At 43.3% G+C, this 69000-nt stretch overlaps 10 protein-coding genes and 1 long non-coding RNA gene across 14 annotated transcripts; 4 read left to right on the top strand and 7 right to left on the bottom strand.

Moving 5' to 3' along the window:
• Positions 1–8145: 8145 nt before the first annotated feature.
• On the bottom strand, positions 8146–10853 carry LOC134196338 (uncharacterized). Of its 3 annotated transcripts, XM_062665440.1 has the most exons (3): positions 10782–10822; positions 10299–10334; positions 8146–9889 (listed from the first exon to the last, which is right to left on the bottom strand). In XM_062665440.1, the coding sequence occupies exons 1-3, from the start codon at positions 10793–10795 to the stop codon at positions 8413–8415; spliced, it is 1527 nt and encodes a 508-aa protein (XP_062521424.1). In that variant the 5' UTR covers positions 10796–10822; the 3' UTR covers positions 8146–8412. The 3 variants fall into 3 exon arrangements, with proteins under 3 accessions (XP_062521424.1, XP_062521425.1, XP_062521423.1); XM_062665441.1 differs by lacking the exon at positions 10299–10334 and having other exon boundaries at positions 10782–10853; XM_062665439.1 differs by lacking the exon at positions 10782–10822 and having other exon boundaries at positions 10299–10418.
• Positions 10854–13453: 2600 nt separating this feature from the next.
• LOC134196759 (uncharacterized) lies at positions 13454–14213 on the bottom strand. The gene has a single exon (XM_062665979.1). It carries the CDS (start codon positions 14185–14187, stop codon positions 13552–13554), a length of 636 nt encoding a protein of 211 aa, XP_062521963.1. The 5' UTR covers positions 14188–14213; the 3' UTR covers positions 13454–13551.
• An 8003-nt stretch (positions 14214–22216) lies between these two features.
• Positions 22217–24797, bottom strand: LOC134196564 (uncharacterized). 2 transcript variants are annotated; one of them, XM_062665730.1, is made up of 2 exons: positions 24762–24797; positions 22217–23873 (listed from the first exon to the last, which is right to left on the bottom strand). In XM_062665730.1, exons 1-2 carry the CDS (start codon positions 24773–24775, stop codon positions 22421–22423), a joined length of 1467 nt encoding a protein of 488 aa, XP_062521714.1. In that variant the 5' UTR covers positions 24776–24797; the 3' UTR covers positions 22217–22420. The 2 variants fall into 2 exon arrangements, with proteins under 2 accessions (XP_062521714.1, XP_062521713.1); XM_062665729.1 differs by lacking the exon at positions 24762–24797 and adding an exon at positions 24282–24409.
• Positions 24798–25453: 656 nt separating this feature from the next.
• Positions 25454–26318, top strand: LOC134196809 (uncharacterized). Its single transcript, XM_062666029.1, has one exon. It carries the CDS (start codon positions 25454–25456, stop codon positions 26225–26227), a length of 774 nt encoding a protein of 257 aa, XP_062522013.1. The 3' UTR covers positions 26228–26318.
• Positions 26319–34091: 7773 nt separating this feature from the next.
• On the bottom strand, positions 34092–36266 carry LOC134196469 (uncharacterized). Its single transcript, XM_062665605.1, has 2 exons — positions 36196–36266; positions 34092–35791 (listed from the first exon to the last, which is right to left on the bottom strand). Exons 1-2 carry the CDS (start codon positions 36207–36209, stop codon positions 34345–34347), a joined length of 1461 nt encoding a protein of 486 aa, XP_062521589.1. The 5' UTR covers positions 36210–36266; the 3' UTR covers positions 34092–34344.
• Positions 36267–38449: 2183 nt separating this feature from the next.
• LOC134196937 (uncharacterized) lies at positions 38450–39060 on the bottom strand. The gene is made up of 2 exons (XM_062666161.1): positions 38800–39060; positions 38450–38632 (listed from the first exon to the last, which is right to left on the bottom strand). Exons 1-2 carry the CDS (start codon positions 39010–39012, stop codon positions 38516–38518), a joined length of 330 nt encoding a protein of 109 aa, XP_062522145.1. The 5' UTR covers positions 39013–39060; the 3' UTR covers positions 38450–38515.
• Positions 39061–41517: 2457 nt separating this feature from the next.
• On the top strand, positions 41518–41955 carry LOC134196810 (uncharacterized). Its single transcript, XM_062666030.1, has one exon. The coding sequence runs from the start codon at positions 41518–41520 to the stop codon at positions 41953–41955; it is 438 nt and encodes a 145-aa protein (XP_062522014.1).
• Positions 41956–46305: 4350 nt separating this feature from the next.
• Positions 46306–46642, top strand: LOC134196287 (uncharacterized). The gene is made up of 3 exons (XR_009972506.1): positions 46306–46332; positions 46421–46507; positions 46606–46642. It is a non-coding gene; the product is annotated as an uncharacterized LOC134196287 (long non-coding RNA).
• Positions 46643–48548: 1906 nt separating this feature from the next.
• LOC134196672 (uncharacterized) lies at positions 48549–51104 on the bottom strand. The gene is made up of 2 exons (XM_062665883.1): positions 50947–51104; positions 48549–50357 (listed from the first exon to the last, which is right to left on the bottom strand). The coding sequence occupies exons 1-2, from the start codon at positions 50958–50960 to the stop codon at positions 48842–48844; spliced, it is 1530 nt and encodes a 509-aa protein (XP_062521867.1). The 5' UTR covers positions 50961–51104; the 3' UTR covers positions 48549–48841.
• A 1205-nt stretch (positions 51105–52309) lies between these two features.
• On the bottom strand, positions 52310–55153 carry LOC134196465 (uncharacterized). The gene is made up of 2 exons (XM_062665599.1): positions 55075–55153; positions 52310–53768 (listed from the first exon to the last, which is right to left on the bottom strand). Exons 1-2 carry the CDS (start codon positions 55086–55088, stop codon positions 52469–52471), a joined length of 1314 nt encoding a protein of 437 aa, XP_062521583.1. The 5' UTR covers positions 55089–55153; the 3' UTR covers positions 52310–52468.
• Positions 55154–57687: 2534 nt separating this feature from the next.
• On the top strand, positions 57688–68906 carry LOC134196532 (tyrosine-protein kinase HTK16-like). Its single transcript, XM_062665680.1, has 13 exons — positions 57688–58258; positions 59961–60207; positions 60275–60342; positions 60406–60543; positions 60597–60722; positions 65119–65251; positions 65323–65519; positions 65812–65865; positions 66119–66211; positions 66268–66453; positions 67134–67225; positions 67300–67426; positions 68541–68906. The coding sequence occupies exons 1-13, from the start codon at positions 57704–57706 to the stop codon at positions 68733–68735; spliced, it is 2211 nt and encodes a 736-aa protein (XP_062521664.1). The 5' UTR covers positions 57688–57703; the 3' UTR covers positions 68736–68906.
• The last annotated feature ends 94 nt before the right edge of the window (positions 68907–69000 follow it).

Consider the following 69000-nt stretch of genomic DNA (forward strand, 5'->3'; position numbering starts at 1 on the left):
ATCTATAGCTCCGACTTGTTCTGCTACTGCAGTACGTGGATCGCCGACTGCAATTGATATCCGGAATCGTTCAATAGCCAACCAATGGATGCTCGGCTTCAGCAATCATATGAAATATAAACATTGACTTGAACTGAAGCTGCAGAAGTGTGCTATTGTAGCGCCCACCCAAAGTCCGCGGCCGGAAATGACATGCATGCCTCTAGTGTTGCCTTAGCTTGTACGTGTTGTATTCAGAACTTGTATTGTACTTTTGAAAACCTACCATTTCTCAACTGATCTGAAAGATCATTTTATCACCTGCGTTTAATTAATTCATTAAAGGCTCGAAACCATGAGGCGAGAATTGACAATCCGGGGAATGACAATCCGGGGAATGACAATCCGGGGAATTACAATCCGGGGAATTACAATCCGGGGAATGACGAGGGCAGAGAGGTAAATTGTGGGTTGAGTCTATCAAAACGGTTGAGAAGTAGACTCGATCGTGGTCAGTCTTGCCGCGCTTTCGTCGAGATTGTTCACGAGTCTACGCGCCGAATTCCTGAGTCCCTGTTGGTGGAACGGACTTTTCTGGACAATCCGGGGAATGACGAGGGCGGAGACTGTCGAGCAGCCTCACTGAAAGCTAGATGATCGATTTCTCTAGAACCTTTCGATATTGCTCATAGGCTTGTTTTGTTGTCTCTACAGTTCGACGATCACGTGTCTCTATATAGATAGGCTACCAACACAGAATGCTCGATCCTGATGCTGATCTCGAGCATTCTGATAGCCAACACAACACACGCTACATTCTACTCCGCTCTATAGCATTGTAAGGTGTGTGTTACTATAGACATGTGACAGTATAACCACGCGTCTACACTAACATCTATAGTTTACTAGACTAGACTAAAATTTTTAGTCATGCAAATAGCTACTCTTGCAACATTGAGCAATGCAATCATGTAAACCAGTCAGTATATATATATATATATATATATATATATATATATATATATATATATAGTTGCAACCATGCCCTTGGTTGCGGACCGTTGAGAATTAAACGTCATGATGCTGTATGTGATGTTATCTACCACTGTCTCTTGAAAAAAAATGCTGGTACACGTCGTGAACAAGGATGCTCGACTCTGTCCTTTGATAGACCGGGTGATGTTTATTACCCTGATTTTTCTCAGGGCAAACCTGCCTATTTTGATGTGTTGGTCAGGAATTCATTCGGCTCTTCTCACATTATCAACGCTGCAAGTGAAGCAGGTGTGCTGCTGAAGCTGGGGAATGTGAGAAAGATCTTTGACATGATGAGAACGTTGCAGCTGCTGGGGGGATTTTCTATCCTCTAATAGTTGAAACTTATGGAGTGTGGTCAATGCACAGCCTGGAGGTTTTGAAATCCATTGCGAAGAAAACATCTCTGTTCAACGGATTGATTTTTAGTAAAACTTTATGTAATTTACACGAACAGTTGTCATGTAAGCTTTGGCAGTACAATGCTAAATTGATAGTAGATAAGTTAGCTTTGTTTAGCTATGACATGGATTCTTTTAATATAGTTTAATATATATATATATATATATATATATATATATATATATATATATACGTGTATATACATGTATTTATATATATATATATATATATATATATATATATGCATGTATATATGCATATATATATATATATATATATATATATATATATATATATATATATATATATATATATATATGTGTGTGTGCATTTGTTCGCTAGTATGCAGCATCCCGTTTAGGTACAACATTGAGAAGATGCATGCAAACTGAACCTTAAAATTGACCAAGTTAAAGTTTTACAGCTGTAAATTTATGTAGGCGTACGTCAACAAGGCTGCAGTTATTGTTCCCATCCTGCATGCATGTGACCGCTGGGAAATCAGTTCAACTGAAATATCAACTTCGTAGAAAAACAAAGTGTCTCTTGCGAGACCACCACAGCGACCAGAAACACTGCTTGTGAATACAATTATTACAATGAGATCCAACTCAACAAAACAATCTAACTAGAGATAGCTTTGCTAGCTACCATGGTTGTCAAACACGCATGCAGCCACATAAACTAGTGATAATGAACCAAATTAACAAACTGATCGCAGACCGAGCAAGTCTAAGCCAGCATACTAAATTGACATCAACAAGCAAGTTGTTCACACTGAAACGTCACGTCAAATCAGTGTGTGGAATTACTGTATGTATCTCCATCCTACAAGGTCACACTGGAACATCTCTGCTATGGCAGATTGTAGCCTCGCAAGCCAGGCTCTTTCGCGCAGTCGCTGAGCTAAACGCACGTGAATCACGCGAGGAGGAGGAACTTTTGCCGGAATAGGCGATATTCGGGGGGGGCCGAGCTTCTAGAGCATGCGCAATCTCGAGGGTAACACGCACCTTTCGCCGATCTTGCTGTACACAAAGTCCACGTTTCCATGTCTGCTTCTGAACCGTAGATCATCTTGCCGTTGACTAGGCTTTGTAAGTAAGTTCACTACTTACCATTTCGTGCATCTTGTGAGAGACTTTGCCTGCGTAGAGACGTGTAGGAAGCCATTTCTTGAGTACGGTTTCTCAAGGGTAAGAGACTGCTGTTCAAGCTGAAGTCGCCTGATTCACATTCTGAACAGATACACGTGGAGTGGAAGCACAGACTACTTATTGCCTAGAGATGGATTAGTTTTGGCGAGTGAAATCATGCCACCTGGGAACCGATTTCAGGTAACCAGACATGTAGGCGTTCCGCGTTGTTTCTGGGCAGTCTAGCTTGCTCCTGTATATATGTGATTGGCCAAGTCCAAGTTCTTACTGTGATAACTTGCACTCGATAAGTACACTCACGCGGATCAGAGTACAGTACACGTACTCTGTAGTCTGTTTACAATTAGCACTGCCAGTCTACAAGTCCCAGCAACAGTTATGTGTCTAAAGTAACACAACACATACGCACTATTCCATAGCTGTAATGTCTAAATCAGAAAGCAGAGGCTGTTCTAGGTCAGTGGGTCTTTCGGCCATTTCAAATTTCAAATTTTCAAATTTTTAAATTTTAAATTTTCAAATTTTAATTTTAATTTTTTAATTTCTAATTTCTAATTTTTTACATAACGTTTTTATTTTTTTAAAATTTGCATTACATTTTCAAATTTTAATTTTTAAAAAATCAAAATTTCAAATTTTATTATTTCAAATTTGTAAATTTTTAGGTTCAGTATATTAGAAATTGCTTTGCCTAGGAGAAAGCGGACGTAGTTGTCTAGATGAACTGATGGCCGGATTTGAACTAACAGAAATTGAACGCTCATCCGTTCTTTCAAATAATTTGAGTACATCAGAAAAAGAAAATTGAAAGAGCGAGTAGCAGTGTACGCGGTAGGGAGTCCATTGGACGGCGTAGGGGTGCATTCCAACGCGTGCTGATACATTGATGCAATTAAACTAGGCGCGGTTTCTGCTAATCACATCAGCACGTTTCCTGTACCGTGTTTCTGCACCTGTACGTACGGCGCTTCAGACAGTTACTAATTTTTAGTAACTCGAAGTGCATGGTCGCGTCATTACTGTAGATGTAGGAGTACGATTGGCCCAACTGCAAGTTGCACTTCATGTCTAGATTTTGTACATCACATAGAACACTACCCGACAGCGCAGATAGAACGTCTACAACCTCATGCTGTGTCTCTCCTGTACCGTGAGAACAGAACCCACACTGACTACAAGTGAGAATTACGAGACCAAATACTAGAGGTGGACACGCAAGCAGTGCTCATGGCAGGAGGGCATAGGGAACGTACGTGTACACTCCTGCTGACACGCCCCTCCCCTCGACGGTACCGCGTCCGACTACTACATTTACGTATGTCGTACTGAACCGGCAGAATAACCGCCAATTCAATACCAACTAACTTTACACAAGCAACGTACTGCATGATCGCGTGAATTACGTTTGTACTGTATCGTAACCTTTCTACAGAGTCTCTAATTAGCTAAGAATGCAACAACACGCAGCTAGAGATCCTCTAGTATCGGTATCGACATCTGTTAGGGGTTTCGTTGAAGGACGCACGCACACACAATAAACAACGGATCCGAGTCAAAGACATCGTTTAGCACTCGGTAGGGGTTGATCGGTAGAGCGTGCGTTGAAAGAATGCTGTCACATGTTCGGCAAGATCGCTAGCGTTACGAGGTCGTGGAGGGCACGATCACGTTGGTGGTCGATGGTGCTTTGGAAATACTCCTGGATCATGAGAGCTGGCAGCGCCGACTAACAAATTTCCGGACAGCGAACAACTTGGGGATTCCCCAACTAATTAACTGTAACCTATACCGCCGTGCAGCACATCGCATCAAATTGAGTCACGGGCTAAATTATGGTATTACATCATATTGGCGTATTGTATATGATATTGTAGATGCTATTAGAAGGTAGTTGTAAGGTGATAATAGTAGCGCCAAGAGTCATGTAGTTGCTGCCAACGGCCGTTGACTGTTTCTGAGTAAATGTTATCAAAACTAAATCTCAACGTAAAGGCTTGTAATCTCGCTTGGCGAACATGGTCGCATCTGATGCGGTCCGTACCGAATTCAGAAAGTCTATTTAGAACTCCTCCCTCTCCTTCAAATGATCGAACAGCATCATCTACAGTTGGGATGTCTTGTGCTTGAAGTCTGACAGCCATGGACATCTGAATTCTGTCTCTGGGAATACCCTTTCCTAAATTAATAATGATATCCTAGAAGAGACATTGTCTGGAAAGAGTTCCACCCACTGTACTAGTGGTATACTAGTGCAGCGTAGTGCAAGTACCGCTGTCATTGTGGAACCGCGTAGCTTTGTAGAACCGGATAATGTCAGAGGATGGAATTCGAACGCACTGGTTTCGTGAACCAGCTCTTACATGTGATCACTAAGAGGCCGACACGAGAATATTTGTTCATGCCAAACTTGCATGTTCGACGGAAGATGGTCAAGCGCAGACTGCCGTGATATCGTCGCCAGACACTGATGTCGCAGTCATTGGAATTTACCATTCATTCTCTATTGATGCCTGATTATTGTGGTCGACTGGTACCAAAGAACGTAGACGAATTATTGATTTAGGAGCAATTGCAAACAGCTTAGGTTAAGATCTTGTGATTGCTCTGCCAGGAATGCATGCGTTCGATACTACGTCATGTTTTAGAGGGAAAGGTAAACGAGCCACTTTCCATCTCATACAACAAAAAATTGGATTCTGTTCGGCTGGCAATGTCTGGCCTAGAAAACTCATTGCCCTGCCGTGACGACTTTATGAAACGGTGTGAGGCGTCGGTACGCCATTTGTACAAGCTACCAATGTGCATGTTCATGTTTTGATTCCGGTTTGGGATGCACCGATGTTTGCGGGTGTTGCAATTGTAAAAACCAACGCCAGGAAGAGTGCAACACTCTAGAATCAGAGAAAGCTAACTCCACCTCCGCAAAGTTGGACGATACAGCACTACCTTCTGACTTTGATGAAGATGATTCGGAATCTGATTCAGAGTCTGATATTGAGTGACCATACTACTTTTATAGATTAATCGCAGTATATACGATGTAGTACGTACACTTGACGCAGTAGCTATTTTAGCGTATTTAGTTAACGTTGCGCAACGAGTTTATTTACTTATCACTTAATTAATAAACGGAGTAGTGTAAATACAATTATAAACAACATTAGCTAAATCAAGAAAACTCTGCAAAGCCCGCATTGCGCTCTTCTCACGACGGTCTGGTGTCCAAGGCTTTACTTACTGATTGATATGCTCTAGTGCAGGTGTCGCACATTTCCGACGCTGCCAACATTTAAAATATTTATGTACTACAACATCTCTTTACATCCGTAATAGAAAAACTTGGTATACCCGGGGGTGTGTGAAATGAAATGACACGCTACGAACTTCCGCACAAGGACTATAATGAGATAGGATGCGTGCATACCAGTCTGGTCTTTAGTGAAGCATTTGAGAAACCAAATCCGGTCTTTAGATAGCCGATTTCAGACCCCATTTCGCGCGAAAGGATGACGCGGCGGAATGGGTCTGGCTACGCGAGACTAGATGCGCTGTAGTAGTGGTGATGGCAGCGCACCCGGACTGCAATCCACACTGCGTCTGAGGCGAGACTAGCCTAGAACATGTTTCAACTGACACTTTGACGTAAAAAGTGAGGTAAGTTCCGATTTCATTTTTGCGCTCCCGTACAATCTCCCTGCAAATATTGACGGACAAATTATGTCGTCTAACGGTATGTGTACATGATAGGCAAACACTGCACAAGTGTTTCTAGGTGTACGTCTAACAATCACATTACAATGGTGCTGGGAAGTTAGAGCAAAGAAGGAAAGTTACGTACCGCTGGGAAGTTAGAGCAAAGTGCATGTCTCTTGCGAGACCGTGCACCTCGTACAGCGACCAGACACTCTACTATATATACACATGCTCTGATTGCAAACACACATTAGTACCGAACTCAACAAAACAGTTTAGCTAGAGGTAATGCCAACTATATAGATCGAGCTATATGTTTGCTACCATAATTGTCAAACAAGCAGCCACATAAACTACTGATGATCTAAAAACTAAACAAACTGACAGGCCAAGTAAACTGTATATGCGAGCATACTAATTAATCAGCAAGCAAGTGGTTCACAGTGAAACATCATCTCAAATCAGTGTGTGGAATTACTGTATGTCTAATCTCCATCCTTAGGGGTCGCACTAGAAAATCTCTTTTAATTAACTAGAGCAGACTGGATGCACTCCCATATAGCGGTACCAAGGGCATGAGGGTTAACAGGAGAGCTCTCAATTGAAACATGACACTTGAACTAGTTGCGTACTGGACGCCAAGTAAATCTAGACCCGGAATTTCGCGTGCGGACACCACTCCCTCTCCGCTCCTCGCTCGCGCGTTAAGAGGGGCCGTGCAAGAGACTAAGCAAAACCCTACCTAGAGCCATGAAAAAACAATGTGGGTTTCGCGGCATATTTCCTGTGTCTGATCCCTATAGCTATGGCACCATCTTCTAAGATTACGGCAATAGGATTATAGGTGTCTTCCAGTGCGTCTAGGGCGGTTATAATCAGATTTCTCTTGAGAGAGTCCCATTTGGCCACTGAGAACATCACAAGATGACGCAAGATTGTCATCACTTGTGCCATAAGAGCCCGGATGTTACTCAGCTCACTCACTGTTCGTGGATCTATCTCAGTGTTGTTATCTCAGACGTTCAACAGTTGCATTGGTTCTGTTAGTCTTTTTATCACGCCTACAGGAAATGCTATGAGAGACGTATCGGTTTCGAAAGACTGTCTCTCTAGGCCTAAGGACGCGTACCATCGTGTCCGTGCTCTAGAGACTAACGGAGAAATCGTGGATTTTCAATCGACAAAGTTAACGCGAACAGAGAGTAATACACAGCTTCCCGCCGAGCACAATTTGTCAAATCCGCCTCGCCGCTCACCACGTGTGCACGTGCAATGCGGTAATGCATGAACGTAACGAGAACGATTATTTGAATGTAGCCAGGATGCAGTGCACGTGAATATGCTACTTTGTAGTAAGTCTTGTCAATCAGTTAAACTTAGGTCTATACATTGTAGATAGCTCTAACAAGTCGGTTAGCTAGAACATAGAAACGTACACAGAATGTATTATTTATTAGTTTACTGAACACCTGGTATACCACAACACACACTACGCTCCACCCAGACTCTCTACACGGTAACACCGACTGTCGCTGCAGGCTAGGTTGCATAGGTCTATTCGATCTGAGAGATCTAAGAGATCTCTGCTCAACTTTGTCGGTCATCTCAGCGTTATAGCATTGCTGTACATGTGCTATTCGTTCACACGTCGTATACAGCATCCCATGGCCATTCCGGTACAGAGAATATATGCATGCAAACACTAAAGCTGACAAGTTTTTACTAATGCAAGCATGTAGGTGTACGTCTAGCAAGGTTGCTGTTGTTGTTCTTGCACATCCTGTAACCGCTGGGAGCCAGGAAGGTGGAGCAGTTCTAACAGCGACCAGACACTCTATTACACATGCACTGATTACAATTACAATTACAATGCATGAAATCGAACTCAACAAAACAGTTTATTTCTTATTTAACTACAGCTAGATAGTAGCTACATGCTTTGCTACCAAACACGCGGAGCCACACAAACTCTAGATGATCCACAAACTAACAAAATGACAGGCCAAGCAAACAATTTATACGTGCAGACTAAATTGATCAGTAAGCAAGCGGTTCACAGACGAAGCAGTCAGTTATGCGAGCATACTAAACTAATCAGCAAGCAAGCGGTTCACAGTGAAATATCACGTCAAATCAGTCTGTGGAATTACTGTATGCATCTCCATCCTTCAGGGTCGCACTGGAACATCTCTCCTAGAGCAGACAGGATGCACTCCCATATGGCGGTACCAAGGGCATGAAGGTTAACAGAAGAGCTCTCAATTGAAACATGACACTTGAACCAGTTGTGTACTGGACGCCAAGTTAATTTATACTCGGAATCGCAGCAATGTACAAGTTCACAACATACACCCGTCAGTCTGATCCATATGGCACCATCTTCTAAGCTTACGGCAATAGAGTAGGTGTTTTCCAGTACATCTAGGGCGGTTCTAGCCAGATTTCTCTTGAGGGAGTCTAATTTGGCCACTGGAAACATCACATGATGACGCAGGATTGTCATCACTTGTGCCATAAGAGCCCGGCCGTTACTAAGTTCTCTGATTGTTTGTGGATCTATCTCAGTGTGGTTAGCATGCAAAGCAAAGTTAGACAAATGTACTGTTCCTTGTCTCAGTGAACTCACTACACAGTCATTAAACGCACAAAATGACGGTTGCGCTGGAGTTGCTTCAGAGGTAGGCATAGCCGGCGGCAACGTCGAATTGGGATGTAAACCATCATCAGGTGAATGCATGGATCGACGCCGTCGTGCCATTGCAGTAGGAGCATCACTGCTTGACGAATTTACCGTTGCTGTTTCAGTTGCTGTTGCTTCGGTTGCTGTTGCTTCGGTTGCTGTTGCTTCCGTTGATGATTTACTTTGTTCTTCAGTCGGGGTTGCAGGAATGGTTGGGGTAGAAGTTGTTGAGACAGGGCATCCTTCTATTGTGCAGTACGAAGAGCACCCATCACCGTCCCAATGATTGCCGTCATCACATTCCTCTGAGTTTTCTGTCACAGCGTTACCGCATATTGCACCAATATTTCTGTCATCAGTTGTCAACGTTGAGTTATCCAACTCTCCTTCACATTGTCCGGTATTCACCTCTGTACACTCTACTCTGTCTAACGACAAATGAAATGCGTTCCTCATCACAGTCTGAGCGTCATCCAAGTCCTGCAGCAATGTAGAGTTCTCTCGGTATCCTGGAATGACAACAAGATGTCCCTGACCAGATGAATACAGTATTTGAGCCCATAGACAGTATGCAGCATAGGTGGCTTTGACCACGTTTCTTGCAGCATCCCTGCCACCACCTGCAGCTGCATCCGCAAGCCACTTCAAATGATTAATTTTTTCAGTCCCGTTCTCTGGGAGACATGGTCCAGTCAAGTTCAAAACATCCAGCCATTCATGTAAACCAAATGACCAGTTAGCAACCGCTTGTTCTGACGGAATCAGTTGAGAAGAGAAATTGATCTGAGGCATGGAGGAACCGTCTGATAGTCGGTCATCTCGGCATTGCTGTAGATTATTTGCCCACACGTTGTAGGCAGCATTCCATTCCGGTGCAACAACATTGACCAGAAGGAATGCAAACAACAGCTGAGGCAATAGATGACTTTTAGCTCGAGTTGCGCTACAACAAACAACAGCTAGCTCTAGTTGGTAAGACAACGTACCAGGTAGCGCTCCTTTACCGACTGCATGCATGCGTATACGTATATGCGCTAGACAAGTGGCATCTAGACAATCGTTCAGCCCGACATTCTCGCAGTGCTTGCAATTGAAAAACCAGTCGCGGTACTGTAGCAACGGCTTCAAACTAAACATGATGCAGACTTCATCGGCATGCATGTGTCTACACAACAGTTACTACGCATGCATAGCCTCTAATTAAGTACTCGAGCCATTCGCATGCTGCTACCTAGGCCAGCATCAGACGACTACGCCTAGCTAGAAGTTCAAAGAACGTCTTGACTGTTACACTGATTCGTGCACAGCTAGATACCGATACGTCAAATTGCGTTGTAAATACAGTCACTGACCTGATGATTTGCATCGTCTCGTTTTGTTCGTTCCGGCTGAAACAATGCGACAACGAGAGCCTAAGTGAATGACCCCGACCAGCACGCGGTGTCAAATGCATGTGGCTGTAATAATACCGTGTGACTTGACCATTAAACGTTAAGTTAACGATTCCATGCATGCGTACATGCGCTAGACAAGTGGCAGCTGGACAATCATTCAGCCAGACATTCTCACAGTGCTTGTAATTGAAAAACCAGTCGTGGTACTGTAGCAACGGCTTCAAACTAAACATGTAGACTGCATGTGCATGCATGTGTCTACACAACAGTTAGTATGCATGCATAGCTTCTAATTAGCTACGCGAGCCATTCGCATGCTGCTATCTAGGCCAGCATTAGACGACTACGCCTTGGGAGTTCAAAGAACGTCTCGACTTTACACTGATTCGTGCACAGCTAGATACCGATACGTCAAATTGCGTTGTAGATACAGTCACTGACCTGATGACTTGCATCGTCTCGTTTTTGTTCGTTCCGGCTGAAACAATACGACAGCGAGAGTCTAGGTGAATGACCCAGACCAGCACGCGATGCGTTCTCAAATGTGTGTGCATGTAATAATTAGCAGTTATTACATGGGTGGTAGAGATGTTGGCGTCTCCTAGTACGCCAACATCCCAACCACTCGTGTTATAGTTGATTTAACATATCAACGTGACCGTTTAGTGCACGCCTTAATTGTTAATACTCTGCCAAACTGAGGGTCTATCTAGATAACAAATTCATTATCGCACTGCAGGTGTACTCCGCGAAGTCAGCTATTAACTTATTATATTACCTTCGCCAGATGGTAATATGTTTTTATTAGCGTTGGTGTTTTGCTTGTTTGTGGACAGGATTACCTATGGGCGGCATCAATCTAGATATCTTTGCGCCACTTCAGCGAAGAAGACGCACCTTTCGTGACACACGGACGCATGCACGCACGCACACCAAACGCACGCACACCAAAGAGGCCCGGCGAACCGGCTACTACTCCGACTGCAGTGGGCGCATCTTGCACTCTACCCGTTGTGAGAATGGCTGTCGAGCTAGCCCACGTCACACTAGGCTCGAGAGTCCAGCCGGACATCCCGCGGCGGAGAAAGACCGGCTGGAGACATTCGCCACTCAAAGGAAACCGCTGCCTCTCTTCCTCCAATCGCGATTTACACGTTTAGTTAATCTCTGTTCGCGTTGACTTTGCGCTCGGAAGTGACTGTATGCAGCTGTATTTGTTTACCACACCCAGATGTTAATTAAGTGACATCCCATTAACTGTACATTCTAGAGGTCATATTACAATACAAAGATGTTACGTAACAGTAGAGGAAGTCGCAGGCTATCAAGATGACGCAGAACGAGAAAAGGAGTCAGAAATATCAAGCAACTAGTCGCGAAACAAGAGCAACTGTATGTTGATGTCAAGGCAGCGGACGGTTCAGTGACCTTGTTACTTCCTCTATTAGCAGCATTGTTGTTGTAAGACCAGCCAACGTCCCGTAGGACCTCGCTTAGTTTTCTAGCGCGCCGGTGCGTGCCCCCGCTTAGAGCTCCACGTGCTCCACCACGACGAAATAGGCATTTTATTGCAATACATAAGATAAGACTCATCGGCGGTCCTGGAAGACATGTGTTACATGAATACCGTTAAATAGCGCTATGGACTTGTAGCGCGCGCTACATGGACTTTTGGTCTGAGGACTTGTAGCGTGCGCTTCATGGGCATGACTTCAACGCACGCTATATTTCCAGACAGCAGCGCACACGTGGGAGTGATTTGTTGTGATGGCCAACTGAAACGACGAGACTGGTACCATCAAAAACAGCCAGGAAGACATCACTTCTTAAAGTAAATTTTCCCGTAAAACTGTGGTCTTCGTAGCTACTTGTAAGTTTCAATAATTTAGAATGGCTAAATTACGTGGGAATGACGTGTTCTTGGTTGTTTGAGTGTTCTTGGTTGAATACAAAATGAGTGTATGTTTTTGTGTGACCTGCATACTTCTGGCATCTAGGTTTACTGCTCTGGCTAATATATATACATACATATATATATATATATATATATATATATATATATATATATATTCATATATTTTCTATATATATATATATATATATATATATATACGCACTAGTTTGCAATTTTACACTGAGTGTGACCTTTGGGATTTGTTAGCTGTGGCAAGTGACGAGTAGTTTTAAATGTATTTTAAAAGTAAATGTTACATATATATATATATATATATATATATATATATATATATATATATATATATATATATGTATATGAGTTAACAACTGCAGGGGTTTTGAACGGATATGTAAAAAATAACCCGGTTGCCCCATCATGAAGTCAGGATGATACACATCTCCTGGGCTGCTACTATCACTTATACAACTTACTACTTGCCTTGAAACCTTGAAACCAGCCCGGCCTATTTTGTGGCCTATCAGCCTTTTTTCAAATCAGTACTGTAGTCCCATGGCAAGCAGGCTAACTGAAATAGGTTGCCTAGTGATCCATCAGATCCTCATGGACAGCATGATCGAGTTGCTGCCGCCCCCAACCACTGACTCTTCAAGGGCCCCCTGATTGAATTGATAGAGTTCCCTGAAATGCCTGCATGCTGGCAGGGGTTAACAGCATACTGCATCTATGCAAAGGATGCTCCTTACATGTACAAAAACTGGATTACTGGAAACGTTCACGGATTTACTTCTAAAAAGACATGAGTACTCTGTGGTTTTGTTGTAGACTCGAGCCAGTCTCTCCCCGCTTCTACCGTTCCCCACCCCTACTATTCCCCGCCCCTACCATTCCCCGCCCCTACCTCCCTGCCCCTACCTTTACCTGCCCCTACCTCTTCCCGCCCCTACTTTCCACTCTTACCGTTCCTCCTCCTCGATGTCTCGTCCGAGCTTCGACGAGACATCTGGGGAATGGCAGGGGCGGGAGAGACTGGCTCGAGTCTAGTTGCGTTGCAAGTTGCAAGTGGCTATTTATAAATATTTGTTATATGCATGTATAGGTATATCTGTAAACTTTGACGCTGAAAGTACACATAAACAGATAGCCTGAAGCAACAAGACTACTGTTTTGCTTGCTACGAAGTAATATCATTGGTCAAGTCTCGTAAAAGGAAAAAGTTGAAAACATCCTTACGTGAAGTGCCACAGTATTACTAGCAACTGTTTACTGCTTGTTGTACAAAGTCTGTTGTGTCAACTAACAACCTTGTTCACTCGAACATGTTGGACAGTAAAATGTTCTGCCAGGTGGTTTCAAACAAACACACTTGCAATGGAACCACTCATCACAACGGTTGCACTGGATCATCAGCCTTCCAAAACTGTCTGGCTGCCTGCAAACACAATAAATAGCGAAAGAGGCTACAGAACGCTTACACCTTGTGATGTCACGGCGGCCTCGACAATAACGTGGAAATGGTGTTATATAGCCTTTCTTGACGCACGAGAACAGATGTTTTCTCATGTCAGATTGAATGTAAGTCACATACTCAGGATCAATGCCAGAAGTAACGTCGTGGGCGAAAGCAATTGCAAATAGCCCACAATCATTGCCACCTCTCTGTTGCTGAACTGCTCTTATTGAAACTGTAATCTCCTTCTCATTGCTTCGGTAGATTGATGCAATCTGCTGTTCTAGGTGACTCGATAGCTTGTATCTGACCAAGCTGTCATACAAATGTATACTCCCTTGTTCATCGCTTGACGTCGTTACCCAGTGATTGCCAATGTTATAAATTTGAACTGAATTTTGCCTAGTCATTACAAACTGCAGCTGCTGCGACAAAAGGGTGTTCTGGAGACCGTTCTTTTCCGAAAACCTTTCCTTCAGCATCCGCTGGGCTGAGTTGATAATTCCATCGTCAATCCAGCCAACATTGCTTTGAAAAATTTCTAGATTGCAATTGGACTTGCTGACAACCTTTGTGACTTCACGGCACACTGTGGCTGATGGTACTGCTTCAATTGGCAGTTCTGTGTGAGCACGTGTTGCTATTCTCCCATATGCTGCCCTTGTCTCTGCTGTAGTGGCTGCTCTGGTTTGTTTGATAGTTCTTTGTTTGAGTGATCATGATCCCCATCAACTCTTTGTGCAGCTGCTGAACGGTGGTGATGAGCTGCCTCCATAAAAATTGGCTTCAACGAACAGTGCTTCTGCAATTTAAAACAGATGAAGTACCCCAAACATGGCATTACAACTGCAATTATGTTAGTTATTTATAAACAGATTGTGTACATTAATTGATAACAGGCTGTAATTAGCAATGCCCCTTGAGCCGAATCCAATAATTACATGAAATGCAACTTTGAATGCATCGGCCTTCCATGGCCGACCATTGTGATGTCTGGATGCAGTATCTAGTCTGTCCCAACGTGTATGCCTGTACCCAGCCAGATGTAGCTATTAATCATCTAAGATGATTCAGTGGAGTATCGTCTCCTAACAATGAAGACTGGCCTGCTTTTCTATGCAGCTAACTAGCTCAATGTCATATAGTATGTGAAGGTCTTATGTGTAATCTTAGTCAGAAGTTATAATAGGACTTTGCTAGAGCACAGACAAGACCCAAAGTGCATCGTACCTCATCACTATGTTTCTTCAGACTTCCTGTGACGCGTTTTGCTTCACTCTTGTCTGGTGCTCTGATGTAGAACAGAAAGCATCACGACTCCTTTGGACTAACTCGAGACTTGTCGTTACCTTAGAATCCCTTTTGCTTTTTGTTTTTGTCTTTTTCTGGTTAGCCTCTTGAAGTGGAGCTGCTGCTGTTGAGCTTTCTTTCCTGGTGGTATTCGATGTGTTGTTTTCAGCTCAGCAGCATCGATGTTAACTAATTAAGTTGTCAATATTACAGATAATCGTGAAATATTGGATTGGCTACGTGTGTCGATCGGTATCGGCTTGTATTGGTCTAGATTATCAGTTATTGGAGAATAAGTAAAACTGTTTTATCAGTGCAACTTTAGCAAAAAAAGGGTTTTTGTACATGTTCCAGTGCAGGCGTGTATGTATGTTTTGCCTTTAACAGCCAGTGCTGCAAAAATGGTGCAGCTATACTTTTTTTGTGGTGTCCTTAGACAGACTTGGACAAAATTATAGGGACACCCCGCTGTGGGTATGTAGTAACACAATAATTAGGTCACCATTTACCAACTATCAATATTGTTAAGAACTTAATAGTTACCGCGTTGATTGTTAGGTTTCTTGAGAATACTGTAGACCCTAAATTGTTTTCTTTACGTTTCGCATTGCGGAAAACGAGACCTAAAACTGTATGACGTCATGACTGCGTAAGCGTCGTAAGTTAGACTCTCTCTGATTTTGTTTCGTGGCTTTTAGGAAAGCCGGTTTTAATAATGCGAAGGAAAATTGAAGCCCTTCACCAGTTCCTCAGTACCGAGTGTTCCGCCTCTCGCCGTCCTGATTGCGTCCAGACGTCGCGGAACACTTTCTGCCAAGTTCCGGACACGAGCGACTGGAATCTGCTGCCACGCCTCTTGTAGAGCATTCCAGAGCTCAGTTGCAGTTCTCGGTTCGCGACGGTTGGCAGCAGTTTTGAGTTCATGCCACAAGTTCTCGATTGGATTCGCATCAGGCGATTTTGGCGGCCAGTCCAACAGTGTGACGTCATGTTGGCGTAGCCATTGTCTTGTTGACCGAGACGTGTGGATTGGCGCGTTGTCCTGCTGGAAGACAAAGTCGTCTCCTATCAGTGCCGCTGCGTCTGTAAGCATGTGCTCCTCCAGAACCTGTTGGTACGCCGTGCTGTCCAAACGACCTTCCAGTTTCACCAGAGACCCCACACCATGCCAACACATCGATCCCCACACCATCACACTAGCCGCGTGCTGGACCTTACGGTCACAACATTCAGGGAGAAATTCCTCACCTTTGCGACGCCAAACGTACAGAGCACCATCGTTTCCTATGCTGACTTTTGACTCATCTGTAAAAAGAACAGATTTCCAGTCATCCAAAGTTCATTGTGTGTGAGTGGTTGCCCATCCCAGTCGCAAACGCCGATGGTTTTCTGTTAGCAGTGGGTTTTTCTAGGCCTCCGAGCGTTCACTCCTGTGCTGCCATGGGAAAGCCGTTGCAGGCACTGATGAAACCGAATTCCTGGAGCGGCGGACAAAAGCTGCGATCTGACGCACAGAATGGCCAACTGAGTGAAGGGCTTCAATTTTCCCTCGCGTTTTTGAACTCAACTGTTTGCCTCGAGGCATCGCTGCAACTCGTGAAATATCGCACGGAACAAGACTCTGCAACTGCGTGCAGCTGAACGTTCAGGCTAACTTATCGCCTAAGTTTGGCGGTCTCAAGGGCAGCGGTTTTAGTGCAGCTGACATTTTGGCGGTAGCAGTTTGAGATTTTGCTACGTAAAACGTGGACCGGAAGTGGCATGTCAATGTTCTTTCGTTGCTATACCTTTTTTAGTTTTTGTCTTAGCAGGAGTTTTTGTAATTAATTAGTGTCGCATGATTTTTGAATGCGTTGAAATTTGTTTATTGATTAAAATGGCAAAACAATTCAAATTGTGATGACATGCGCAAAAATCAATGCGCAAAAACAGATGATTCGCCTTTTTTCCATAATGTTGATAAGAGGACCCGCAAAATTGCTTTCACTCTCTACTACAGAGCATTCTTAGATTGTATGCCAAGAATGAGCATCCAAGAGCGATGAACGTGTACAAAGACAAGAAAAGTAGGAATGGCCATCTTCCTTCTTCAAAGCAAACTAGATGCGCAGTAGGTAGTAAGTACAGCTGCAGTCTTAAACACAAGCTATGTTACATACTAACAATGGCGCAATCCATGAAAAAAGAAATTCGAAAAACATTTGGTTTTGGTAAAGAAAAATTCAGTGCCAAAGTGAGACTAGACACAAAAATGCCAGGTGTCCCTATAATTTTGTCCAAGTCTGTATATTGGTCCCTTGAAAATCAATGGTTCAGCGAGTGTGATCCATGTCATTACACTGTACAAGTAACCAGTTCATGTACTGTACAGCCTTTTAATTAATTGATTAATTAAATGAAAAATTTTACTGAAGAAATGCTATGCTTAATATTTTGCATTGTGTACGACATGTGAAGAAGATTGCATATATTTGGAAGGTTGGATCAATGAATGGCATGTCAAAGTAGTGTCCAGCAAAATCATGCCACTATTCAAGCTGCTAGTGCAACAGCTGTGACATTTGTTTACCAGTTTACGATGCTGTATAATTCAATTCTAACCAGTTATAGTTATTACCGGTTGGATATGATAATATAAACACACACACACACACGCGCACACACACACACACACACACACACACACACACACACACACACACCACATGTATAATAAGCTAAGTTTATACTGAGCACTGATAACAATCTGTGGCAAATCAGTACCAGTCAAATAACAACCTGTTTGTAGTTGTGTGTGTACAATGTTACATTTAGTAACTCTTGCATACTGCTTCAAGTGTGCTTTAGCGAATTACGGCTAATTAGTAAAATTCGCGTACATATACCTGGGAGGCAATGGATTTGGCTTCATGTATTGCTTGGAACTCTCTAATTCCTTCAAGATTGAATACGCCAAATAGGAATGCACCGGCTTGAGTGTTGTCTCCAGCCTGCTCTAGACTCGTACCCAGTCCTCCTCCGCGCCAGGTTGCTTACACCACGTGCGCTAGCTGTCACGTGTGTATAGAGGTCCATGTGGTTTCACACGTGTGGTTGGCCTAAGCACGGAGAAGGACTGGGACTATGCTTCGTCACGTGACATGCTTTGAGTCTAATTAAGTTATTTAGCTCAGCCCGCTGGTCTCAGCTAAGATTTCTAATAGGTTGCAAAGGCTCTGCTAAACGACACAGAAGGTGGTAGATTAGCAAGAGTCTAACAACTTGCTTACAACCGGTCAGTCGCCTGGCCTCACAAATCGACGCCATCATGCACATGCACGATCCTCTTCGTAAAACTGCGCCGGCTAGCAGAGTCTAGAGTAGGATAACGCAGCTCATGACGGACATATTTCGTACATTTGACTACCTTCACAAATCTGAAGCAGATCTAAATCTAACTACAAATTCAGATTGTCATACACCCAGATGTGTGTCTCTTTCGTGAGCTGCTGTACATCCTGGTAATCATTCGCCAAGTTCTTTAGTTAGACGTCGCTAAACCTGTTGATATGATTGTGAGACACCAAGATGGTCGAGGTCTGTAATTGCTTGTTTTCCTGTACCGCGAGCAAACAAGCATGTAGGCTGTTAGGAGTGCAATCCCACTGCTTTGGCGATCTCAGAACTTCAGTGCCACAGTGCCGGTGATGAGAGCCTGCAGACGTGTGATGTCAGCATCCTCGTTGGCTTTCCCTTTGACCAGCGCTTGCAAGATGCCAAACAAATGAGGGCTTTGACGACGCATCGTGTCTTCGATGTCTTTCACGGAGAAACGGCGTAAATCTTGCCACGAAACAGGCCCTCAACCAAGAGAACAGCAGTCGGACTTCCGATAACGTTCGATCTATCTCGGACGACAGAGTCGTTTCTACCTAATTGCCAATTGATTGGCGTCTCCGCATAATCTCTTGAGACATGTTGCTTCGCTGGAGTTGGACAAGTCCCACTTGCTTGATTCGAATCTTGTCGATTTCTCCTTGTGACATCTACAGGTCAAACAGGCACTCTGCACGTGCACACCTCTTGTACGCAGTGCGTATTTTACTTGCATAAGGCGAGGGGTGATTCCGCAAGTCTGAAACGTCAGTAGAATGTGCTATAACTCCAACAGAGACTGCTGCGAAGGCAATACCAACGTAGACGTATGTTCTGGTGGCATGGTCCATCCTCAGGCGAGCTTCCGGGAAAGCTTGTCTCACCATACAAGCCACCTCGACGTGACTGATATTAGCTTAAAATTGGTCCAACAAAATCTGCTAGACGTAACTAACAGGGACGCCTGAACGCGGTGCTCTGGCAGATACAGGGATCAGGACCCGTCGCAGCCTTTTGAAAAAGAGAGGCTTTACTTTCACGTACTCCTGTGGCTCGACAGGTATCTAGAAGGTCTAGGCGCACGCGAATGCACTTGCACTTACCATTGAGACCGCTCTTCTCGAAAGTCCTTCTCTGGTCGCACTCTCACGGACAAGGACGCCATCAACAAGTTATCGGCACGTAATGGCTTAGTGGCTCTATAATTGTTGTGTACTTAGTCTTTCTAATTGTGTAATCATGCATTACAAAAGCGCTCCTACGGAAACTATCATGCTAAATAGAAGTAGTATCTACCAATCATGTCACGCCATTTCGGTCACGTTACAAACATGTTTGTCACGTGACGAAGCACCGTGCTTAGGCCAACCACACGTGTGAAACCACATGGACGTATAAACACGTGACAGCTAGCGCACGTGGTGTAAGCAACCTAGCGCGGAGGAGGACTGGGTACGAGTCTAAGCCTGCTCATTGATTCTTCCAGCCAGATTTCTGCAGGCAGACTCACTGGGCATCATTGGGATACTGTGTGGGTCGCTAAAGTGAGTGGCTTTGGGCACAGTGATGAGCTGGCCCTTCTCTCGACTCACTTTGGGAAAGGTCAGTCTCGCACAATCTTGCCTGTTTAGGCGTCTAGCGGACCTAGATGCATTGAAAAAGAAGTAGACACGTGATGGAGTGCAGATTGAGTCTCATGTACGTGTGCATAGGTACGGCTTTACTAGCTAACCTGCCCTTGAATGTCGTAAGAAAAGAGCTCGAAAACTTGGCAAACATGTCGCGAAATCGAAAAGAGCGCGAAAGAAACAGGCGGGACTAAACGCACTTTCGACTGGATTTGGCGCGGATTACGTAAAGCTGGCACGTGAAGGACGGGCTTATGGCACGTGCAGATTACAGCGTATACGGGACGTTTATCCGGGTACTGAAGAAAATGGGCCGAAAAAATTCGCGTGGTGATGGCAGCGCACCCGGACTGCAATCCACACTGCGTCTGGGGCGAGACTAGCCTAGAACATGTTTCAACTGACACTTTGACGTCAAAAGTGAGATAAGTTTCGATTTCATTTTTGCGCTCCTGTACAATCTCCCTGCAAATATTGATGGACAAATTATGTCGTCTAACGGTATGTGTACATGCTAGGCAAAAAGTGCATGTCTCTTGCGCGACCATGCATCACGTACAGCGACCAGACACTCTACTATATACACATGCTCTGATTGCAAACACACAATAATACCAAACTCAACAAAACAGTTTAGCTAGAGGTAATGCCAACTATATAGATCGAGCTATATGTTTGCTACCATAATTGTCAAACAAGCAGCCACATAAACTACTGATGATCTAAAAACTAAACAAACTGACAGGTCAAGCAAACTGTATATGCGAGCATACTAATTAATCAGCAAGCAAGTGGTTCACAGTGAAACATCATCTAAAATCAGTGTGTGGAATTACTGTATGTCTAATCTCCATCCTTAGGAGTCGCACTAAAAAATCTCTTTTAATTAACTAGAGCAGACTGGATGCACTCCCATATAGCGGTACCAAGGACATGAGGGTTAACAGGAGAGGTCTCAATTGAAACATGACACTTGAACTAGTTGCGTACTGGACGCCAAGTAAATCTAGACCCGGAATTTCGCGTGCGGACACCACTCCCTCTCCGCTCCTCGCGCGCGCGTTAAGAGGGGCCGTGCAAGAGACTAAGCAAAACCCTACCTAAAGCCATGAGGAACAATGTGGGTTTCGCGGCATATTTCCTGTGTCTGCTCCCTATAGCTAGGGCACCGTCTTCTAAGATTACGGCAATAGGACTAAAGGTGTCTTCCAGTGCGTCTAGGGCGGTTATAACCAGATTTCTCTTGAGAGAGTCTCATTTGGCCACTGAGAACATCACAGAATGACGCAAGATTGTCATCACTTGTGCCATAAGAGCCCGGATGTTACTCAGCTCACTGACTGTTCGTGGATCTATCTCAGTGTTGTTATCTCAGACGTTCAACAGTTGCATTGGTTCTGTTAGTCTTTTTATCACACCTACAGGAAATGCTATGAGAGACGTATCGGTTTCGAAAGACTGTCTCTCTAAGCCTAAGGACGCGTACCATCGTGTCCGTGCTCTAGAGACTAACGGAGAAATCGTGGATTTTCAATCGACAAAGTTAACGCAAACAGAGAGTAATACACAGCTTTCCGCCGAGCACAATTTGTCAAATCCGCCTCGCCGCTCTCCACGTGTGCACGTGCAATGCGGTAATGCATGAACGTAACGAGAACGATTATTTGAATGTAGCCAGGATGCAGTGCACGTGAATATGCTACTTTGTAGTAAGTCTTGTCAATCGGTTAAACTTAGGTCTATACATTGTAGATAGCTCTAACAAGTCGGTTAGCTAGAACATAGAAACGTACACAGAATGTATTATTTATTAGTTTACTGAACACCTGGTATACCACAACACACACTACGCTCCACCCAGACTCTCTACACGGTAACACCGACTGTCGCTGCAGGCTAGGTTGCATAGGTCTATTCGATCTGAGAGATCTAAGAGATCTCTGCTCAACTTTGTCGGTCATCTCAGCGTTATAGCATTGCTGTACATGTGCTATTCGTTCACACGTCGTATACAGCATCCCATGGCCATTCCGGTACAGAGAACATATGCATGCAAACACTAAAGCTGACAAGTTTTTACTAATGCAAGCATGTAGGTGTACGTCTAGCAAGGTTGCTGTTTTTCTTGCACATCCTGTAACCGCCTGGAGCCAGGAAGGTGGAGCAGTGTCTAACAGCGACCAGACACTCCACTACACATGCACTGATTACAAATACAATTACAACGCATGAAATCGAACTTAACAAACAGTTTATTTTATATTTAACTACAGCTAGATAGTAGCTACATGCTTTGCTACCGAACACGGGCAGCCACACAGACTCTAGATGATCCACAAACTAACAAAATGACAGGCCAAGCAAACAGTTTATACCAGCACACTAAACTAATCAGCAAGCAAGCGGTTCACAGTGAAACATCACGTCAAATCAGTCTGTGGAATTACTGTATGTATCTCCATCCTTCAGGGTCGCACTGGAACATCTCTTCTAGAGCAGACTGGATGCACTCCCATATGGCGGTACCAAGGGCATGAAGGTTAACAGGAGAGCTCTCAATTGAAACATGACACTTGAACCAGTTGTGTACTGGACGCCAAGTAAATTTAGACTCGGAATCGCAGCAATGTACAGGTTCACAACATACACCCGTCAGTCTGATCCATATGGCACCATCTTCTAAGATTACGTCAATAGGGTAGGTGCCTTCCAGTGCATCTTGGGCGGTTATAGCCAGATTTCTCTTGAGAGAGTCTAATTTGGCCACTGGGAACATCACATGATGACGAAGGATTGTCATCACTTGTGCCATAAGAGCCCGGCCGTTACTCAGCTCTCTGATTGTTTGTGGATCTATCTCAGTGTGGTTATGGTTAGCATGCAAAGCAAAGTTAGACAAATGTACTGTTCCTTGTCTCAGTGAACTCACTACACAGTCATTAAATGCACAAAATGACGGTTGCGCTGGAGTTGCTTCAGAGGTAGGCATAGCCGGTGGCAACGTCGAATTGGGATGTAAACCATCATCAGGTGTATGCATGGATCTACGCCGTCGTTCCACTGCAGTAGGAGCATCACCGCTTGAAGAACCTACCGTTGCTGTTTCAGTTGCTGTTGCTTCGGTTGCTGATTCACTTTGTTCTTCAGTCGGGATTGCAGGACTGGTTGGGATAGAAGTTGTTGAGACAGGGCATCCTTCTATTGTGCAGTACGAAGAGCACCCATCATCGTCCCAACGATTGCCGTCATCACATTCTTCTGAGTCTTCTGTCACAGTGTTACCGCATATTGCACCAATATTTCTGTCATCAGTTGTCAACGTTGAGTTATCCAACTCTCCTTCACATTGTCCGGTATTCACCTCTCTGCACTCTTCTCTGTCTAACGACAAATGAAATGCGTTCCTCATTACAGTCTGAGCGTCATCCAAGTCCTGCAGCAATGTAGAGCTCTCTCGGTATCCTGGAATGACAACAAGATGTCCCTGACCGGATGAATACAGTACTTGAGCCCATAGACAGTATGCAGCATAGGTGGCATTGACCACGTTTCTTGCAGCATCCCTGACACCACCTGCAGCTGCATCTGCAAGCCACTTCAAATGATTAATTTCTTCAGTCCCGTTCTCTGGGAGACATGGTCCAGCCAAGTTCAAAACATCCAGCCATTCATGTAAACCAAATGACCAGCTAGCAACCGCTTGCTCTGACGGAATCAGTTGAGAAGAGAAATCGATCTGAGACATAAAGGAAACGTCTGATCGTTGGTCATCACGGCATTGCTGTAGATTATTCTCCCACACGTTGAAGGCAGCATTCCATTCCGGTGCAACAACATTGACCAGAAGGAATGCAAACAACAGCTGAGGCAATAGATGGCTTTTAGCTCGAGTTGCGCTACAACAAACAACAGCTAGCTCTAGTTGGTAAGACAACGTACCAGGTAGCGCTCCTTTACCGACTGCATGCATGCGTATACGTACATGCGCTAGACAAGTGGCATCTAGACAATCGTTCAGCCCGACATTCTCGCAGTTCTTGTAATTGAAAACCCAGTCGCGGTACTGTAGCAACGGCTTCAAACTAAACATGCAGACTTAAGTCATCGGCACGCATGTGTCTACACAACAGTTACTACGCATGCATAGCCTCTAATTAAGTACTCGAGCCATTCGCATGCTGCTATCTAGGCCAGCATTAGACGACTACGCCTAGAGAAGTTCAAAGAACGTCTCGACTGTTACACTGATTCGTGCACAACTAGATACCGATACGTCAAATTGCGTTGTAAATACAGTCACTGACCTGATGATTTGCATCGTCTCGTTTTGTTCGTTCCGGATGAAACAACGCGACAACGAGAGCCTAAGTGAATGACCCCGACCAGCACGCGGTGCGTTCTCAAATGAATGTGGATGTAATAATACCGTGTGACTTGAACACTATACGTTACGTTAACGATTCCATGCATGCGTACATGCGCTAGGCAAGTGGCAGCTAGACAATCATTCAGCCAGATATTCTCGCAGTGCTTGTAATTGAAAACCCAGTCGCGGTACTGTAGCAACGGCTAAACATGCAGACTGCATGCGCATGCATGTGTCTAGAAAACAGTTACTAGGCATGCATAGCCTCTAATTTACTACTCCAGCCATTCGCATGCTGCTATCTAGGCCAGCAATACACGACTACACCTTGGAGTTCAAAGAACGTCTCGACTTTACACTGATTCATGCACGGCTAAATACCGATACGTCAAATTGCGTTGTAGATACAGTCACTGACCTGATGACTTGCATCGTCTCGTTTTGTTTGTTCCGGCTGAAACAATGCGACAACGAGAGCCTAAGTGAATGGCCCGACCAGCACGCGGTGCGTTTACAATGCAGGTGGATGTAATAATACCGTGTGACTTGAACATCATTTTATATGACAAGTTAGAAATGCATTGTAGTAGGAGTGGCTACATAAATCAGCGAAAGCAAACAAACAAGTGCGGATACTCTAATACTCTGCCAAATTGAGGGTATACGAATTCGATATCGCACTGTAGGTAGGGGTAGACGGTCAGTGGACGGTTCGGCCATTTAATTTTCTACATTTCAATTTTCATGTTTTCATTTTTCAATTTTCAATTTTTAGTAATTTTTTTTAATTTTTAATTTTTAATATTTAATTTTTTACTTGCATTCTTATTTAAAATTGTTGTGTTTATTAAATTTTAATTTTTAATTTTTAAATTTTTAATTTTTAATTTTCCATATTTTTGTAAAATGGTTTTCATCTTTTGATGTGTTGATGCTTGTGATCTTTAGATTTATCTTTTAAAATTTGATTTTTAGGCACCTATGTGCTCAAAACTAGAAACTTGATCGCGCTGAACCTTGCATGCTCAAATGCACTAGCAAGCATGCATGCACTCTAGCTGGTATGTATATATACGTTTACGCTTTAACTAATTAACCTAGTTGCTTTGGATGCATGCAGACGTAGACTCTTGGAAGGCACCGTCTCGAAGAATCTGTGCGGTACTGCAGTCGGACTATGACTCACTGAAGTGCTACCTCGATTCTATACTAGAGACGGCACCGATCAAACGAAAACGAGCTTCATCGGCCACCGCCTCGTCAACAGCGATCGGTTACGGCCTGCTGCAGTCGTTGAGCTCGAGCACTCGTGCCTCATCTCCGGATATGGATATCCTTTTCAAGATCGACGGCGAAGTAGAAGACGCGCCAACTCATCTCGGCCGCCTGGAGTCCAGCTTCGAACGAGTACACGAGCGACTCGAGAACATCGAAGACAAGATGGAGCAAGTGACTCGCCATCGGTTGCCATCGAAACGACGCACTAAATCGAAAGCAGCGACAATAGCAGCAAGAATGATGCGTTGCAAGATTTGCCACCTGCTCAGCAGAAGTCCGATAGCAGTGTCTATTTGCTGCCGACAATGGCTCGGCTGCGAACGTCGCACTTCTCAATGTGGGCGTTGCCCACTCTGCAACGCTACGTGGTCAGACGACAAACGTCCGCTGTCTCTTCGCGGTTTCGACGACATGAAAGAGCTCAAAAAAGAAATGCGAAATGAACTTGGGAGCGACGTAGCTCACGACGACAGCTCGTCGGACACGGAACTACCGATCATGTTACCATCTGCCACAACCCAAGGTGTCGGTGCCTCCTCGTCACACAGCTTGACTGCAGATGTGAACGTACGCGCCGACAATGAGAGCCCAGAGATTATTGAGTGACACATTGACATAGTCTACTTAATTAATAACTAGCTCTAGCTGTAAGCCGCGCTGTTCTACGTTAGCTAGTTGAGTTAGTTCGATTAATTGAGTTGAGCAAATAGAGTTCAGTTGAGTTGACTTCAACTAGAGTTCGGAAGGCGTTTGGACGTGCATGTCTGTTTACTTGGTGAGTTGTGCGACGTCATGAAAATGAGAAATGTGACCTGCTCTAGAGTACCACGCCCACCCTTGTATACGGTACCGGTACCGTGTACTACATCTAGAGTGTGCCCGTGAAAGCGCGCAGTCTACTACTTAATTAATTGTAGTAGGTTGACGGTTTCGATGTTTTAATTGTGTCTCGATTTTTCCTAGCAACAAACGTCGTTCCGTATACTTCGTCACCACAGTTTGCCAACTCGGCGATCCGCTAGCTAGTGGGGAGCCTATCTAGTTCTAACATAGCATTTTCCTCCAACCGGTTCATCTACAATAATGGTAGCGTGTTGTGTACAATGCACGTACAGTACGTGTACCTACACAGCTAGAGACCGAGGTATTCGCTGGCACAACGTTGTGTGTCAGAGCGAAGTTGTCAAGAGTTGCCGACGTAGTTTGGCACGTGACGGAAAGCAAAGTAAAAACAAACACCTGCTAGCGTGTTGGAAACGTGATCTCCTGAGACACGCGTGCGAATGGAAGCCCTGCTGGGACCCCCGCTGAGACCCCTGCTGTGTCTAGCGTCTTCGGTCATTTCAATTTTCTATTCATGTTAGAAATAGAAAAGCGAACAGCGCGTTCAAGTTTCTAGTTTTGAGCACATAGGTGCCTAAAAATCAAATTTTAAAAGATAAATCTAAAGATCACAAGCATCAACACATCAAAAGATGAAAACCATTTTTACAAAAATATGGAAAATTAAAAATTAAAAATTTAAAATTAAAAATTAAAAATTAAAATTTAATAAACACAACAATTTTAAATAAGAATGCAAGTAAAAAATTAAAAATTAAAAATTAAAAATTTAAAAATTAAAAATTAAAATTTAATAAACACAACAATTTTAAATAAGAATGCAAGTAAAAAATTAAAAATTAAAAATTAAAAATTAAAAAAAATTACTAAAAATTGAAAATTGAAAAATGAAAACATGAAAAGTGAAATGTAGAAAATTAAATGGCCGAACCGTCCACTGACCGTCATGACATGGATTTAATCAACAGTGAGGCTTGCCTCACTAAGTAGATTGTGACGTTGACTTAAGTGGGTTTGTTTAATTGAATGGATTGATATAGTGTTGTGTTGAGTGCCGTTGTAGTGGCTTTTGTAGTATGGGCATGACCGGTGGATGCTTTTGCTGAGTAATATACTACTACTACTACTACTACTACTATTGAGAGAACTGGTGTATTTGAACAATCAAACGGCATCTGCTAACACACTACTACTACTACTACTACTACTACTACTACTGAGAACTGGTGTATTTGAACAATCAAACGGCATCTGCTAACACACTACTACTACTACTACTTGAATAAACTACTACTACTACTACTACTAATAATAATAATAAAATCTCTACTACTTTTTTCAAAATACTACTACTGTATGTAAAAGCTTCCTCTATAGCAACAAGTTTCTAGGTTGTAACAACTTTGAGATAAACAGTCTTCTATAATCTACTTTCTGCTGCTTCCAGCAGAATGTTGAAGTCCCTTGAGGTTCTGTGAAGCTTGGACCTGCATCCTCGCAAACACATCACGCAGGCCCGAAGGAGTGCAAATGACAGTCGACATCTCAGCCAGTTGATAGTTGTGCTGTACTCGGTGTGGTGCTTTTCCGATAAAAGTGAGGCTAGTCTTTTCAAAAAAATAGACGTCAGTTTACTGCATCCTCCAGTGCATGCTAAAATGATTGGCGTGAACTACTACTACTACTACTACTACTACATTTCTGCTAGAGGAGTGTGGAGGCATGGAGAACGGGCATTTTTTGATGTGAGGGTTTTCTACCCAAACGCTGCTTCCAACCGCAAACACTCTTCACTCAAATCCGCCTATGTGAGTCACGAGAATGAGAAGAAACGCGCTTACGGTGAGAGAATTCGGGAAGTTGAGCATGGGTCTTTCACTCCATTAGTGTTTACGTCATACGGAAGCACAGGCCCAGAGGCAACAACCTTCTATAAGCGAGTGGCAAGTCTGCATGCAGCCAAGTCAGGAGAGCAGTACAGTAGAATTATGCAATTAATTCGCTGTAGATTGAGTTTTGCCCTACTTCGCTCGAGTATACTGTGTATCCGTGGAACAAGATCCTCTACGTATAGACCTATCAAAGTGGACCTGCTGGGACTCATTGAAAGTGAGGCCCACCTAGATGAGTAGGTGGTGACTATAGCTTGTGATAATAGTTAAGCATACAGTGTAATGACATAAAGTAGTAACTGACTTTTAATTGTTTGTTTTGCTGCGTGCGTATATCTGTCACTTATAGTGTTGTATGTTATTACTACTACTACTACTACTACTACTACTACTACTACTACTGAGAACTGGTGTTAGGGTTAGGGTTAGGGTTAGGGTTAGGGTTAGGGTTAGGGTTAGGGTTAGGGTTATGGGTTAGGGTTAGGGTTAGGGTTAGGGTTAGGGTTAGGGTTACTACTACTACTACTACTACTACTACTTAGAAGATATGGTGTATTTGAAACAATAGCAGACTACGTATACACAAACGGCAACCTACAGCGAATGGCAATAAACTATTACTACTACTAAACAATTACTGTCATATACAATAGTACAACTTTTACTACTACTATGTCATGTACAGTAAAGTCACTAAGCTGAGGAGGCTACTACTACTACTAGAGTTTATCGTTGTTGTTGTCGCGTTGCCTTCTCTGTACACACCACCGTCAAACAGTCAGTAAAGGTTGTTACATAATGTCGGATACGGACTTTGAACGACTGGAGGAGAGTGATATCGAAGTGGCTCGTTCTGTATCTCTTGCTTCAAGCTCAAAGGTGGTTTGTCTTGACTGGGATTATTGTCTCTGTCATACTGTTGAAAGTGCATCATCTGATCCCATTATACAATTTTCGCATCGCAGTTGGGAAAAACTACACGAAGTATCGCGTGTAAGAGGAGATGACGATCTCACGTACGAATTTTTGTCTAGAAACAGCAGTTCTTCAGACGATTCTCTTAGAGGAGGCTACCACCGTCGGTGTTACCAAGACTGCTCGAACAAAACTAATGTATTGCGTCTTCTCCGTCGCAAGCAAGCAGAGTCCTCAGCAGTGAAAGAGGCGATACCTCCGTCGGCTCAATCTCGCAGTGACAACACAAGACACGTTCGAAGCGCTTTTCCAGTTACCGACTACAGGTTTCGTATTATTTGTCAAAATAATACCAGCAAACAAAAACGAACGAAAAGTCGTCTCGTTTCCTGTGAATTGGACGCCGGTACCAATCGCCTTACAAAGGCCGCACAACTACACAAAGATGAACGTTTGCTATTAGCATTACAAGGAGATATCTATGCCAATGAGGTTAAATACCACCGATCTTGCTACGTCCGTTTTACAAAAATAACCCGTTAAGCGGTTCCTGCTGACGACGATGCCATCATGTTGATGCTTGCACATCAGAATCTAAAGACGAAATTACGGCAGCCGACACCAAGGCATTTAGTGTAGTGACCAGCATTGTGCAAACACCCATACTAGAGCGTCGACAGGTTATTTGTACCAAGATACTACGAGATGTATTTTCAGAAGCAATCTCGAATCCTACGTATCGGACAGAAAAACTGGAAAGACTGTTGAGACGGCGCTTTGGAGAACGTTTGTCATTTTGGTGCTCGAAAAATTAGACCGAAAGAGAGGTGGTATATGCGTCTGACCTTATACCTGGAGAAGTGCTTCAAGCTCTCCTAGAGTCGTCTTCGGTATCTGAAGCATCCTCGGTTTCTTCAGCTTCGCTTGCTGTTACACACTCTGTCACACCATCTGCGGAATTGTATCACGCAGCCATGAAATTGCGATCATTTGTGCTCAACCTAAAAAACGAAATGCTTTGGCCACCCAGGGCCGTTGACATCACAGAAGAGGACATTAGAATTCCCAGCAATTTGTACAATTTACTAGCGTGGATTCTAGGTGGAGGGGAAACTGCGTTGATTTTTACGTCGAACACTCATCCAGAGTAGAGACTGATGCACTGATTCATAAATTAGTAATGTCTTTTGCTCGGGTATAGTTTATGCAACACACAACGGTCGAGTCAATTAGAAACGCCCTAACATATCGCTTTATCCACTGCATTTCGTCATCTCAAGGGAAACACGACAATTCTCTCTTTGGTGAACAAGTTTGGGCATCGTATTTCGCGCACACATCTGGACGAAGTTGATACGGCGGTAGCAAAACAACTACTTGAGGAGAGAGAGAGGGTTTATGTCATACATTACCGGTAACATTCAGCTTAGTCGACCTGCAGTCTTTTGCTTAATTAATAATGATATCCTAGAAGACACATTGTCTGGAAAGAGTTCCACCCACTGTACTAATGGTATACTAGTGCAGCGTAGTGCAAGTACCGCTGTCATTGTGGAACCGCGTAGCTTTGTAGAACCGGATAATGTCAGAGGATGGAATTCGAACGCACTGGTTTCGTGAACCAGCTCTTACATGTGATCACTAAGAGGCCGACACGAGAATATTTGTTCATGCCAAACTTGCATGTTCGACGGAAGATGGTCAAGCGCAGACTGTCGTGATATCATCGCCAGACACTGATGTCGCAGTCATTGGAATTTACCATTCATTCTCTATTGAAGCCTGATTATTGTGGTCGACTGGTGCCAAAGAACGTAGACGAATTATTGATTTAGGAGCAATTGCAAACAGCTTAGGCTAAGATCTTGTGATTGCTCTGCCAGGAATGCATGCGTTCGATACTACGTCATGTTTTAGAGGGAAAGGTAAACGAGCCACTTTCCATCTCATACAACAAAAAATTGGATTCTGTTCGGCTGGCAATGTCTGGCCTAGAAAACTCATTGCCCTGCCGTGACGACGTTATGGAACGGTGTGAGGCGTCGGTACGCCATTTGTACAAGCTACCAATGTGCATGTTCATGTTTTGATTCCGGTTTGGGATGCACCGATGTTTGCGGGTGTTGCAATTGTAAAAACCAACGCCAGGAAGAGTGCAACACTCTAGAATCAGAGAAAGCTAACTCCACCTCCGCAAAGTTGGACGATACAGCACTACCTTCTGACTTTGATGAAGATGATTCGGAATCTAATTCAGAGTCTGATATTGAGTGACCATACTACTTTTATAGATTAATCGCAGTGTATACGATGTAGTACGTACACTTGATGCAGTAGTTATTTTAGCGTATTTTAGTTAACGTTGCGCAACGAGTTTATTATTTATCACTTAATTAATAAACGGAGTAGTGTAAATACAATTTTAGACAACATTAGCTAAATCAAGAAAAACGCTGCAAAGCCCGCATTGCGCTCTTCTTACGACGGTCTGGTGTCCAAGGCTTTACTTACTGATTGATATGCTCTAGTGCAGGTGTCGCACATTTCCGACGCTGCCAACATTTAAAATATTTATGTACTACAACATCTCTTTACATCCGTAATAGAAAAACTTGGTATACCCGAGGGGGAGGGTGAAATGAAATGACACGCTACGAACTTCCGCACAAGGACTATAATGAGATAGGATGCGTGCATACCAGTCTGGTCTTTAGTGAAGCATTTGAGAAACCAAATCCGGTCTTTAGATAGCCGATTTCAGACCCCATCGCGCGAAAGGATGACGCGGCGGAATGGGTCTGGCTACGCGAGACTAGATGCGCTGTAGTAGTGGTGATGGCAGCGCACCCGGACTGCAATCCACACTGCGTCTGGGGCGAGACTAGCCTAGAACATGTTTCAACTGACAGTTTGACGTAAAAAGTGAGGTAAGTTCCGATTTCATTTTTGCGCTCCCGTACAATCTCCCTGCAAATATTGATGGACAAATTATGTCGTCTAGCGGTATGTGTACATGTTAGGCAAACACTGCACAAGTGTTTCTAGGTGTACGTCTAACAATCACATTACAATGGTGCTGGGAAGTTAGAGCAAAGTGCATGTCTCTTGCGAGACCATGCACCTCGTACAGCGACCAGACACTCTACTATATACACATGCTCTGATTGCAAACACACAATAATACCGAACTCAACAAAACAGTTTAGCTAGAGGTAATGCCAACTATATAGATCGAGCTATATGTTTGCTACCATAATTGTCAAACAAGCAGCCACCTAGACTACTGATGATCTAAAAACTAAAACAAACTGACAGACCAAGCAAACTGTACATGTGAGCATACTAAATTGACCAGCAAGCAAGTGGTTCACAGTGAAACATCTCAAATCAGTGTGTGGAATTACTGTATGTATAATCTCCATCCATACGGGTCGCACTAGAAAATCTCTTTTAGTTAACTAGAGCAGACTGGATGCACTCCCGTAAATATAATATGGCGGTACCAAGGGCATGAGGGTTAACAGGAGAGGTCTCAATTGAAACATGACACTTGAACTAGTTGCGTACTGGACGCCAAGTAAATCTAGACCCGGAATTTCGCGTGCGGACACCGCCCCCTCTCCGCTCCTCGCGCGCGCGTTAGGAGGGGCTGTGCAAGAGACTAGGCAAAACCCTACCTAAAGCCATGAAAAAACAATGTGTGTTTCGCGGCATATTCCCTGTGTCTGATCCCTATAGCTATGGCACCATCTTCTAAGATTACGGCAATAGGATTATAGGTGTCTTCCAGTGCGTCTAGGGCGGTTATAATCAGATTTCTCTTGAGAGAGTCCCATTTGGCCACTGAGAACATCACAGGATGACGCAAGATTGTCATCACTTGTGCCATAAGAGCCCGGATGTTACTCAGCTCACTCACTGTTCGTGGATCTATCTCAGTGTTGTTATCTCAGACGTTCAACAGTTGCATTGGTTCTGTTAGTCTTTTTATCACGCCTACAGGAAATGCTATGAGAGACGTACCGGTTTCGAAAGACTGTCTGTCGAAGCCTAAGGACGCGTACCATCGTGTCCTTGCTCTAGAGACTAACGGAGAAATCGTGGATTTTCAATCGACAAAGTTAACGCGAACAGAGAGTAATACACAGCTTCCCGCCGAGCACAATTTGTCAAATCCGCCTCGCCGCTCACCACATGTGCACGTGCAATGCGGTAATGCATGAACGTAACGAGAACGATTATTTGAATGTAGCCGGGATGCAGTGCACGTGAATATGCTACTTTGTAGTAAGTCTTGTCAATCAGTTAAACTTAGGTCTATACATTGTAGATAGCTCTAACAAGTCGGTTAGCTAGAACATAGAAACGTACACAGAATGTATTATTTATTAGTTTACCGAACACCTGGTATACCACAACACACACTACGCTCCACCCCGACTCTCTACACGGTAACACCGACTGTCGCTGCAGGCTAGGTTGCATATGTCTATTCGATCTGAGAGATCTAAGAGATCTCTGCTCAACTTTGTCGGTCATCTCAGCGTTATAGCATTGCTGTACATGTGCTATTCGTTCACACGTCGTATACAGCATCCCATGGCCATTCCGGTACAGAGAATATATGCATGCAAACACTAAAGCTGACAAGTTTTTACTAATGCAAACATGTAGGTGTACGTCTAGCAAGGTTGCTGTTGTTGTTCTTGCACATCCTGTAACCGCTGGGAGCCAGGAAGGTGGAGCAGTTCTAACAGCGACCAGACACTCTATTACACATGCACTGATTACAATTACAATTACAATGCATGAAATCGAACTCAACAAAACAGTTTATTAACTACAGCTAGATAGTAGCTACATGCTTTGCTACCAAACACGCGGAGCCACACAAACTCTAGATGATCCACAAACTAACAAAATGACAGGCCAAGCAAACAATTTATACGAGCACACTAAATTGATCAGCAAGCAAGCGGTTCACAGAAGTAGCAGTCAGTTATGCGAGCATACTAAACTAATCAGCAAGCAAGCGGTTCACAGTGAAATATCACGTCAAATCAGTCTGTGGAATTACTGTATGTATCTCCATCCTTCAGGGTCGCACTGGAACATCTCTTCTAGAGCAGACTGGATGCACTCCCATATGGCGGTACCAAGGGCATGAGGGTTAACAGGAGAGCTCTCAATTGAAACATGACACTTGAACCAGTTGTGTACTGGACACCAAGTAAATAGATACTCGGAATTGCAGCAACGTACAGGTTCACAACATACACCCGTCAGTCTGATCCATATGGCACCATCTTCTAAGCTTATGGCAATAGAGTAGGTGTTTTCCAGCACATTTAGGGCGGTTATAGCCAGATTTCTCTTGAGGGAGTCTAATTTGGCCACTGGGAACATCACATGATGACGCAGGATTGTCATCACTTGTGCCATAAGAGCCCGGCCATTACTCAGCTCTCTGATTGTTTGTGGATCTATCTCAGTGTGGTTAGCATGCAAAGCAAAGTTAGACAAATGTACTGTTCCTTGTCTCACTGAACTCACTACACAGTCATCAAACGTACAAATTGACAGTTGCGCTGGAGTTGCTTCAGAGGTAGGCATAGCCGGCGGCAACGTCGAATTGGGATGTAAACCATCATCAGGTGAATGCATGGATCGACGCCGTCGTTCCATTGCAGTAGGAGCATCACCGCTTGACGAACTCACCGTTGCTGCTTCAGTTGCTGTTGCTTCGGTTGATGATTTCCTTTGTTCTTCAGTCGGGATTGCAGGACTGGTTGGGATAGAAGTTATTGAGACAGGGCATCCTTCTATTGTGCAGTACGAAGAGCACCCATCACCGTCCAAACGATTGCCGTCATCACATTCCTCTGAGTTTTCTGTCACAGCGTTACCGCATATTGCACCAATATTTCTGTCATCAGTTGTCAACGTTGAGTTATCCAACTCTCTCTTACATTGTCCGGTATTCACCTCTCTGCACTCTTCTCTGTCTAACGACAAATGAAATGCGTTCCTCATTACAGTCTGAGCGTCATCCAAGTCCTGCAGCAATGTAGAGTTCTCTCGGTATCCTGGAATGACAACAAGATGTCCCTGACCGGATGAATACAGTACTTGAGCCCATAGACAGTATGCAGCATAGGTGGCTGTGACCAAGTCTCTTGCAGCATCCCTGACACCACCTGCAGCTGCATCCGCAAGCCACTTCAAATGATTAATTTCTTCAGTCCCGTTCTCTGGGAGACATGGTCCAGTCAAGTTCAAAACATCCAGCCATTCATGTAAACCAAATGACCAGTTAGCAACCGCTTGCTCTGACGGAATCAGTTGAGAAGAGAAATCAATCTGAGACATAAAGGAAACGTCTGATCGTTGGTCATCACGGCATTGCTGTAGACTATTCTCCCACACGTTGAAGGCAGCATTCCATTCCGGTGCAGCAACATTGATCCGAAGGAATGCAATCAACAGTTGAGCCATAAGATAGCGCCTAGATCGAGTTGCGCTACAACAAACAACAGCTAGCTCTAGTTGGTAAGACAACGTACCAGGTAGCGCTCCTTTACCGACTGCATGCATGCGTATACGTATATGCGCTAGACAAGTGGCATCTAGACAATCGTTCAGCCCGACATTCTCGCAGTTCTTGTAATTGAAAGCCAAGTCGCGGTACTGTAGCAACGGCTTCAAACTAAACATGCAGACTTCATCGGCACGCATGTGTCTACACAACAGTTACTACGCATGCATAGCCTCTAATTAAGTACTCGAGCCATTCGCATGCAGCTATCTAAGCCAGCATTAGACGACTACGCCTAGAGAAGTTCAAAGAACGTCTCGACTGTTACACTGATTCGTGCACAACTAGATACCGATACGTCAAATTGCGTTGTAAATACAGTCACTGACCTGATGATTTGCATCGTCTCGTTTTGTCCGTTCCGGCTGAAACAATGCGACAACGAGAGCCGAAGTGAATGACCCCGACCAGCACGCGGTGCGTTCTCAAATGCATGTGGCTGTAATACCATGTGACTTGACCACTAAACGTTAAGTTAACGATTGCATGCATGCGTACATGCGCTAGACAAGTGGCAGCTGGACGGTGCGTGACCATTTCGTCCATTCCATTTTCAATTTCCGGCAACAATTGAATATTGAATTAGAAATTGAAAATTGCCTACAAGTTGCTTGCAATTTCAATATTCAATTCTATTAAAAATTGAAAATTGATTGATCGACGGACTATAATTATTTGCGGATTAAAATGAATATTGAAAACACATTTAATTTCTAACCAATTTCCTTTTTCAATGCAATTGAATATTGAAATTGCAAGCACGTTAGTTCAATTTTCAATATTAAATTCAATATTCAATTTAATTTAAAAATTGAATATTAAATTTTGAATTTGCGTGGCCAATTCGTCCATTCCATTTTTAATTTTTGAGACAAATTGAAAATTGAATGTCAAATTAAAAATTGACTGGCGTTGCTTGCTCTTACAATATTCCATTACATTGAAAATAGAACTTGATTGAAGACCAATTGTCATTTCAATATTCGTTTACTTTGCAAATAGATTCAATCTTTCCATCCGTCCAATTTTCGTAAATTATGAATATTAGATTAGAGCCTCCGATGCAATTTTCTTTCTCCGTACTAAATGTAAATAGAAAGTTACCCGCAGCTGCTAGCGCGAGCCATATCTCATAAACGGTATAATGACACCGCGCGGGCGGTCGCCGGTGACTTCAATATTCAATTCTATTGAAAGACGAAAGTTGCGTCTAGCTTAGCCACGCCCAGCCACGCCTCTGGCACGCATGCAATGTAATGCAATTAAGAGATGCAAGGAAAGCCTTAACTGGCACGCGACCGACCTCTCACAACAAGTCGGTAAGCACTTGCACCTGGCTCTCGTCAACCGTCACGCTCAATCGTGAGACATTCCTTGCGGCGATGAGCGAGGGACGCCCTTGGCATGGAGGCACGCGTCTAGGGCATCTAGAATCAACGAGATCAACGTCTAGCCTACACTGGAAAGTTGACGTCTGGTCGATTTAGAAAGACTTCAAGCAACTATCTAGCTAGAGGACATTTGCGTGGATCATCTAGACCACGCCTCTAAACATCTGACGGGGAAGCCCCAGCCGGTATCTATCATCTGACGATATAACGGCACGTCGTGCATTCTCTCCACTCTCGATCTCCATGGACGAAGTTGACGAAGATTTTGTTCGGAAGCGAGTCGAAGAGGGTAATAGTCATGCTGTCATCAGTGAAGAATTACAGACGATGTTTCCAGGACTTCGGGGACTTAGCGAACGATCTGTTCGACGTTTCTGTACAGATTTTTCCAAATATGAGCTATAGGTAGTCTTAAGACACACTAACCAGGTGATTGACATTAATTGTTATGTGATTTATTTCTCTAGTTCAACAAACTTTGGCAATGGACAACAATGTTAACAGCAAATTTGAATGATCTAGCTCTATATGTCCGTGTTCTTTGACATGTATTAAAATCAAACGTATTATAATTAGCAGAAGTCTTCTAGAGCCCATTCTGGTACAATGTCATTCCCGGACGTGTTCTGGTAGATGGAGCTCCGTTTACTCTTGGTACCGCGTTCCTCTCTGAGTCTGCCTTCTGGCGTACTTTCTGTCCAAAAACTCAAACTCCTTTGTTGCTCCAATGGCTCTCCATGGAAGAGGTCGGACCAGGAGTTGTGAACGTCCAGCAGTGGAGGCTCCCTCAGAGGGTGGCTCGTTATCACTGCTATTTCAGAGACTTCTGACGACATCAATTCCAGTTTCGTGGCACTAGCGTACGTCTTCTTTTGTTCGTCGCTCAAAATTGTGGACATCTCTAAAACTGAAGATCTTCTCTGCAGTTTCTAACATAATGAACATATTGATATAAATAATAGACAGTTGTTCCCAAAAGATATGCAATGAGATTAATATATATATATATATATATATATATATATTAATTAATTAAATGGACATATGCAAGCTTTCATTACAAAGAAAAGTTAGAAAGACTAAAGAAGACAAACTACAGCGATGACATTCTGTGATCAAGAGTTATAACTGATCATGAGTATATAATATTTAGGTGCCACCATGTTACAATTTTGACGTAAAATGATATTGAAACAAGACCGTATTAGCAGTTAAAATATGTATAGTGATATTATTTTGTAAAAGTCAAAGAAAAAAATCAAAAATTTACTGGTGACCGCCTGCAAGTACGAGAAATCTTAGACTTTGACTTGCATTGTGTAGCCATTGCCTTCTTCTTGCTTTTTGACGATCTGAAGATGCAAGATGGTCCGACCTGTCAAAGTCAATATAAATATACATACAGGAATTATAGGCCATGCACACAGTATACATGCAGTGTACAATCATGACCTAGCTATAGTGATCATGAGCAAATCATGACCTAATCTAACTCTAATGAGCATGCAGCCAGCTACCTAGAGATATATAGCTAGTGCTCACCTCGCTTACGGCGTCAGACACGCGGCGTTCTAGTTCCTCTTTAGTCAGAGAACAACGTCGACCTAGGCCTCTGTCTGTACAGAAACGTCGAACAGATCGTTCGCTAAGTCCCCGAAGTCCTGGAAACATCGTCTGTAATTCTTCACTGATGACAGCATGACTATTACCCTCTTCGACTCGCTTCCGAACAAAATCTTCGTCAACTTCGTCCATGGAGATCGAGAGTGGAGAGAATGCACGACGTGCCGTTATATCGTCAGATGATAGATACCGGCTGGGGCTTCCCCGTCAGATGTTTAGAGGCGTGGTCTAGATGATCCACGCAAATGTCCTCTAGCTAGATAGTTGCTTGAAGTCTTTCCAAATCGACCAGACGTCAACTTTCCAGTGTAGGCTAGACGTTGATCTCGTTGATTCTAGATGCCCTAGACGCGTGCCTCCATGCCAAGGGCGTCCCTCGCTCATCGCCGCAAGGAATGTCTCACGATTGAGCGTGACGGTTGACGAGAACCAGGTGCAAGTGCTTACCGACTTGTTGTGAGAGGTCGGTCGCGTGCCAGTTGAGGCTTTCCTTGCATCTCTTAATTGCATTACATTGCATGCGTGCCAGAGGCGTGGCTGGGCGTGGCTAAGCTAGACGCAACTTTCGTCTTTCAATAGAATTGAATATTGAAGTCACCGGCGACCGCCCGCGAGGTGTCATTATGCCGTTTATGAGATATGGCTCGCGCTAGCAGCTGCGGGTAACTTTCTATTTACATTTAGTACGGAGAAAGAAAATTGCATCGGAGGCTCTAATCTAATATTCATAATTTACGAAAATTGGACGGATGGAAAGATTGAATCTATTTGCAAAGTAAACGAATATTGAAATGACAATTGGTCTTCAATCAAGTTCTATTTTCAATGTAATGGAATATTGTAAGAGCAAGCAACGCCAGTCAATTTTTAATTTGACATTCAATTTTCAATTTGTCTCAAAAATTAAAAATGAAATGGACGAATTGGCCACGCAAATTCAAAATTTAATATTTAATTTTTAAATTAAATTGAATATTGAATTTAATATTGAAAATTGAACTAACGTGCTTGCAATTTCAATATTCAATCGCATTGAAAAAGGAAATTGGTTAAAAATTAAGTATGTTTTCAATATTCATTTTAATCCGCAAATAATTATAGTCCGTCGATCAATCAATTTTCAATTTTCAATAGAATTGAATATTGAAATTGCAAGCAACTTGTAGGCAATTTCAATTTCTAATTCAATATTCAATTGTTGCCGGAAATTGAAAATGGAATGGACGAAATGGTCACGCACTCACAAGGCTGTTTCATTTTTCGTTCTTGCTGCGTTCAATTTTCGTTTTTGCTGCGTTCAATTTTCATTCTTGCTGCATTCAATTCTTTTGACATTCAACTCAACCAAATATAATCAAAGATAGAAACTTGAAAATAGAACAACGAAAAATGAAAAATGAAAAATGAAAATAAATATTAAAAATTAAAATTTGCTTGCCGAGTTAATTTTTTTCAGCAAAATAATTGAAAACCTTTGACAAAATTGAAAAATGAAAAATAAAAATTGAAAATTAAAATTTGAAAATTGAAAATTGAAATGGCCGAAAGGGTCACGGACCTGCAATACCTGGCAAACAGCTACTACAGTAGGAAATAATCCCCAGATCACACACTGCCTTGGAATTAGACAATCAGGGCTACAACTTGTGTTAACTAAATACTGTCAAGTGTTAAACAACTAAGTGAGTAAACACCAGACATATACACCTCACATGTAAAAGTTTAGATCTCTCATACACTTGTAATACATGGCAAAGAGTTAATGCAGTATAAACGAATTCCTCAGACCACACGCTACCAGTTCTCCAGTTTGTTGTCCAGTGAGAAGATCTGCTTCATACCTACAACAATCATCAATGGCACAGGCTTGGTCTGTGAAGAACCAGATACCATGCACTCAAGGACAGGACCATCCAGTCCAAGAAAAAAGACAAACTACAGCAACCAGCTTCAGCCGAGCGGTCACAGAAAAACTGGAAAGATAACCCTAATATACGGCGAGCTGTGGATGAAATAAAACGAACTGGAAAAAGTGTCAGAAACGTAGCCATGGAATACGGAATTCCAAATTCTACACTTCAAGCGTCCGCAAGTGGGAAGATACTAATCGACTCTTCTCAAGGACCAGCCAGGTACCTTAGTGATAAGGAAGAGCAAGCTCTAGAGCAGTTTGTGCTTGGATGTGCAGATGTGAGATATCCACAAACTGTTACACAGGTATTCAGACTATTACTACATAGAAGTCACCAAATTGTTTGAAACCTTACATTCTGTTTCATCTAATGCTTAGATACTGGCTCATGCTCAGGCCATGCTAGAGCAAAATGGAATAATGAAAACCTTGTCTAGAGGATGGTGGAAAGGCTACAAACAACGACACCCAAGAATTACGTGCAGGAAAAGTGAAAGTTTGTCGCAGGCAAGAATGCAGAGTTCCACACTAAAAGTCTTAGACAAGTACTTTGGCCATCTTCATGAAACACTGACAATGAACGATCTTTTAAACAAGCCAGGTCAAATATTCAATTGTGATGAATCAGGATTTTCCCTAAATCCTAAGCCAGGATACATTGATACTCAAAGGGCCAACCTCATACCTACTCTGTAACATCAGGCAGCAAAACACAAATAACTGTAATGGCTTGCATCTGTGCTGCTGGATATTCTATGCCACCAATGGTCATTCTTGACAGAAAAGGATTAAATCCAGACTGGACAGAAGGAGAAGTCCCTGGGACTACGTATGGCCTAAATGAGTCTGGTGGGATTGACAGTGACTTGTTTGATGGGTGGTTTAATCAACTGTTTTTAAAGTTTATTCCTGCTGCTCGTCCAATCCTTCTGCTATTAGATGGTCACTCTTCCCATTATAACCCTGCTGTAATCAAGCAAGCGGCAAGTAACAACATCATTATATTCTGCCTACCACCAAACACCACCCATCTCATGCAGCCACTAGACAGAGTGTGCTTTGGTGCAGTCAAGCAGTTCTGGAACGAAGAATGCCACAGTTACATGCAACAGCATCCAGGTAAAGTAATCACACGAAGGCAATTCTGTCAGGTATTTAGTTAGACTGGCTTGGATGAGAGGAATGACAATGAAAAACATCTTGGCAAGCTTCAAAACAACAGGAATTCAACCATTTAATAAGCTTGCCATTGCTCTACCAGGTGAATGCAACACTACCTCAGACAAGAAACAATCAACAGAGAGGAAACCAGTTAGTTACCTTCCCTTCTTTGCTGAAAATCCAATAACAGACCAAGGAAATGTATCTAGTCACAGTCAAGTTGATTCACATACGACATCACATCCAATCATGGAGCTGAAAAGTCAAAACACAGCAGACGAGGATTACAGACTTCTACACAGAAAGTGAGTTGGCATTATTCCAAACAAGATACGAAAACGGGTACGATCTGCTTCATGATGACCGATATAACACATGGGTTCAAGAAGCACACCCCGATAAGACAGTCATTGCTCAAGCTCATCAAGCTACCATGCCTTTGAAAGTACGGTTTGTTTCTACAACCCGTGAGCAAGAAGTAAAACTTCTGCAATGCCAGAAGCTTCCAAGATCCGCCAAATTCCCAAAAGCAAAGTGCTGATAAGTGAAGAGAATCTAACAGAACTCCAAAAGAAGATACAGAAGAAAGAGACTAGAGAAAAGCAGCGAAGACGAGAACAGAGAAGAAAGCTAGAGAGAAAAAGGAGAAATCAGCAAAACAACAAACAATGCAAGAAGAAGCACTACTTACACCTGTGCCAACCACCAAACCAAAGCCAACAAAAAGAAAACCATCTAAGAAATCCTTGCAAAGTTTGTGATCTGATCAATTTGTCTGAATATATGTTTCAAAGTGCAATTCTCTTGTTCACTGTGCAGAACCTGTTCATCAGCAATGTAAGAGCATGGCACATGGCAAACAAAGGAAAAAGAGAGGTAAGTCATTGCATTGTCAATAGTTACATTTCACTACGTAATCAATCTCAATTGAAATAGGAGGAAGACTAGACCCAGCACTGTCAATATGTGAGCTAGGCATATGCAACCATCCCAAATCAGAAGACTGGATCATTTGCTACAAATGCCACCATGCCTGGCACAGTGATTGTGCAGAGCAAACTGCTGAACCTTTCTGCTGCATCCATTGCAGTTCCAGCTAGTTATAGTTCTACTTGCTAAAATTTAGAGTAATTTCAACTTAATGCTAATTAGCACTAAACCAGATGTACTAATGAAAACGTTATCTCAATTCTTACTAACAGACTTATTTTAGATAGAACAACTAATTAATTAAGGTTTGCATCAACTAATCATTATTGCTAGATCTAGATATAGAATCTGTTAGAAATATAAGCTGTTACATATAAACAGGTTTAACGCTAATGAAAACGCGCTAAAAGCTTAGACACATTCTTATAAACAAGGCTTACAGGCCCTAGTGAAGACATGTACACCCTAGCTAGGTTGCGCTTTGCGCTTCTAAAACTTACCAATCTAGAACTTTAAAAACTTTTTCTCCGAAAAAAGAAAATAGATGTAGGGATTGTATAAAATTAACAGAAACAAGATCTATAGATAATATGAACCAAAGCCAGACGTCACTAGTGAATCCTTCCAACCCCCACATTCCTTACATTTTACATTTTGGGGGTTGGAAACATTCACTGATGATGTCTGGCTTTGGTTCATAGTATCTATAGATCTTGTTTCTGTTACTTTATACACAATCCCTACATCTATTTCTTTTTTCAGAAAAAAAGTTTAGAAAATTCTAGTTAGAGTATAGGATCGTGTGAATGGATTTTGATAAAATTTAGTTATGTGATGATAGAACTTTAACAACTTGAAGATTAATCTAAACCAGGATCCCCTTTTGAGGAATCGACTCCGCCTCGCAGTGTGGATAATTTTCAGCCCGGATGCCCTAGTAGTGGTAATGGCAGCGCATCTGGGGATGCAATCCACACTGCGTCTGGGGCGAGACTAGCCTAGAACATGTTTCAACTGACAGTTTGACGTAAAAGGTGTGATAACTTCCGATTTCATTTTTGCGCTCCCGTACCATTTCCCTGCAATTATTGATGGACAAACTACGTCGTCTAACGGTATGTGTACATGCTAGGCAAACACTGCACAAGGTGTACTTCTAACAATCACATTACAATGGTGCTGGGAAGTTAAAGCAAAAAAGAGAAGTTACGTACTGCTGAGAAGTTAGAGCAAAGTTCATGTCTCTGGAGAGACCATGCACCACAGCGACCAGACCCTCTACTAAACACATGCTCTGACTGTAAATACACTTACAATAATACCGAACTCAACAAAACAGTTTAGCTATAGCTAATGCCAACTGTACAGATCGAGCTATATGTTTTGCTACCATAATTGTCAAACAAGCAGCCACATAAACTACTGATGATCTACAAATTAAAATAAACTAACAAACCAAGCAAACAGTATATGCGAGCATACTAAATTAATCAGCAAGCAAGCGGTTCACAGTAAAACATCACCTCAGATCAGTGTGCGGAATTACCGTATGTATCTCCATCCTTCAGGGTCTCACTGGAACATCTTTTCTAGAACAGACTTGTTGCACTCCCATATGGCGGTATCAAGGGCATGAGGGTTAACAGGAGAGCTTTCAATTGAAACATGACACTTGAACCAGTTGCGTACTGGACGCCAAGTAAATTTATACTCGGAATTGCAGCAACGTGCAGGTTCACAACATACGCTCGTCAGTCTGAAGTCTAATCCATATGGCACTATCTTCTAAGTTTACGGCAATAGGGTAGGTGTCTTACGGTGCGTCTAGGGCGGTTATAACCAGATTTTTCTTGAAAGAGTCTAATTTGGCCACTGGGAACATCACAGGATGACGCAAGATTGTTATCACTTGTGCCATAAGAGCCCGGCTGTTACTTAGCTCTCTGATTGTTCGTGGATCTATCTCAGTGTAGTTAGCATGTAAAGCAAAGTTAACAAATGTACTGTTCCTTGTCTCAATGAGCCCACTACACAGACATCAAACGTACAAATGACAGTGGCACTAGAGTTGCTTCAGTGGTAGACATCATCAGATCTATGCATGGATCGATGCCGTCGTCCAATTGCAGTAGGAGCATCACCGCTTGACGAACTTATCGTTGCTGTTTCAGTTGCTGTTGCCTCGGTTGCTGATCCACTTTGTACTTCAGTTGGTTGGGATAGAACTTATCGAGACAGGGCATCCTTCTATTGTGCAGTACAAAGAGCACCTATCACCGTCTCAACGATTGCCATCGTCACATTCCTCTGCGTTTTCTGTCACAGTGTTACCGCATATTGCACCAATATTTCTATCATCAGTTGTCAACGTTGAGTTATCCAACTCTCTCTCACATTGTCCGGTATTCACCTCTCTGCACTCTTCTCTATCTAACGACAAATGAAATGCATTTCCTATCACAGTCTGAGCGTCATTCAAGTCCTGCAGCAATGTAGAGTTCTCGTGGTATTCTGGAATAATAACAAGATGTCCCTGACCGGATGAATACAGTATTTGAGCCCATAGACAGTATGCAGCATAGGTGGCTGTGACCACGTCTCTTGCAGCATCTCTGACACCACCTGCAGCTGCATCCACAAGCCACTTCAAACGATTAATTTCTTTAGTCCCGGAGACATGGTCCAGTCAGGTTCAAAACATCGAGCCATTCATGTAAACCAAATGACCAGTCAGCAACGGAATCAGTTGAGAAGAGAAATCGATCTGAGGCATGGAGGAAACGTTTGCTTGTCCGTCATTTCGGCATTGCTGTAGACAATTTGCCCACACGCGGTAGGCAGCATTCCATTCTCGTGCAACGACAATAACAGGAAGGAATGCAAGCACCAGCTGAGCCAATAGATGACTCTTGGTTCGAGTTGTGCTACATCAAAACGGTCGTAAGACACAATGCAACCAGCAAACACAATCATTATTCACCGTTCCTAGAGTCTTGATATTATAATACACGACTGATTGCATGCACGCGGGCATACATGCCCTGCAGTAGTGGCAAGAGTAGCCTGGAGATCGTGACAAATTGACTCATGAAGTGCTTGTAAATTGAAAAGCCATGCACTTGTGCTAGAGACTCAAACTAAGCACGCTGTACAACACATAGTAATGCAGTCTGTTATGCAATCAGACTGTGGAAAGTTCGACTTCCGCTTACAAATTGTTAGTAACTACCAAACTCAAGCGAAACGGCAAAAAGACGACAACTGTACCACAGAGTAACTCAAAAGCATGAAAAGATATACGCGTCGACTATAACTTTCTCAAATTTCGAGTAAAATAAAAGCATGCATCTCTAGAACAGTTACACTATGCGTACCATAAGCCTGCGTGCACGCTGCAAGACAACTACTCGTGCGACATTATCAGACAAGCTAGTCTAGAAGAGTTCAAAGTAAGTGTCGACTTTTACTCTGGTTCCTGGCTATAGATACGACCACTTGCGCTCTATAGTCACCGACCTTATGATTTGCATCGACTAGCTCCGACTCGTTTTGTTCGTTCCGGCTGAAACAATACAACAACGACTCTGAACGGGAGCCAAAGTGAATGACTCCGACCAACACACGGTGCGTTCTCAAATGCATGTGTAATTGTAATACCGTGTGACGTGAACAACATACACTACTGTACTCTCTTTTCGCGTTAGTTGACTTTGCCGTTGCAGGTGACTAATGATCGAGACACCTGTCAGTCAGGGGGGTTTCCTGGGGCATTTTAGGTGTCGTTTCTTTCAGTGCTCTTGTGGACCTCCCAGTCAGTTCAATATGCTCTATGTATGATACAGTTTTGCATGTAATGAATCTATTTATTTAATCCTAGTTACCAGGTCTATTGGAAGACATTGGTAAATATGCCTAGCTAGTGTACATGGTGATACATTGCACATGATGCACCAAAGAGTCTTTGAGTCTTAGATCTGTTTACTATATCGATCTAGGCTACACGTCGAACGTGAGACTCGGGCCAACGCTTCAACATCTGGTGCAAACATTGCATGCAGATTGATCGTCTAGAGAGGTACACGCAGACTGGACCTCCGACTGAAGTCTGTCGGTCAGTTCGTTCTCACCCACCCACCGAATCCCCATAATTACGTATACAGTACGTGCCTGCGGCCTGTATTATTGCTATAATACAAAAGTAAAAGGCTTTACTTAATAAACAAACTCAACACGTTTGTGCTGTAGTCCCGCGCAGCCAGCCCCTCCCCCTCTTGACCAACGGACATAAGGGGGAGGGGCTGGCTACGCGAGACTGTGTTGGCACCTGGAACAACTGATCTTTGCAAGTTCTGAGGCATTAACTTCCTAAATGTGGCAAGCCTTCTGCGTACGTTTTGTAGAAAGGAAGGATGAACGTTTTGGGAAGCAATTGAGATGGCCTTCAAGACATCGATCCCGTCAAACACACTGATTGGAAGTTTAACTAGAGACGGTGATGTCGATAAAAACGAGAAATTTACTAGCCATTAGAATTTAATTTATGTCGTCATATCTAGCTAAAGCTAACATGTGCATGTAATACGTTTGATATACGCAAAACCTTTAGCCTGACGTTCAACAGTTGCATTGGTTCTGTTAGTCTTTTTATCACACCTACAGCAAATATTATTGAGAGACATATCGGTTTCGAAAGACTGTCTAGGACGCGTACAAGGCAAGATTGTGGTCGCCTGCTCCAAAGAATAACGGAGAAATCGCGGATTTTCAATCGACAAAGTTAACGGGAACAGAGAGTAATACACAGCTCCCCCGCCGAGCACAATTTGTCAAATCCGATTTGCTGCTCTCCACGTGTGCACGTGCAATGCGGTAGAACTGTAAGGAGAACGATTATTCGAATGTATAACCGGGATGCGGAAAGTTATGAATACCCTGCATTTACCTGAAAGACCGCTACTTTGTAGTAAGTCTTGTCAATCAGTTACTAATCAAGCCAGCTGCTTGTAGCGTGCGTTACATTACGTCTCAATAACGCGCGTTAGGTCGCTCAACTTTTTAAAACTGATTCCGTCGGCCGTGATTTGGTACAGTATTTGAACCGTCTAACACTTGTTTGTTCGCTTTTTCTGGTATATGTAGCTATTCCTATACTAAAATACAGAGTGTTTTTGTATCGTTTGTTAGATGATAAACAAAGCCGATTAGCTAGAACATAGATATATATATACACAGAACGTATTATTAATTTATTGAACACCTGATAGCCAACACAACACACACTAAGCTCTACCCCCGACTCTACATCGACTGTCGCTGCAGGCTAGGTTGCATATGTCTATTCGAGCTGAGAGATTTAATTAATTAAGAAACCTCTTGTCAACTTTGTCGGTCATCTCAGTGTTATAGCATTGCGGTGCATGTGCTTTTTGTTTAAACGTCGTATACAGCATCCCATGGCCATTCCGGTACAACAACATTGAGAATATATGCATGCAAACACTAAAGCTGACAAGTTTTTACGAATGCATGCATGTAGGTGTACGTCTAGCAAGGTTGCTGTTATTGTTCTTGCACATTCTGTAACCGCTGGGAGCCAGGAAGGTGGAGAAAAGTGTCTCTTGTGAGACCATTACAGCGACCAGACACTCCACTCCACATACACTGATTACAAATACAATTACAATGCATGAGATCGAACTCAACAAAACAGTTTATTAACTACAGCTAGATAGTAGCTACATGCTTTGCTACCAAATACGCGCAGCCACACAGACTCTAGACTGATGATGATCCATAAACTAACAAAATGACAGACCAAGCAAACAGTTTATACGAGCACACTAAATTGATCAGCAAGCTAGCGGTTCACAGACGAAGCAGACAGTTATACGAGCATACTAAACTAATCAGCAAGCAAGCGGTTCACAGTGAAATATCACGTCAAATCAGTCTGTGGAATTACTGTATGTATCTCCATCCTTCAGGGTCGCACTGGAACATCTCTTCTAGAGCAGACTGGATGCACTCCCATATGGCGGTACCAAGGGCATGAAGGTTAACAGGAGAGCTCTCAATTGAAACATGACACTTGAACCAGTTGTGTACTGGACGCCAAGTAAATTTAGACTCGGAATCGCAGCAATGTACAAGTTCACAACATACACCCGTCAGTCTGATCCATATGGCACCATCTTCTAAGATTACGGCAATAGGGTAGATGTCTTCCAGTGCATCTAGGGCGGTTATAGCCAGATTTCTCTTGAGAGAGTCTAATTTGGCCACTGGGAACATCACATGATGACGCAGGATTGTCATCACTTGTGCCATAAGAGCCCGGCCGTTACTAAGCTCTCTGATTGTTTGTGGATCTATCTCAGTGTGGTTAGTATGTAAAGCAAAGTTAGACAAATGTACTGTTCCTTGTCTCAGTGAACTCACTACACAGTCATGAAGCGTACAAAATGACAGTTGCGCTGGAGTTGCTTCAGAGGTAGGCATAGCCGGCGGCAACGTCGAATTGGGATGTAAACCATCATCAGGTGAATGCATGGATCGACGCCGTCGTGCCATTGCAGTAGGAGCATCACTGCTTGACGAACTTACCGTTGCTGTTTCAGTTGCTGTTGCTTCGATTGCTGATCCACTTGCTTCTGTTTCGGTTGCTGATCCACTTGCGTCTGTGTCGGTTGCTGTTGCTTCGGTTGATGATTCACTTTGTTCTTCAGTCGGGATTGCAGGACTGGTTGGGATAGAAGTTATTGAGACAGGGCATCCTTCTATTGTGCAGTACGAAGAGCACCCATCACCGTCCCAACGATTGCCGTCATCACATTCCTCTGAGTTTTCTGTCACAGCGTTACCGCATATTGCACCAATATTTCTGTCATCAGTTGTCAACGTTGAGTTATCCAACTTTCTTTCACATTGTCCGGTATTCACCTCTGTACAGTCTACTCTGTCTAACGACAAATGAAATGCGTTCCTCATCACAGTCTGAGCGTCATCCAAGTCCTGCAGCAATGTAGAGCTCTCTCGGTATCCTGGAATGACAACAAGATGTCCCTGACCAGATGAATACAGTATTTGAGCCCATAGACAGTATGCAGCATAGGTGGCATTGACCACGTTTCTTGCAGCATCCCTGCCACCACCTGCAGCTGCATCCGCAAGCCACTTCAAATGATTAATTTTTTCAGTCCCGTTCTCTGGGAGACATGGTCCAGTCAAGTTCAAAACATCCAGCCATTCATGTAAACCAAATGACCAGTTAGCAACCGCTTGTTCTGACGGAATCAGTTGAGAAGAGAAATCGATCTGAGGCATGGAGGAACCGTCTGATAGTCGGTCATCTCGGCATTGCTGTAGATTATTTGCCCACACGTTGTAGGCAGCATTCCATTCCGGTGCAACAACATTGACCAGAAGGAATGCAAGCAACAGCTGAGGCATAAGATGGCTTCTAGCTCGAGTTGTGCTACAACAAACAACAGTTGGTAAGGCTACCAGCAAACACAATCCTCAAGTCCCGTTACTATTCTTATCACCGATTTCGCGCGGGCATACATTCCATAAGCAGATCACGCAACGCGCTCCTAGACCATTCAGTCATGCAGCCATTCATGGAGCTAGTGCTTGTAAATGTGAAAAACCAGTTGCAGCAGGGCTTCAAGCTGTGTACGACATATCGTCAAGCTATTGTGTATTCATGCAAACAACAGAGCGAAGAAAGTTCGACTTCCGGTTACAAACCGTTTTTACTATGCACGCATGCAAACTCAAGAGAAGGCAAAAACGACAACTGTATCTAGACAAGATACTGAGTAACCAAAAACTTTAAAAGTGTTCTGTCATGAGACAAACAGAGTGCCGTCCAAAATGTCTCAAATCTCGAGGAAAACAAAACATGTGCAAGGCGCATCTACTGTACACAGTTGCTGCAGGCTAGGCATGGTATGCACGTGTACTATAGATGCATGCGTGCTGCAAAGCGAACTAGACTCTGTATGCATACGCCATTATCAGACGAGTAGCAAGAAGATCATGACTTTTACACTGCGTCCTACCTGATGATCTGCATCGTCTATAGCTTCGACTCGTTCTCTTCGTTCCAGCCGAATTAGTAAGCAATGCGACAACGAGAGTCAGAGTGACTATGACCCGACGAGCACAAGGTGCGGCCTTAGAATGTAGGAACAGCGTGCGACGTGCGACAATATTATCCACGGACAGCTCCCCGCCGAGCAGAATTCCACTTCGCCACTCTCTACCCGTGCAATACGATATCGCACTATACTGAGACTGATTATGGTTATAATGTTAGTTTTGGAACTTCAACTGTAGAGTTACATACTTTTGCTAGTTGACTTGCGTTGTTTTGTTTGTCTGCCTTAGTGTAGAGACAAACATTGCGAATGATGCGTTACTAGTGCTGCCAACAAATTGCAGAGTCATTTATCACTAGCCCTAGACAATCCCATCAAGCAGTTACCAAAAATGCAAGCTCTAATGTGGTTGTGCACTATGGCATGAGTGTATACATATCTAGATATACATATACTGCTACAGTGTACAACCATGGGCAGTCTGGCAATACTCTCATGCAGAGTGAGCATACTGTCAAAGTTGTCGATCTTCTTTTCCTAGATATAATTAAAGGCGCCTCTACTAATGGATATTTATTTTTGTATATTTTTAGTAAAAATGCAAGGCACCAGCAGCACGAAGTAGTTCAATTGCGCTTGTAGTTATGGTAACATCAAAATACTCCTCAAAGTCAGCATGCACGTTGGAGTTAAATATTAATTAATGATCGACGTACTATTGCTTCGTTCGCCAGACGGAAATTGACGGCAAACTCACGTCTAGTCTGTTAGCATTGATTTGTGCATGGATTGCGCCTCTCGCAGCAATACCCTCGCAGCAATATTAAGTATGTGTTACTGTAGTCATGTAACCTTAACATTGAGCTTAAATAAATGACGTAGGATGCATGTTTCGACACAACGTCTTTCTTCTAGACAAGCCTTCATATTCTTGCAGTCACGCTATAGTATAGAATCTCTCTGCAGAATGCGAAAGCGCAGTTTGAGTGATAGTTTCTGGTGGATCTTCAAACCTTTCGAAAGAAGTCTGCAAACACACCAGACATGTACGTCCGATCTACTCGTCTAGAATGCACTAATATACTAATATTGTTATTAATTAGTTAGTTAAACAGATGCCGAGACCGTTGAAGTGCTCAGTTGACCAAAGGTCTGTGTAGGTGTCACGGTCACTCTACTAGCGTACACTCCCCGTATCCGGTTTCTCTTCAGGTCATAGTATCTGAAATGCGTGTGCGTACTGTGCATATGTATACATTGTTAGCATCTTGCATCATGCAGGCCATCGTGCAAGGCAAGAGTCAATAAGCCAATCAGCAACAAATTCAAAGACGTAATCAATATTAGAGATCGATATCAATCTAATTTGGTATCCCCCTATAACACTAGCTAGGAAAGCAGCAACGCAATACAACTAACATACAGAAAGCAAACAAGGTGTTTGCACTAAACAATTGTCTTAGTTGGCTGCTGTTCCAATTCTCTAGTTTCCAGGAGAGCACTCAAGGCGTTGTTCCAAAACTAGTTTCATGCAACCCCAAATATTGGCGCCAAGTGTACTGAGATTGCCAATGTCAAAACCAGGACCGAATGTAGGGCGACACCGAAACCACTTGTGAACTGGACGCCAAGTAAGGCGAGTCCAGGAATCGCAGCAATCCACTGATTCACAACATACACCTGTTAGCCTCATCCGTATGTGCACACCTTCATCAGTTATGAGGCTAAGATCATTTTGCTCTAACGCTTGTATTGCAGTCTTAGCCAATTGTTCTTGTAGCGAATCAATTTTTGATTGGCTGGGTTCGGGGTGATTAAGAATTGTCATCACTTGTGCTAGTAGAGCTAGACCATTACGCATCTCTTTGATTGTGTTTGTATCCACTGCTATCTGACTTGCTCTTACAGCAAAGTTAGACAAATGGAGTGTTCCACGCCTGTATGAACTCATCGAGCTGCAATCATCTGGGCAACTGCTGAGGTTTGTTTGGTGTACTAGTGGAGACGGAGACGGAGTTGGGGTCTGTACAGCAACAGTGGGATCAGATGTTGATGGGATGATAGAAACTGTTGGGCTCGATGTCGAGGAGAGACAGATTTCCAATTTGCAGGTTGCAGAGCATCCATCTTCACTGATATTGTTGCCATCATCACATTCTTCTGAGCCTTCGGTCACAGTGTTACCACAGAGTACATTGATGTCTCGATCGTCAGTGGTGAGAGTTGAGTTATTCACTTCTTGCTCACACTGTGCGGTATTCAGAGCTCTGCACATTTCGTTGTTCATCCACAAATGAAATGCGTTTCTCATCACAGTCTGAGCGTCTTCTAATTTCTGAAAGAGTGTAGAATCTTTTCCATATCCGGGTATGACAATAAGATGTCCCTGACCGGACTTAAACAGAATTTGGGACCATAGACAGTACGCATCATATGTAGCTGTTGTTATGTTTTGTGTTGCAGTACTGACATTCGCTTCAACCTCAGCTACAAGCGACTTCACTCGATCGATTTCTTCAGACCCATTTACTGGCAGACACGGTCCAGTCAATAATAGGTCATCAAGCCAATTACGTATCCCTGCTGACCAGTTTGCAACTGCTTGTTCAGGAGAGGACAGTTGGGATGAGAATTGTATTGGCGGCATGTAGGAAAGCACTTCTTCTCTGCCGTCTTGACATTGCTCGAGATTGTTGTTCCACACGTCATACGCACTATCCCATTCCGATACAACAACATTGGCCAAGAGGCATGACAGCAATAGCTGCGCCAGCTTAGGATCTCTAGATGCAAGCAACAGCTGGTAATGAACCCATCACTATTTATAGAAAACATTATGCAAACATGCATGCATAGTAAACAACTAGACAGACGTACATCATGCACACGCAAGACTGCATGGATGAGGTTACTTAGGTGTGTTCACTATAAGGTGTGTTCACACTATGGTTGCGAGAGCTTGTTATCATTGCCGAGGGTAGAGACGCTTCTAATCCGGGTCGCACAACAGAAATGGGTGTGGTCCTATATGGGTCTCCATTGAGCTTCATATGTGTGTGTGTGTGTGTGTGTGTGTGTGTGTGTGTGTGTGTGTGTGTGTGTGTGTGTGTGTGTGTGTGTGTGTGTGTGTGTGTGTGTGTGTGTATGTACACACAAATCTCAAATTTCTCCTCCCCACGACCACGTTTCATGATAGGACCTACCCTAAAAAATCGTTTCCGTGTCCGACTACAGATGAGTCTAGGAACGATTCGTGCAAGTGACCAAAACACGAAGAAAACGCTTCATCAAGTTCCGTCGCCCCATCCTTTTGTATTGTAGCTAGGGACTGTGTACTTGACAACCAAGAAACACTTTCAGGAGTTGAATGCCACCTACAGTCAACTATTCACACGTCCCGTACTACAATCAATCCTTTACTACACTGTGCTGCATCTAACACTGTTGATAGTCAATGTTTGCCGATATCAATTTCTATGTCAGTAAATACCATACAACTGTCGTTACAACGGAACTGAGTGCATACCTAGAAAACTCCGTTGGAAGTGTTACTCACGAATGCGAGGCGCCTACGGATACCATAGAACTAATAATTGAGTTAGTATTAATTAAACGTTGCACTTGCCCCATGGAATGCTGGTTTGCGCCTTTGCGAAGTAGTTTTGCGGTTACTTGAGGTGGAGCTATATCAAAACATTCCTAGCTTTTTAGCGCCTAGTAACCAGAGTACCAGTCTGCCAACCGCCTAACTACGAGATTTGTACTGTATGCTAATTTGTTCCCTCGTATGACGCAAATCAAAACATAACACACCAGGATTTGCAAACCATAGTGTGAACACACCTAGATACGACCGCAGTCAGCAACAACGGAATTGTACCTAGCAACAACAGACACCAGATCTAGTTAGAACTAAAACTATAGCAGTGTCTATACGTATAGTAAAGTTCTAGTTTCTTGAGACAAATTTACAATCACGCGAGCCTAGGTAATAAATATGATGTAGGCGCGTGTTGTCACACAATGAAGATAAAAGTAGATCTACAGAGAACGAACTACTGTAAATACACGTGGAATCCAGTCGCTAACCTGATGGTCTGCATACTAGTAGCTTACTGCCCTGAACTCGCTCTATTCTTGCAGTCTGAGACGAGAAAGAGACCGATACCTAATGCGCGTGCGTCACTGAAACCGGAGTTATTATTCTATACTATTAATACGCCAACCCACGCTTTCGTCTGACTACTGTCTGTTCACCATAAGCGTGAACTTTGAAATTCATCAATATCTCTGCTGTTTAGTGGACTTTCGCGATGATCTCGGTATCATTAGAAACCGCTAGGTCTGGCATTTCTGTTTATCAAATTATCTAAGCCCTTTCTACAAACGAAACGGAAGGATAGTACTTGTGCATATCAAACACAAACGGGTGGAGCAATGGCTATTATCCAATTATCTTGTAAGACCAACGGATCAGCAACTGAAACCATTTAAGATAATTGGTATAACATGGTCCAACTGGGGCAGCTCTTAGTGCTCTAATGTGCACACCTGGTGTGACCTCTACTTCATTACTCACTTCCGAGTTCACGCTTATGGCGAACAGACAGTAGATGGATTGATGGATGTCTGTGCGCCGATCGACACGACGTCGGTCTCGGATCGTCGCGAAACGCGTCGGAAGGGTCGAGATCGGCCGTTGTAGACGAATGGTCGAGTCGAATTCGGCCAGACTTTGGTGGGGTGCGCCGGAGGTTGTTTGTTTACTTAGCCGAGTATGCCGATGTGACGTGCACTCGTTAGCCACTGTACTTCGCCAGTGGTGCGTCTTCTTCGCTGCATGACGTGTAGCGCGTAGGTAATGGATGCTAAGAGACAGAACTCTGACTCGAGTGAATACAGTGTGTGTGTGTGTGTGTGTGTGTGTGTGTGTGTGTGTGTGTGTGTGTGTGTGTGTGTGTGTGTGTGCGTGCGTGTGTGTGTCTGTCTGTTTGTCTGTTTGTGCGTGTCTGTGTTTGTGTGCGTGCGTGCGTGCGTGCGCGCGCGCGTGTGTGTGTCTGTTTGTGCGTGTCTGTGTTTGTGCATGTGCGCGCGCGTGTTGTCTCTAGAGTACCACGTGGACTCGCCCTACAATAAGATGGGGGCTACTCTGGTACGTGCCAAATAGTGGACGACTGGCGAAAGTTAATTAATTTTACGTTTTCTTCGCATACGTAGCTACTACTATCTAGGTGCTAGCGCAATTTCTACCGCCCATAGGGCGGGTGAGGGCTAGTGCATGCGTACTAAAAAAAAGCAACTAGATACAGGACGTACATCATACTCAAGACTGCATGAATGCGGTTACTTCTAGATATGCACGCACATACTGTGTAACTACACACGATCGCAGTCAGCAACAAAGGAATTGTACCTAGCAACAACATACACCAGATCTAGCTAGAGCTAGCAGTGTACACGTATAGTAAAGTTTAGTTTGAGCGAGCATGGGTTAGTAAATATGATGTAGACGCGTTTTGTCACGCAATGAAGCTAGAAGTAGATCTACAAAGATCTAGAACGAACTACTGTAAGTTACGTACACGTGGAATCCAGTCGCTAATCTGATGGTCTGCATACTAGTAGTTGCTGCCCTGAAATCGCTCTATTCTTGCAGTCTGAGACGAGAAGCGGACCGATACCTAATGCGTGTGCGTTTCAAAACATTTGGTGAAACCGGAGTCACTAGGCTAATAATAGACTATACGTCCTGTCTTATGGTCAGTTGTGCCAGAAATAACTGTTTGCTCGAACCCACACTGTGAACTACCCTTTATTCTTAGTAGGTTCTATTGTGCTCGCAGGGCCGGATCCAGGAATTTTTGAGAGAGGAGTTGACCTGGTAGCAGTTATCTAGAGCATTACTAATTTTCTCGTTTCTAATGAAATTATATGAAATTATTGAAACACGCCTATTGGAAAAGAGGGGGTTGTAACCCCTGAACCCCCTCTGCATCCGGCCCTGGCTCGCGTAACTACGCACTCTGGTACGTAGTAGACTATACTAGCTATGCAGTCTGTTGAACCATTGGCGAATGGTTTAGTAATAAATTGAACCATTTGCGAATGAGTTGATCTTCTGCATGACGCTCAAGGTCATACATATGACAGTTGGTACAGTACCTGGTAATCTGTAGAGTCAGCAGGATTAATTACGTTAATTAATTAATTAAGTTACAGGAAGTTGGAATAATAGCCTTTTTATTAGGTGTGTCAATAGGTGCTAGAGTCGTCCTCTGGGCACTGTCATCGTACTTTAATGTTGATATCAACATGTCTACAGCTCTACACACAAGACAGTGCACTTGCTCAATTTCCTCAAAGGCGTGAGAGATAATTTTGTCTAATAAATAGTAAGGCAAAGAGACGAAAAAGTGTAGTAGCTAGAAGAAGAAAGAGGAAAATCGGCGCATGGGCCTCCGAGACTACCAACAGCTTTTGTCGGTGTACAGGTAGTAACAAAAACAAAAATTGCTTACAATAGGTAAACCGTAAAGTAAAAAATTTATTCTGTTAATTTTAGGAATTTTTTCAGTCTTTATTTACTGTTTTTCAATCGGCCAAACCAACCACGCCTCCGAGTGCCTCAAATTTTCACATACGGGATACAACCAAATTTAAACCACGTGATCACATCAATAGATATCAACGTCCGCAGCTCTCTCTCTCTCTCAACATCATGTCCGACGACTTGCTCTGGTTTCACGGCAAAATCAACCGGGAGCAGGCACGTCACATTCTCTTCTACGCCGCCCGACGCCGCGAGGGCATCTTCCTCGTGCGCGAGAGCCCCAATCACCCGGGCACGTACGTTCTCTCACTGTGGGCCAAAGGACAAGACATGCACTTTCAAATACAACACCACGGCGACGCCCACTTCGCTATCGACGACGGGCCCGTCTTTCAAGGCGTCGACGACCTCATCCGGCACTACAAGCAACGACCCGACGGTTTGCCGACTCGACTAGTCGAGTGTTGTCCGGGAACTTTCCCGCCGTCGGTCATTCGTAAGCGCTGCGACACGGAGTTGCATAGAGCGGCGTTCGACGGGCAGGCTCAGCGCGTGAGACGCCATCTTGGTGAGAATCCTGGCGATTTGAACGGGAAGAACGCGAACGGAGCGACGGCGTTGCACGTGGCCGCGTCGAGAGGGCACGATGATGTCGTCATGGCGCTGCTGCAGCATCACGCCGACGTGAAGATTAGAGATAATAATGGAACAACGCCGTTGCAGGTGAGGAGTGTGTGGTGTGTGCATGGAGCGGTTGGCCAATGGCATGATTAGGTTTGCATCACGTGATCGGAGGCGGAGCTGTAGGATAGTATGGCTGCAGCAGCCTGCTCAGGGTTGTCCCCAGCATACAAAAGGCACGGCACTCCGCCATGCTTTGCTGTATGAGTAGGCAGTGATTAGCTATGAAGACAATGGACTTGTATTTGTATTTGGAAAGTGGGAAGTTTCTTGAAGCTAACAAGTAGTTCCTGGGATGCTTGGTTTGAAGATAAGACCAATGAGGACAAAGAATGCCATATGGTATGAACTTAATTGTAATACAAGTACTCAAAGCTCAACAGTGGTTGTCTTGCACTCTGCCCACTATTTAGGTCAGTATCTGATGGTAACAAACGAAGTCTGTAGATATCTGGTTTTCCTATTCTATATAAAGGGAGGTTCTCAACTTCTTGAGGTCTGGAAATTTCCCACTCGCATTAATATAGCTATCATGTGGTCAATCAAGCACAGTGAACTAAGACAGAGAGAAACTTTTTAAAAAAGATAAACCACTTTGTTCCTTTTGTGCCTAAGCATTCTGTGACAACAGTTTGTGTCATCTCAGCGTAAGCAAACCTGCATCAAAGCTTTTGTGGTCTGACCATAAAAATTGGAATGGGGCCAAACTTTAAGGTGGGCGAGGTTATTTCCGCCGTGCCTTCCAAAAATCCTGGGAACACCCCTGCTGCTGGTTTTTCATCCGTAGAAGAGGTCGTTTATTATCTGAGGCGTGAAATGCTAGAGTACTCAGTGTTCTCGCCAGTACCGTCAGTACCATCAAAATGACAGTTGGGAGAGGGAAGGGACGTTTGCAGTGGGGAAACAGCATTTATTGACTGTTGCGACAGAATTGGAAAGCCTTAGCAAACGTAGTGTGGGATCACGGAAGTAAGAATATTAGTGGTCTTGATAGTCCCAAAGTTGCTACAAAACAATACATATTCTCATGTCAGACATCTGGTAATCTTAGGGAGTGCATGCAAGGTCTCCTTGTTGATGTTTGAGGTGAATTCCTGTTGTCCTTTCCAAGAAGAAGTGCTAATGAGTGACTGTGGTTGCAGCAGGTGTTTTACTAATTAAGTTTATCTTCAATCTCATGTTTTGTACTGTACACCTTTACTCTTTTAGGTCAACTCATAATTCCGGTTTTAAGTCAACTTGTCATTGTATAATCTGCTGCATTATATGTCTCTCTGTCTGTTATGTTGCATTTGATTCTAATACAACTAGAGAACAGATAAAGTAATTTTATGACGTCGTTACCAAATATGTCAACATCAAATATTTGATGACGTCATTAAATATAATGACGTCAGTCTTCACCTTCTCCCTCATTATCACTCTGTTGATAACATTTCAAGTAGCTAGTCCCTCCCCTTTGTCATAACTTCTGGAGAGGGAGTGAGTGCACATGTGCATGTGTGCCATACAGTACATGCATAGCCAGTATATTGGACGCGTAGTGGTCAGCTCTGAACGCCCAGCAGGTATGTATGTTGAAGGCGTAGCGGTCAGTTCTGAAGGCGTAGCGGCCCGCTACGCCTTGGCATGCCTGGTTAGAACCCTGATATGGGCTTTTGTCTGCATTATGAAATGATGCAATACGTTGTGTATGTCTTACTGCAGCTGAACTCAAATATTGAAGTGATTGTATTCGTTTCAGGTCGCGTGTATCAACCGTCACAACAAGATATGCCACTTGTTGATCCAAATCGGCGAAGCCGACCCGCAGGAGAGAAGCACGACGACCGGCTGGGTGCCGCTCCACGAGGCCGCATTTCGCGGCGACACCGAGTGTACAAAAATCCTACTCTCACTCGGAGCACCACAACACCCACGCACCCCCGACGGCGACACGCCCAGAGATCTCGCTCTCAGATACGGACAAACACAAGTTGTATCGATTCTAGGTATATGCAACCTAGTTGATATCAAATTTAATTAGTCATTTCTAGTAGTGAATATTTTTTGATTTAGATAAGCAACCGCCGCCCCCGGTTCTCACTCAGAGGTCTGACTGGCTGCATTCAAAGATTGACAGAAGGGTGAGTGTTTGTACAGCATATTTGTTGTTACGAACGAACGTTACGTGGCTGGATGGCGTCTAGATGGCCATTGAGTATATGAATCGGTACGGGTTGAGTGACGGTCTGTTTCTCGTTCGTCCGAGCAGCCGGACTCCTGGATGTCACGCGTTAAGTCTCGTCCTACGTAACCAGATCTACCACTATGAGATTCAAGTGAAGGTAATTGTTTGTTTGTGTGGTTTTTTCGACGATCGATTGATGCAATGGATTAGGAGTCGCGATGGCATTACATCGACGACGGACCGTTGTTCTGGTCACTTGAACACGTCATTGATTATTACATGAAGAGAGCGGATGGTCTACCAACTCAACTTCGGACGCCTCTAGGACCCACACAGGTAAGCGTAGACGGCACGTTTGATGACATACGATGAACTGAGTGATGTTACAGTTGATGTATGAAACGTCTTTGTTTTTGTGCGAGCAAAGACGTTGATTGTATGTCGCTCATTGGCAAAGTAGAGATGCATCCTTACAATACAAAAGTCTAGTGTAGTGTGAGATGCATCTCTCCGATACGTTAGTCTAATGTATTGTGAGATGCATCCCTCCAATACAGTAGTCTAATGTATTGTGAGATGCATCCCTCCAATACAATAGCCTAGTGTATTGTGAGATGCATTCCTCCAATACAATAATCTAGTGTAGTGTAAGATGCATCCCTCCAATACAATAGTCTAATGTAGTGTGAGATGCATCCCTCCAATACAATAGTCTAGTGTATTGTGAGATGCATTCCTCCAATACAATAGTCTAGTGTATTGTGAGATGCATTCCTCCAATACAATAGTCTAGTGTGTTGTGAGATGCATCCCTCCAATACAATAGTCTAGTGTATTGTGAGATGCATCCCTCCAATACAATAGTCTAATGTATTGTGAGGTGCATCCCTCCAATACAGTAGTTACTTTGGTGTGGCCTCAGTGCAGGATATAACGACTCGTGGTTGACCGGACATCCACAAAAAGTTATCAGACATCCTTTGATTAGATCTAGCAAACTGAACCGGAATCAGACCAAGAGCGTGTTCACATGATTAGTTTGGCGTTAGTGCACTAACATCATTCTAACGCCATTCTAATACCATTCTAATGCTGTAAAGAGTAGTATTACAACCACATTAATGGCGTTAGTGGTTGCACGTGAACAAATGCAGCAACAACATGGCGACCTGCACGAAAGCGCAGGCAGATGTATACTACGTGCGTGCCTGTACATGTGACAACTTCCTGCCGTCCCTGAAGGAGCTGCCAGAGAAAGCAAACTAAATGTTTCCCTCTTCAAAACCTTAAAGCAATGGATTAGTCAAGACAATTCACGCGAATTCTTGCCGGTTATTATGGATCAAAGTGTCGAGGCTAATTGCACTCATGTGCTCACATGACTTACTAATTATAGGTAACGGTGTGAACGCACTTGTGCTAATGTTGACCTAATCATAGTTAGTGCATTTGTCGGTGTGAACATGCTCTAAGACACAAAGTCATCTGCATGAATAGACATCATGGCCGCTCTTACTGGCTGAACAGATGCCAAACATTTGGTAAGTTACGGTTGGACGTGAACGTGATTTGGTTGGACGAATGTTCGATTACCGATAGTTGTATCCTGCACTGTGGTCAACCGTAGTGTTTCAACTACTGAACCCAGCACCTCGCTTTGCAAACTGCGATCTACGGTAGATATTCGAGAAGTTGGAGCTCCGATCGAAAAAGCTACAAACGCATCCGATAGAATTTATCATTTAATCAGTTAAAAACGTACGTAAGAAAATCTCGTTCTACAAGTGTGCCAAATGTCTCAATTTGTTGGTAACCAACAATCAAAGGTGTATGCTGGGTGCAATTTACTAGCACATGTGACCGCAAATGTTCCTTTAATAACCAAATACGTTGGCTACCAAACGACCTGTGCCTCGGACTTACTCTAGCTTTACACACACAAAATGGTAACACACATGAGCATCACAGTACAGGTGTAGTTCTCATCTGTGATATGAGAATGTTGAAATCCCAAGAGCCACAGAAGAAGAAGCTAAAACGAGTCGTTCTCTCTATAAAAGCAAAAATAGAAATTTGCACAAAAGTTTCAGACGGCTGGAGCTACTCTCGTATTGACTCACTTTCATCTGTTAGTAGAGATACACTCAATCCGCCGTTAGAGCGAAACTCAGGCATGAAACATAGTTTCAATCGGCGGGAAATCGACCGTCTCTCGTTGCATGTGTGTGGGATCCTATGTGTCAAAATTCGAAGTTGCATCGTGGTCACGTTGTCGAGAGATTTCATGTGGGGGTCGACTCCTTGAGAGGAGATTCACGATCCACCAATGGTTGCAGATTGAGCCAGAGGAGAAGAGCAGACGTAGGACAGTTTGATCACCTCTCTCCGCCGCACGGTTTGAGAGTTTACTCTGAACACACACACACACACCCACACACACACACACACACACACAACTACAACTACAACTTTATAATGTGTATAATAGTCTATGGAATTGTCACATTGACTGTGTGTGGCATCGTGAAAACTAAGGCCAAACTGCAGACTTAGTAAGCATCAGTTATGTGGACAATCAGAGTTATGAGGTCAGGGATGGAAGTAGTCCGTGGGCCAAGTCCAGAATTGTGACTTTTCCGTGCACCCCATGGCAAACCATTTTCTTTCTATCCTATCCTACGTAATTTTTTGTGGTGATTATGAAAATGATGTTTATTAGCATCAGAGTGTCCAAAGTTGACTAAAACAGCGTTTCTTAGATTAAGAATGTTGCCATAGTAACCAATATGTGAAATTACAAGGGAAGTGTCGGATTTGCTATCAAAAATCTTTAGGTAAGAATGTATGGTTGACAAACTTTCATGACAGCAGATATCAGATGTATTTACCGGAGCTCAAATAGATGATGTATATGCATTCGAAGAGATCTATAGTCTCTCTGTGTTATCTAGTAGTGACCGCTACAACTTCCAATTAAATATAGTCAGTAACACTGATGCTGTTCGCTGTCGCATCCAGTAAAGGCATGAAACCTGGGAAGTGTTTTACACATCTTCTAGCGACCAAGCAGTATTTGTCATGCTGATGCAGCACTTTTGTTTCTTTAACTTTACTTTCTCTGCGACACCCAAAGTCTAAGTCATCGTTAGCTAGGCAACTGTTGTTGAAAGACCTGCCATTTTTGCCTCACCTTGGCCTTGCTGCAAGTTGGTAAGAGCTATAGATTGTAGTCTACCTCATAGGGAGCAGTTACTCCAGAGTAAAGACCAACGAGAACATCAAAGTTATTGACCAAAAGACTAGCTCATAGGTAGTTAATTAAGCAATCATGATCAATGCAAGAATCGCATTCGATTGCCTTTTTAGGGCTGCATGTATACGTATCTCAATAAAGCTCACTAATATGTGAACTACTTTATTTGCAGCTCGTCAGTGCAGTGTGCATACTAAAGCACAATTTCTTATGTTGATCCTAGCTGTCTACGTTGACATTACAACTTGGAATAAAGTAAAATTATAACTTTCTACAGCAGCATTTATCACTTAATTGCAAGAGCTAATATGTCGGAAGCTTCACAGTAGCGTACAGTTAGCAGAAACCATCACAAGATCAGGATTTTGCCTTAACTTGTATAACGTGCATTAGGCCTCGTGGTTCCAGTTCATTTCTGCGTGGCTAATTTGCAAAACGGTCTTGTTCTAGCTCTGTCTCGCCAAACATAGGTATTCTCAAACATATAGAGTCATTCGACAAGCTCCAAGTGCCAAAAATGGGTTTGCCAAAGGGTGCACAGACGGCATTTTCTGAAGCCGTTTTTCATAATTTTTCGCAAAAGTGTTGGATACGTGATATCCTCAGGGCACAAAATTAGATCATCAGACATGCTGTCCTGTCATCTTCACGTTTGACCAGACATATCACCTCTTTGGCCAGACATCCAATAATTAATTTTTATGTTTTACTACAAAATTAATTAATTATATGTCAGCGTCATGGGAAGTGGAGATCACGTTATTTTGTGTACATCTTGTGCAAGCTACACATTCTAATTACAGTAACAAGTCTGACCTACAGTTAGGCAGTCAATTGCACCATTAAGAACCAAGAACAAGAGTTGAAAGTGCAACACCCACCCACCAGGTGCTGTACTAAAGCAGATGCTGCACGGGTGTCTGTAGGATCCTCGCAACGATCTCGTGCCATTCGAAACTGTAAAACGTTCGTGTGCATTTTCTTACGTTTCAATTGTGGCTGTAGGAGAGACAAAGGAGGGTAAGATGCTTGAATATTTGAGCGACGTTGTGTGAGTGGATGCTTGGTGGGTGTCATCACATAGATGCCAAAACATCGTTAGTTAATGATGATAATCTGATTTAGTGCTCCTGCTGTATGTGCTAGCCTTCACAACACACACAGTATGTACACATGTTCAACCTCACTGTACAGTGTAGATGCAAAAGAGCGGACAAACCACCGTTTTGGTCTGTAAATGTCCGCTGTCCGGCTGTGATTTTGTTCCCTCTCGTAATCCTACTTGTACTGTACACTCACTGTTTTTATTTATTTATTTATTTTTTTTGTTCTGGTTGCCGTTACATGCACCGAACTATTTTGTGAGTCATCGGTCGAGTCCCTACACTTCACTTTTTATCAGAGAATTACGTTGATGGATCACGTGTTAACCAATGTTGCCAATGTGTTACTGTGTTGAGTTTCCTGTTGTTATTACAGGTCGCACGGTTGCACAAGATGCCTGAACGACCACTAAGCAGTCAACCTCGAATACCCACTGTGGACGAAGACGACGAGGACGGTCCGGACGATTACAGCCAGTTGGAAAAATGGGACACGCCAAGGGCTACCGGTTTGTCCCACTCACATCTCAACATTCGCTGCTTGTGATCTCACTACTCGTGTGTTGAATACATCAATTAGGTCGTCCACCCATATCGGTGCCACCAGCACCTCGTCGACTCGGACCCACAGACAGAAGACCGTCTCCTGCTCCACAACCGAGTGGATCGAATCCGGTGCTCATCGATCGGTCGTCTGTCGTGTTTGAGCATGAACTCGGTCAAGGAGAGTTTGGATCGGTGATGAAAGGCTTGTGGACGAATCCCGAAGGAAAGAGGGTATGAGGATGTCATTGATATTAAGTATAAGTAATAATTAATTGATTATGTATAATGAGATGTGGGGTGTGAGGGGTATGGGATATCATTGATATTAAATATAGATATTAATTAATTATATATAATAAGATGTAGGGTGTGAAGCATGACGAATGATCAAGAAAGGTGATTGGGAGGTCGGCAGACGGGGAGTGGGTGGGTAGTTGTGATGTTGACGTGATGGGTTGCAGAGGCTGCTTGTTTGGATAAATATTTGCTGATCACAGCAATGGCCGTGTGTCTGCTTGTTTAGGTTTCTGTTGCCGTGAAGACTCTCAGATCAGATGCACTTGGACACGGCGAACAGGTAAATATAATTTTAATTAATGGTAATTATAATACTTGATATCAACAAGCAAGTCACGTGACTTTGCAACGACTCCACTTTATTGCGAGTACAAATAGTTTAGTGGGTCTATGCAGGTTTATAATAATTGATATCAACAACTAAGTCACGTGACTTGACGAGTATACATTACAAGTACATACGAATACTTTTTGTGGCTCTGTATTAAAATCTTATATTTGAAAGTGTATTACCGTTTTCCATGTGTTGCTAGGAATTTCTTCGCGAAGCTCGTGTTATGTACGAGATGGAGCATCCATGCATCGTTCATCTAATAGGCATTTGTATCAGCAAACCAATGATGATGGTTTGTGTATACGTCGTCGTCTTCTATCTGGAATTTTGTTAATCGTTTGTGTGTAGGTACAGGAACTCATACCGCTTGGGGCTCTTCTGGATTTCTTGCTTGAGCATACGAGTGAGTGCTCTGTGCACTCGCTGAAGTTGTGGGCAGCGCAGATTTCGTGTGGGATGGTGTACTTGGAGGGAAAACGGTTTGTACATCGTGATCTGGCCGCGAGGAACATACTTGTGCATTCCAAGAAACAAGTAAGGAGATTACGTGTGGAATAGAGCGTACACACACACACACACACACACACACACACACACACACACACCATCGACCAGTCTGATACATCAGTATCAGCAGTAACGGTCATGATCATCGTTTGGTTTTCTTCTGTCAAACTGATGTCACGTATTTAAGATTGCGGCTGCAAAGTGCAGACTAAGCCCACTTGATCTGACAACAATGTTGAGTCTTCGACGATGCTAATGTCCCTGTTTTTGTCATCACTACTTCCGGTTTTGTTGTAGTCTCTTTGCTTTCGTCTTCTACTGGATTTCTACAGATTTCCCCATCTGGCTTGACAATGACTGGCAATATGGAAATGCTGCAAACAACTTACACTGAGGTTGCAAGATGACTTGTTGCCGCATCGTGCTTCATGTTGCTGGGTGTGTGGAGTTCTGAAGTCTCTTAATGAAATGATGTCAAATAGCAGTCACAGAACTGAGATGGAATCTGAATATCAAGTGTAACGAGGATTGTGACATAGTCCATGTGCAGTCATCATACATTCGGGAGCACGCACACACACAGACACACACAGACGCGCGCGCGCGCACACACACACACACACACACACACACACACACACACACACACACACACACACAGGTAGTCATGTGACTGGTCATATTTTTCTTGTTTTGTCATACATTAGGTTAAGATCAGTGATTTTGGTCTATCGCGAGCCGTCGGAGCCGACAGTAACTACTACAAAGCTTCAAAGGGCGGACGATGGCCAATTAAATGGTACACTGTACTGTACCCATTCACTACAAAATTCAATAGAAACCAGACAATTTCTAAACTCGTGTTGTATTCAGGTACGCACCGGAATCGGTAAACTTCGGAACGTTCTCGCACGCCAGCGACGTGTGGAGCTACGGCATCACACTATGGGAAATGTTCTCATTTGGCTGCCAACCCTACGAGGACATGACAGGAGCAGAGGTAAGGGACAATAACAACCAGTTGTGCTGTAATTAAGCCACACCGAGACCACATTTAACAAATTAAGCCACGCCCATATTCAAAGTAATTAAAGGCACGCCCAAAAACTAGTAATTAAATTAAGCCATGCTTATCTAATATATAGAGCTCAAACTGTCTGTCTGTCTGTCTGTGTGTTCGCGATACCTGGCCACGTCTTTTGTCCGTTCGCAACTGAAATTGGCACGCACAGGGGAAGGTTTGCGTAAAAAATTATGCACTGGGTCCCCTCTCGAGGGGTCGACCCCCGTGTAAAATTTCTCGATGACGGAAACGCTACACATTCCAGTTCATTCGAACACACGCCCACACCAGCCCTGTGTAGACTGTATGCATCATCGTCCTTCGCAAAGCTTCAAGCGATCGAATATCTCTTTCCAACCTACACGTTTTCTGCAGCAAGCGCTACACGGGCAGTGTGTTGATTTCTATCGAAACAAGCGCGAAGAGCAAGATTCGAATTCATTCAGCACATCCGGGACCTCGCAACAAAGATTGCACGTGACGTATCCACAGACCTATCTTTACACTACAGTATCTTGCCCATACGAACGACGGGCCATGGATCCTAGTATATAATTAAAACGCAGCTTATTTAAATTAAAGTCACACCCATATTCTAAGCAAAAACCACGACCCCAAGTAGTAATTAAATTAAGTCACGCCTATATCCAATTAAAGCGTGGCTTAATTAAATTAAAGTCATGCCCCTATTCTAAACATTAAAAGCCACACCCATAAATAGTAATGAAATCATGTCACATCTTAATTAAAGTAAAACCAAGCTCCCAATTAGTAATTGAATGTAGCCACGCCTACATGCAATTAATTGTGTGTAATTAAACTAAGCCACGCCCATATTTCAATTCTACTTATAAATTAATCCACGCTCATAAATCAATTAATTTGCAGGCCAAATTAAATTAAGCCACGCCCACATTTTACATCATAATTAAATCAATTAATTAAATTAAGCCACACGCATATTTTATATTATAATTAATTAATTAAATTAAGTCAGAGAGCAGTGTTAGTATTGATTGTCTCAGTTTCTGTTTTGCTTACTTCTCGTTAGGCATTGGATCAGATTGAGAATCACGGCTATCGTTTACCGAAGCCGAATGCATGCTCTAGGGCAACGTATGATCTGATGCTCAGCTGTTGGTCTCTCGACGCAGACTCACGTCCCACGTTTATGGCTTTGTACAGCATCTTTCTGGAGAACTCAGAATATGGCGACATTCGTAAAGATGAGAATTTCTATGCTTGATGATCCAAACGATCACGGTTGTGTGATCTGGTTTTATTACGGGTTTTTGTATGGTCGGGATTTGAGATTTAGATTTATAGATTTTGAGTTGTTTTGATGTGATCTGCATGCTGTGTGGGTTGTTTTGTATGACTGGTGTAGAGGCTGACAATGTTAACTTATTTGACACGACATGAGGAATAAGCACACAAGCTGTGATGCATGTGTACTGAATGCCACAGAAACTAATTAATTATTTATTAAAAATTATAATTAATTGTCGTGC

The sequence above is a fragment of the Corticium candelabrum genome, chromosome 21 (genome assembly GCF_963422355.1).
Source record: "Corticium candelabrum chromosome 21, ooCorCand1.1, whole genome shotgun sequence".
NCBI lineage: Eukaryota > Metazoa > Porifera > Homoscleromorpha > Homosclerophorida > Plakinidae > Corticium > Corticium candelabrum.

Bases quoted from the DNA above. Each gene is read 5' to 3' on its own strand.
- LOC134196810 (XM_062666030.1), top strand. From the start codon at position 41,518: ATGGCTTGCATCTGTGCTGCTGGATATTCTATGCCACCAATGGTCATT.
- LOC134196532 (XM_062665680.1), top strand. From the start codon at position 57,704: ATGTCCGACGACTTGCTCTGGTTTCACGGCAAAATCAACCGGGAGCAG. The intron at 65,520-65,811 runs GTATGAGGATGT...CTGCTTGTTTAG, and splicing joins CGAATCCCGAAGGAAAGAGG to GTTTCTGTTGCCGTGAAGAC. The intron at 65,866-66,118 runs GTAAATATAATT...ATGTGTTGCTAG, and splicing joins CACTTGGACACGGCGAACAG to GAATTTCTTCGCGAAGCTCG.
- LOC134196937 (XM_062666161.1), bottom strand. From the start codon at position 39,012: ATGGACGAAGTTGACGAAGATTTTGTTCGGAAGCGAGTCGAAGAGGGT. The intron at 38,633-38,799 runs GTGAGCACTAGC...TGACTTTGACAG, and splicing joins TGTCTGACGCCGTAAGCGAG to GTCGGACCATCTTGCATCTT.
- LOC134196809 (XM_062666029.1), top strand. From the start codon at position 25,454: ATGCATGCAGACGTAGACTCTTGGAAGGCACCGTCTCGAAGAATCTGT.
- LOC134196338 (XM_062665439.1), bottom strand. From the start codon at position 10,399: ATGCATTTGACACCGCGTGCTGGTCGGGGTCATTCACTTAGGCTCTCG. The intron at 9,890-10,298 runs GTCAGTGACTGT...TGTTTGTTGTAG, and splicing joins GAGACGATGCAAATCATCAG to CGCAACTCGAGCTAAAAGTC.
- LOC134196759 (XM_062665979.1), bottom strand. From the start codon at position 14,187: ATGCTGAAGGAAAGGTTTTCGGAAAAGAACGGTCTCCAGAACACCCTT.